The 72,089-nt window shown below is 36.7% G+C and overlaps 2 protein-coding genes across 2 annotated transcripts; both read left to right on the top strand.

Moving 5' to 3' along the window:
* The first annotated feature begins 32,601 nt into the window (after positions 1-32,601).
* On the top strand, positions 32,602-40,273 carry LOC149936865 (uncharacterized). The gene is made up of 3 exons (XM_090153125.1): positions 32,602-32,768; positions 38,105-38,482; positions 39,996-40,273. Exons 1-2 carry the CDS (start codon positions 32,739-32,741, stop codon positions 38,474-38,476), a joined length of 402 nt encoding a protein of 133 aa, XP_090009251.1. The 5' UTR covers positions 32,602-32,738; the 3' UTR covers positions 38,477-38,482; positions 39,996-40,273.
* A 13,680-nt stretch (positions 40,274-53,953) lies between these two features.
* Positions 53,954-54,481, top strand: LOC149936864 (uncharacterized). Its single transcript, XM_090153734.1, has 2 exons — positions 53,954-54,059; positions 54,171-54,481. Exons 1-2 carry the CDS (start codon positions 53,954-53,956, stop codon positions 54,479-54,481), a joined length of 417 nt encoding a protein of 138 aa, XP_090009860.1.
* Positions 54,482-72,089: the final 17,608 nt, after the last annotated feature.

The following is a 72,089-nucleotide window of genomic DNA, read 5'->3' as shown; positions in this document are numbered from 1 at the left end:
CATATAGCGTTAGTGCAAAAATTATACTTAGCAAATTTCATTTTAAACTATAGAAAATATTTTATCTACAGCCACTATGGACATCGAAGCGTTTCGACTTGAAACTTTTCGTTACTGGAGAAACCCTAATGTTACCAAAGAACAGCTGGATTCTACTATATTCAACAAGACGACGCAGTCAGATGCTACAAATGCCATGGCGTATTAGAAGGATGGAAATTAGGAGACGTACCAGAATTGGAACATGCTAGATTCTTTCCCAACTGTCCGGCTAGGGATAATTCACCATCTGAAAAAAGTATCTCTCGCAAGAATGGGACATTCCACCTACGCCAAAAGCAACTACTGTCATCGATAAAAGCTTCTCACCTGTACCTGAAGAAGACGACGTTTGTGACTGTCCCTCGTATGTCAGACGATACTGCTGTTAGACACTACAAATACGTAAGTTAGAACTTTAAATTTGGGGATGGGTGGAAAAAATTACGGCTCTTCGCTTTTCCAACTGCATTTCTGATGTACCCAAAACTGGACCAAAATGGACCAAATGTACCCTATAAACGACCAAAGTCACCATTTTCGGCCCTATCTACCCCATTTCGGACCAAAATTACCCCAAACTGGACCTTTTAGCTTTAATGTAATGTTAAACTCCCATAGAGATTCCCCTAAAAAGAAACAATTTGCGGTCCAATATTGGGTACATGAAGTATTTCGGTGAGGTAAAACTAATTCTGGCAAACTGCTGCGATTTATAACGAATGGGTATATTGGTAAAATACGATTTAAACGCTTTATTTATATTGTCGGTCTAATATTAGAACCTGTTTTACGCTATCATGTAATTAAAAGTAAAATAAAATTGGAAATGTATATTTCTTGTTTTTAATTGCTTAGAGATTAGAAATTAAGGGGTTCTTAAGCGATAGTGGAAATTATGGTTAACGAGGGAGGGGTTAAGAGTAGAGAGGGGTAAATTCCATCCTCCAGAAATCTGCGCGATTAAAACCAATTCTGGAGAATGGGGATGGGGGAAAGCAACTGGTGAACGAGAGAGAGAATCTGGTGATTAGAAATTCTGGTGATTTAGAATGGATGAAAGCAATGGGGGAAAGGAGTGGGTGAACGAGAAGGATCCAGTGAACGAGAAGGATCCAGTGAACGGCGGGAGCCAGGGGGAAAGCAACAGCTTTGTGTCCTTCCGGTGAGTGAGAATGAAATTCTCATTCACCGGATGGATACTCCTTTCTCTACTATTAGTAATAGTTTCTACAACTTACGTCTTCACGACACGTCACTGCATTTACAAGATGGTAGGAAGAATACATTGTTTTTATAATGTGGTTTTTAAAAAATAACTGTTGAACCTTTTTCGTCAATATTTTTTACTTCAAGAAAATCAAGATAAAGGCTGTTTGAGTCAAAATGGGATGGCGAACCACGTTTTAAAAAAACATTCAATCGATTTTGTGTAGTTTTCAAAACATTATCTCCAGGAAACCAAAAGTTAAAAATGTCCCTTTTTAAATTAAAAAAACTACTACAGTAATGGCAGAAATTAAAAAAAAACAATTGTTTTATATTTTACTTAAATTTACTTTATTTCTTTGACCTGCCAGTGGTCTTACGCAGGCAATTATATAATCAAAAATATTAGTTACTCTGAAGTAACAAAACTGTATACGTCACCAACACTCCAAACATCTGTAAATAAAACATAAATATTAATTTAAAGGTTACAGCGCGCACTAAAATACTATTTCTCTTCCCCATATAGGTTTCAGAGCGATTTTACTATTAAAAAGCGTCAATATGTATGCTCTACAAAAGCGCTAAGAGTTAATTCAATCCATTGGTCTAAAAATAACAAAAACACAGTGAACTCGACTTCATTAGCTAATGAGTTTCTCAAGATGATAGGAAGGATTTGATTTCCTTTTCACCTGGCCAAGTTTTTAAAATACATGATAGTGAGAAACTTTTCTAAATCTATAAGTAATAAAACTATTGAAAATGGTATAAAAAGATATGTTTCATCGTGGTTGGCATAAGTTTATTTAAAACTTTTCGGCGCTTTCGGACCAAAGTCCTTCAATGAATGCTGAGCAGCAGACCTTTAGATTTAAAGTCATTGAAGCCAATTTTAAAAACCAATTTCAGAAATCAAACCGATTGAATTGGTGATACGCACCGAAGGCAGAAGAGATTTGTTTATTTCACAAAAGCCAGAAGCCGAGAATCGAAATGCGAGGACGTCCTTCAGGGATAAAAATATTGCGACCTTCAAATATAAAATAAAATCGTGAGCGAACAAAGTACGAGTATATGTATCGTGAGAAATAATTGTATATTTTATCAGTTAAAATTTTGAATATTAAAACTGATAATTCGTCGCCGTTAAAACAAAACCACGTATCTTTTCGGTGGCCTTTTTTGAGACAAATTGATATTTAATTTTGCAGGGACTTGTGAAATCGCGTGTTAGGTTTTTACACGCGAGTTATTTTTATAGTTAAATAATTTCGTTTCAATATTGAATTTATGTGGATTTTAATTAAAAAATATTTTGCTAAAGGGGAATTTTTAGAGATACGTGGTTTTGCGTCATGAAGTGAGATAGGAGCTGAAAATAAGCAAGATACGTGCTTTTGCGCGAAATGCGTTGTGAATATCAAAGATACGTTTAAATGTTTTCTCGATTTAAAAAAAGGAATTCAATTGCAACCTATTAATGTTTTTAATGCTATATACATAAATTGCGGTGTAGAATCTAAATATGTCAATTTTCACAAAACCACGTATCTCAAGCTACGTGGTTTTGTTTTAACGGTGACGAATTAGGTTGTGATCGTTTTTTCCGCGGTTCCTAGTTCTTTTTGGACTAGGACCGTTTTGCTATGGATTAGAACAGTAATTATGAGATTTAGAAGTTTTAAAAACAGCAACGGACTCGACCTGTCTAAATTTCACGTTCAGAGTCTATTCTAAGGATTTTGTAGAAGTAACTGAGAATACACATGTTGACGGAGCATCAAAGCGGAGGTCGCTTTCTATAAGAAAGGGAGGAGCAGGCACTCATGGAGCAGTGAACTAGTTGCAGTCGATATTTTAAAACAAGTTTCTCTCTATACAGATCTACATCTAATCATATTTTCTGTGTTCCCATTACAACCCTTCCATAATTTTGATAATAAATGAAATAACACAAAATGACATGTTGAATTTAACCTTCACTCAATCCTTTAAGTATATTATTTTTCCAAAACACAAATTGGGAGGCCCTGGGAGAGGGAAGTACAATCAGGCACTGCCAGCGTCCGTCAATTAGGCTGGAGAGTGCTGGCGTTGTGTATTAAAATTTTATAACTACAAATAATTCTAAAAATAAAGTAGGGCAGTTCTAATTTGTTATTTGGGTATTTGTTTTAGAACTAGAGGTTTTGTAATATGATGCATCAGCACTCTTGAACAAAACTAGTTTCTTGAAAAGATCCTGCTTTCGATGAAAAAAATATAATTAAAGTAGGGGTTTTTTTAATTTAAAAAAATTAACAACAAATAATCCTTATGCGAATATGCATATCTAAAAAATATTCGAATAACTGTTTTCAAATTTCAAACTGAAACAGTACACGTCAGCTGTCGACGTTTTTTTTTTATTTTGACGCAATATTCGAGAATCTAACAAATTATTTTTGCCTCTTATGTTGAGTTTTACATTTGAAACGTTTAAATTAGTGTTCTAAGTCAGAAAATTTTCCGTGAAAATTTCCCGCTCGGAAAATTTTCCGTAAAATGACCGAGGCCTTTTACCAGAAATTTTACTTATTTTTCCGAAAAAAGAATGTAACACTATTAATGTTTTGTAGTATGTTTACTGATATTAGATATTTTATATCTATAAAAAGTTAAAAACATTAAAAACCCTTAAAAAGTAATTTATGTTTCAATTTTTTATTTTTCTGATTTGTGGAAAAGTTTTCCGCATTTTATTTTTCCGGAAAATTAACAACACTAGTTCAAATCCAGCGTTAAGCAAAGTTTCCCGTACGGTTTAAAAAGTCAAATTATTCCAAGTCAAATACCTTTTTCGTGAAGGGAAAGAAGAGTTCTTAAGTCCAATAATAGATATTGTTTCCCTTTAAAAATTTGCCAGAAGATGGTGGGCGTTAAGTTAGCGGTCGGGTAATTACACTGTGACATTTACGCGAAAATATAATTCCTTGTTTGTGGTTATATTAGTTTTAATTTCTGAACAAAATGAACTGAAATTCCAGTAAACCAGATTAAAACCACTAACTTCATGATACGATTGTTGACTGTTAGAAAAAATGTATTTCATCTCGGAGATAACCCTAAAAGATTCCTTGGCCTAAATATAACAACAAGAATGTTATTAGCGATTGTACTGGCTGATAATTTAGTCGGGGTCGGGGAGACATAAAACAGCAAACTCCGATCGGTCTGGTCGGAAAACGGCTTTTTTTGGTGTCAGTTCCTTCACTTTCAATGTACCTCTTTAGAATGGCTTAAACACAACGTGGCTGGCTTCAGGGCATCGAGTCCCAAGTTTATAAATTCAATAGGACTATGGTTTATTATACTTTGTAAATAGGTAATTACACATAACTTAATATATTTCAATCAGTTCTCCATTTATAACGTATTTTGCCAGTGTAAATATTTAAAACGCATCGAGGTACTCGTACAAAATTTAATTTTTGACTTTTGGAAAAGGGTGGCTCCCGAACTTTTAAGTTTCCAACTATAGCTTACGGTGCCAATAAATTTTAATGTGGGAAATGTAATTCGTTGCTTTAATGTACATATACTAATTAACTAATGCAATTCTGGTACGATTCTTGTTGAAGGAACTAATTAAGCCCTCTAGCTATTTTCCCACTGACATTCAATGCTATTTCATTTTATACTCTAATCCTGTTTGGCAAATATTATTGACAGTAACAATAATTTCGCTAGCATCGCTAATGCTGAATCTTGTGTATGAAAAGTGCATACAAGTTATATCAATTTTAGAAGTGGAAAAATTAAGTGTGTCAGCCTATTTATTTTTAGTGAATCGGAACCATAATGAGATTGGACAAGTGGCTAATGATATTACACAACGTAAACGGTCAGATAACTATTCAGCTAACTGAATCTGTTGAGGTAAATTATAGCAGGTCAGATGAGATCGGTTACAAAGGATAATAAACAAGATAAAATTTGTGATCGAATTGCTAGGTGAGGGGAATATAAGAAAGTATCTTGATTTGAATAAATTATCTCCAGATATTTTCTAAACAACGAGTTGAATAACCTGATAAATTGACCATTGAAAGCACTAAATCCAACTCGATTGGGGGTGGAGAATGGTTATTTCCAATACCATCCGCGAATAATTAAAATTCAATAAGATAAATGCGTGATAATATACAACTAAAAGTGAAACAATATAACCATAAAAATCTTACCTCTTCATTAGCGTTATCCGAAAACATGCAAATCAATATAATTCGGCAGATACATATTATAACTTTTTGCATCACCGACCAGTACGTGACTGCCGATAATTGAGGTACATTGCACAAAACAACAACGCCACACATGATAGTAAATAGGTTAATTGTTAGATCAATTGTTATTAGCGGAGACAAAAACGCACTAACAGCGTTAAACGTATTATACATATTTACCAAAACCAAACGCTTCTTGACCACGAGAAAAGTAGTGTCCTGTTCGTGTCCCAAATCAATATTTTTAGCCAAACAGAGTCGTAAACCTTCGTTATACCGTTTTAAACACAATTCGAAACAAAGACAGTAGTAAATAAATAAACTTTCGACAACGATGGAAGATATTACCTTGTGTAAAACGACAAAGATTTGCGTGAGAACGGACATTGCGAAATATCCCGCACCGTCATGAGAGATATTTATCGTCTTTAAGAACAAGAAAAATCCAAAATCAGCGACGAAAAACAGTAAAAGTAATAGATACAAAATCGCCGCGACCGTTCTGAATTGCTTAGAATCCGCTGAAGAACATAACGACCGCAGAGTGCAGGCGACGTCTCTGGAAAAATCGCAAACGCGTCGTCGTTTCACGAAGAAGTAGCACCATAAAAACAGTTGGTAAAAACTGGTTAAGAAGAGGTACGACCAGACCGAAAACGTTTGGACCATAGGAATTGAGGGATGCGACGTAGAAGGCGTTGGTCCGTAAACGAAATAAATAGTGTGAGTTTTATTCTTATACATTAAAAGGGTTTCGTTAATTATTCGGTAGTTTTGCGGCAACGTATGAGAAGGTTTATATAAGAACACAAAGCTACAACAAGCTATAAAGAGCAACTGCCCAATCCAAAGTAAAGGCGAATACCATTTGGTTTCTTGGTCGTAAACAATGCCAATAACTCTGAAATAGTAAGTGAACCATTTTTGCGCTATTGGATTCATTTGGTGCGCGGCGTTAAAACGTTTAACTCTAAACATTCTTGGAGCTAGATTTTACTACCGCTGCCAGATAGAAGTTGTATTCCAAGAGGCTTTGTCGTCTAACTACCAAGGTAAAAGAGAAGTGGGTTCATTGATTTTTAAATAATATTTAAATTATACCGTGACAACAGCAGCTGCGGTTTATTCCCTTTCACCATGTCATATTTCCACTACTTTGACATTCATAACTAAATAAAAAAGTAATAATGTAGGTCTTCTTTGTTTTTACCCTAATTTCAACATGCCAGGGAACTATTTATTGTCACGCAAGACGCTTTACTGCTCTGGGGCTAGTGTTATAACGCTAAACACCAATTAACTACTTTATTCGGCTAGAACTATATATGTATGTACAGCCTTATTCGCATGTACAAAGTCAAGGTCGATATATTTCATAAACATTTGCAAGCGCTTTATTGCCTTCAGACTATTAGAGACCCTATGCTACAATACTTGTGGAGCCCCCCCCCCCCCCACCCATAAGGGTACAAGTTATAGAGCATCAAGGGCGTTAAAGTAAGTCGCATCTTTTAGAAGGTGTTTCAATATTATTGTTATATATTAAATAGCGTGCCTTTTCTTATCATTATTGTGAGGATGAACCAAGCTCGGGATATAGATGTCGCGAGTATCATGGCCACAGCTCCGTCTCTGTTTTTTTTGTTGTTTATGTTTTTCCTCTATCTCTCTCTCTCTCAGTATCGCGTCTCGTGGTTAGTGTTATTGGATAATAAACGTTTTGTTGAGATTTAACTCCTCAATTCGCAAGCTTAACTTTTTGTTATATTCGTCCAAGTACTGTAGTCTAAAAATTATATGTTAGAAACTTGTAATTTTGAGGTACAATGGGTACATGACTACAAAAAAAGGATATTTTAAATTTAAACAAAACAGGCATTATTTACTCGTATTTAGAATTTATAGCGTTCAAAGGTGAAGCATGGAAACCATTTAAAATTCTTCCATTTTCCGCAGAAGGTTTTCTGTCGGTCTTGTAGTATCTCCTTTTTCAGTTACATCAGAGGAAATGTAACTAAGTGCTTTTACTATTTCGGCATAACTTTCACGAACAGCCGCAGTGGCTTTCGCGTGAGCACCAAGCAGGCAATACCTGTTTAACACTGCCCGCCTTTTTTCGAAGCAGAGAAATAATAAAATATCTCATTTATTGTAACAAAAAAATTAACTCCGTCGAGGCACGAGTCTTTTCTCACTAAATTTAGAGAATATCCAGCACTTGTAATAAAATTTTAAAACTTATTTTTTTCTAGAACGTTTTGTCTGACACCATTATATCTTCCAGCAAGTTCATATCATATATGTTTAAGTATATTATAACAGTAAGTTAATCAACATGGGACAAATCAGGAGTGGAATACACGGCCATAATAATAATAAAAAAATAATAATTAGCTAGGCTAATACTAAAATATCCTATTTCTTTGATCTCTCTTAGTACTAATTCTCTTTGTTAGTCATCAACTGAATAAGCTCTTGAAATATGGTTTTGGATAAGTACGATGTTTGACCAGAATCTTTACCTCCGAACTGAATAATGTGAGCACTCGGAAATGGGTCAAACTTTCCCATTCTAGTAACTCCTACAGAGATAAGTGAGTGTGTATACCGATAAGGGGGCACCTGCGGGCGGGGGAAACGGGGGTGAAACGGGCCCCTATAGGGGCCCCCTTTTGCGGCAATATTCGGGGGGTCAAAAGGTTAGCTGAGTTACGATGTTAGGTCAATAGGTTATCTGCCCCTATGGACACGATGCAAACAGCCGTTAAATAGGTGTGAAACGGACCCCCTATAGGGGCCCCATTTTGCGTACATTTTCGGCGGGGTCAAAAGGTTAGCTGATTTACGATGTTAGGTCAATAGGTTATCTGCCCCTATGGACACGATGCAAACAGCCGTTAAATAGGTGTGAAACTGACCCCCTATAGGGGCCCCCATTTTGCGTACATTTTCGGCAGGTCAATAGGGCAATAGCTGGAGGCACCCCATTTTAGGGTCAATAGATGATTTACGGGGTTGATTTACGATGTTAGGTCAATAGGTTATCTGCCCCTATGGTGGTGACACGATGTTATGCAAACAGCCGGCCAGTCATAGTTAATAGCTGGAGGCACCCCCATTTTAGGTCAAAAGGTTAGCTGATTTACGATGTTATAGCCCATAAAACCCAGGTGCTAACCCATTTTAGGTCAATAGGTTATCTGCCCCTATGGCGGTGAAACGATGTTATGCAAACAGCCTACCCGTCATAGTTAATGTCGGGCACAATTCGAGTTGGTTTTCGCCGACAAACACTTTCGGGCCCCTAAGGGTAGCGTAAAATAGCGGGCGGTCATCGGTAAAAGTGTTTTGGAAAAAAAGAGCAGAGTGTATACAAATTATACGGTTTTATTTATATATTTTTCGAGTAGAGGCTGTATAATACGATTTACATTGAAAATACGTCTTTGGAAATGTATTTTATTTATATCATGGTAATTACGTCGATCTTCGTAGGGTATATACCAAAGTTCACTCAAAGGGTTGAAACGAACCATCTGAAATTAGCGTTTTTACGAGCATTTTCATTAAATGTTCTACCTCGAGGCGTTTGATGGTAAGAGTTACGATTACGTTGTCGCCGGGTCCCTCGGGGGTGGTTGTGGTTCCGCCGGAGATGTATTTTTCGGATGGCGGGATATCTTGGCCCTTCAAAGCGGCGGGTGACGGACAGTTGGGATAAAATTTGTCGTGTTCCGTTTGGGGTACGTCGCCGGATTCCCAACTGCCTAACTGTCCGTGGCAGAGGTAACATTCGACTATGCCGTCCGAGTCTACGGCGAAAAGTCCTGCGTGGGCCAAGTCTTCCTTGTTCACGTGTACGTTGTCCCATTGCTTGAACGTTTCTAGCCGACCGGTTACGGTGGTGAGATCCTCGTGACTAGCCATCCCGATTCTATTTGAGCTACGGAATAATATTTCTGGGTCTAAACCCCAAAATGACGTAATCTATAAAAATGACGTAATCTATAAAAATGACGTAATCTATAAAAATGACTCACTAAAGATGACGTAATCTACACCATGAAACGTAAAGATTACGTAGATGCGTTGTGGTTTTCATAAGCCAGCCGCTATGGGAAAGAGGAAGATGTCTCCGCTTAGAGTACCGAAGAAATGCTGGATATGCGCGGAAATATACCGGTCCGTGAGAGGTTTCAAACAACATTTAATGACACATTTATCGTGTAATACAATGAAAGAAGATTCGGATCTGGCGTGTGATTGTGATGCGAGTGAATCGCTCCATTACACGGAGGCCGAGGAAATGTCAGATGATAAAATTATCGATTATCTTAACGAACTTATTGTGGCATGTAAAAAGCGCGGTGCCACAATGGAATCAACCGAACCAACTACATCTAACCTGCCAGCCGAATTAAAAATGCCGACTGAAAAGGAAATGGCTGCTCTGATTTATTTTCAAGAATATTGTAAAACTAATCAAAGTCATAATATTAAAACCGCTCTAAAGAAAATGTGAATAAACGTTTTTATATTGAATACATTGTTATTTTTAAAGGTGACCGTATAAAGTAATTTTTACATGGGTAAATTGACACTTAATATTTTTAAAATACGTTTATAATATTTTTCCAACGTGGGCGAATGAATGGACACAATGAACTATTAATTACGTAATCTAAAAAATGACGCGCTGACATGATGTTATGCAAACAGCCAGTAGCTATAAATAAATCCAAATAGTTTAATGGGTCGAGCCTTTTGTGTTTTCGCCGACAAACACTTTCCCCCGTGTAACATTATTTTCAAACACTTTCACGATGCGCAAAGCTACCCGTCTTACGGAATATCGGCCCTAGGGGGGTAAAGGGTAGCTAGAGAATGGCCCTTACCCTCAGCGCGTAAAATAGACACAGCGGGTGTCCCCTCTCGCTAGCTAAAAGTGTCGTTTTGGTAAAAAAGAGCCGAGTGTATTATAAAAACGGTTTATTATTCTACGACATTCTATGATTTGTAGAGACCATGGCGAATAAATTGAAAAAGTGGCCCCCAACTTTTTACATCAGGTGTGGATTCTTAGCGCTAAAATCGTTATAACAAACGAGTGGGCCCACCAAAAATGTTTTTTTGGCGCGTAGAATTTTATGGAGGCCCATAAACTAGTAGCGGGAATAGAACCTCTTAACTATTTCAGTTTAAACTACGAGGGATTCTCATAGATTGTTGTTTTTACATCCCAAATGGCCCCTACATAGGGGGGTGCCCCCTCAAAGTGTGTATTTGGGGGTCCTTTTGGGTATAAAAACCCAGGGATTGGGTCCCTAAGACATCACAACTCTGGTCTTTTTTGTATCAAACCAAGTCCACTAGAAATCCATCTCCGCTGTTCTCGGATGAGGACGTAGCCATGTAAGTTTTTATCAATTTTTATATTTTTAGCTTGGTGATCTATTCCAAAATTAAATGGTAACCCTGTATGCGTAACAATTTCAATATGCATTATACTCGAGAATGGTAAAATAGTCTATATTTAAAGATAAAGTGCGAAAACTATATTTGTATAGTCGAAATGTATTTTAACGTATTAAAAGCAGAATTCACCTTTCTGACAAGAGTCTTACCCATCATACATACACCATCTAATCTGGAATCTATGTTTAACAATTGGATGAATTCATGTTTACGAAAGGTTCTTTTTAAACGTAACTTAGTATTAAAAGTAGAGTTAAGATGCTTTTATAGTATTTTCGATGTATTTGCATATCTGAACTGGCGGTTCAATTTTGGGTACACGGACCACTTACACGCTAATGATATTAAAATGAAGTTTAAAAATATTTCCATTTAAACGAGTCCCTCTTTTTATATCCGCAAAGTACTGAACGATTCTATCTTATGGATTTAAATAGTTCTAACAATAGTACAATTACAACATTTGAGAAAGACACTTTTCCCATTGTGAAAGTGGAATCCAAAATAAGAATCACTGTAAATTTAAATATAGACTATTTTACCCTTCTCGAGTAACTCTTTTTTTCTTTAAAAGCTGAAGAAATATTAGAAACGACATCAGTGATCAATTAATTGTTTCCGAGTATGACAGACGATTTTTGATATTAAAGAGTCATTTCTCAAAAGTAAGATTGTTTTAGGTTATTTTTTTAAAGCTACCTTAGAAATCACATTATTTTTATATATAATTATTTAGTTGTAATGTTAATTCTTAATTACTGGTAGCCTTCCCTAGAAACTATTATACGAAATATATATGAATTTATAACCAAGCGTGTATTTACCACTAGTGAATGCAATATCAGTCGAAGAATTGAAGAAAGACGGAATCACGTCATTATTAAGAACTGGTGACTACTTCTGTATATATTGTGACGGTTCAGTTTTTCATGTTCCAACTGTCGGAGGGCTAGCATGGTACTGTGACGGATACTCAATCTGTTTGAAGTACCGTAAAGCTGTTTATTTCCAATCTAAAAGAATTCTAAGTATAAGAATTCCACCAGGTGTATTAAAAGCGTTACCACACATATATTTGTGTTTAAATTGTGATATGTTAGGGACTAAGAGAGCAGCCAATTTGTCATATTGCGAAGTAACTGGTGGATGTTGTGTATTTCCAAAAATTAAAAAATAATAATAGTATGTTTGTTTTCTATTATTTTTCCACCTATATTTGGCGTATTGAAAGCTATTTTAACGTATTGAACGTAGAGTCAGGGGTTTTTATAGTATTTTACTACCTATATTTACATTTTGGAAAGCTATTTAAACGTATTGAACGTAAAGAGTATTTTTGCAATATTTATAAAGGGTAATTATTGTAGAAAATAAAAGATATTTTAATTAAAACATTTCGGTGATCTATTCCAAAATTAAATGGCACCCCTGTATGCGTAACAATTTCAATATGCAAGATACTCGAGAATGGTAAAATAGTCAATATTTAAAGTTAAAATGCGAAAACTACATTTGTAGTGTTCAATTTAAAAGAAAATTACTTCAGCTTTTAAATAAGATTTTTTTTTGTATCTACCCTATATCATTTACATATTATTTTTTTTATTCTAATTTAACAATCACTTTAAAAACTTAGCACGTCTGAATAGCTGTGTAGAGTACTATTAACAGAGATAAATATTTCTGGGTTCAGTTAATGTGATGATTCGAGCGAAAAATTTGCATATGTTAAAGTTATTGGATTGAAGGAAACTTCAGTGTTTTCAGAGTGATAATTAAGGGAAGTTGCATTACAATATAGTTGAAAATTATCTTTTTAAGTCTGTGTCCACCCATTGATTATGTTAGGAAGTGAAAAAATTTCATTTAGCAAGCTTTTCTGAAATTTCGGTATCCACCCTGTATCATTTAAAAGCTCAACCATTGTTTTTATCAAGTTAATTTTAAACTTATCTTAAAACAAGCTTCCCTAAGTCTGACTAGCTTTGTATGGGTAATAATAAAATAGCTAAATATTTTTTGGGTTTAATAATTGTGCTTCTTAGTGAAAATTTTGCATATATTACAGTATTAGGTTGGGTAATTATTTTTTTCACCTGCTACCATTCTCAACGGGTGAACATAGAATAACAAAGATAATTTTCCACTATATTTAAAGCCAACTTTCCTTACATTTCACTATGAAAACACTGAAGCTTCTTTCAATGCGATAACTTTATTACATGCAATTTGTTCCACCCCAGAATTACATTTATTGAATCGAAAAAAATATGTAACCCCCCTTAGAATTAACCAACACAGGTATTCAGAAGAGATGGTGTTCAATTCAAAAACGGACGGGAAGACTACAACAGCCTAGGAGCCATCGCGAATTATATAAAAGAACAAGGGTTAAAGTTTTTTTTGGAAAGGTTTAGTAAAGGCCAAAGTTTTATCGGATTTCATAGGAGTTAACGTCAAGAACGTCGAGGATTTTGACTGTCCTAAATTATCTACCATTCTTTGTATAAGTGCTCCTAAACATTGTCATTTTCACCGTGACCCTAATAATTTCGCCGTTGTGAAATCTCACAAAATCGCTGTGTGGTACCGAAAAATCGTGTGTAAGAAAATATAAGTCGTTTTAAGATTATTTTTGCTACTTTTTCATCACATTGGTTTTACGTTATGTCTGTTTTCTAAAATTACGTTTCTTAAATAGCGTAACGTATTAAAGTTGAATAAAGAGTTTTTCATTTAATTTTAATTTTAGTGTTTTTATAATATCTTTCTGACTACATGTGTATTGTTTAATTTCTTTCATTTTTAAAAATGTAATTACTTGATTTAAATAAAGCGTGAAAATTATTAGTTTCGAAATGATATTTACAAATCTTATCCAATCTAAAGTCCATCGTTCGGGTATTAGTAAGTATTTCATACAAACTAACTTAATTAAGTATTTTTAGAAGTGAAGAGAAAACACATTGTGAAAAACCAAATGAAAAGAGACTTTAAACGGTTTTAAAAATCTTAATATATATATTTAAAAAATCCAACGTTTCGGCAGTGTAGCATATGAAAGTATTAAGTTTCAAAAAGTGCATTTAAATTGAGGTGAGGCCTATTTTGGGATTCCCCTTGTTCCTCCTTCTTTCATCTCAGCATGTTTCCCCTTTTATCATGTTTTCTCTCCAAAAAATAGCCAAAAATCTTAAATCAGTAGGTCTCGATCCTATTTATCACCCACCGCCCAAATTGTCAGCTTTATTATGTAATAACAAAGAACCAACAAGGCCCTCATTTATAAAATCTCCTGTGATTGTGGTGATTATTACATGGGGGGGGGGGGGGCAATGCCGTAGCCCATTTCTTCAAGGGCGTAAAAGCCCCAAAAATATAAACAACCCGTACAATAATTCTCCCCTTAACGAACACCTTCGTGTTTTTGGTGCCATAATGCAAGATGGGACTCAATAGACATACTAGCTCAACCCAAAATTACATAAAACTCATTTCAATGTACGCGAATCCATCGAAATTTAAAAAAATAAATCTGCGCAATGTTTAAACCGTGACGATGGTTCCCTTTAACGTAGCCCCGTTTTCTCCACTTTTTAAATGTTTTATGGACCTCACCCCCTCACACAGACAACAAACCAATTCCTCCTCTCGCAGAATCCACCCATTCAGACCATAGTAGCCTCGAGCGCGAACGAAGATATCGAGCCCATATAACACTTCGACGGGGGTCGACTCGCCTTTGAGAAAAAAAAACGCTCGCGGCTAAAGAACAGTGGCATCCACTATATGTATGCATAAATATTTTTTCGTCCCAAAGTTTTACCATCGTACTGTCAGACTTGTAAAAATCCCATGAAGAAGGAGGAACAGTTCCTCCGAAACGTTCGATTTTTTAAATAAATATATTGTGAATTTTAAAAACGGTTAAAGTCTCTTTTCACTAAGTATTTTATATATTTGAATATCGGAATTGTATTTCGTTGCGTTAAAAGTAGAGTTTAGATGTATAGTCTTTTTAAGTAATACTCGTGATATAGGGTCAAGTACCAAGCATATTTAAGTACTACAATGATATTAAATTAAAGTTTAAAAATATTTCCATTCTACGTTACTTTAACAACGAATATTCTATGACGTCAAAACACTCAAATCCATGTTTCAAATTCAAGTAATTTATATTTCTGTATTATCCGATTACGCGCACCGCTCAGGTTATGACTTTTTACGCGCTCTATCTGTTTGTATTTGGATTTTTTAGCCATTTCTATCAGGGTTGAAAAGGAACGAGTGGGCTCGAAAAAGCTTCCCCAATATTCTTTTTAATAAAAGTGTATTTTAAACCATGAAGTATCTGTCTCTATAGTATATTACTTACTATTTACTAGTTTAAATTAACCATGGTTAAATTTTGCGTTTAGTCATTACTTACTATTATCAATAAACTACGTTAGTCATAACTTACTATTATCGTTTAGCTACGTTAGTCATTACATATTATTATCGTAAACCTCCACGAGAGCTTTAACAATTTAACGGTATACGTTTTCGACAATACGACAAGTTCGCATTAACTTACGATGGACGACGTTACCTTTTTTTTGGTATGAACGAATCTTTTCTCTGCCACTCAGGAAAAATAAATTCCGTTTTAAAACTTTATTGAAACAGGTCTGCTCGTAACTTCAAACAAAACTAACTCGGTTTGGAATTATTCACAAAAACGGGATACTAAAATATTCAGTGGATTAATTAGCGATACAATCTAACTAATCTGAAGTTTCAAGTAATGAAAGTGCAATATGTGTAGGTACAAATGTTCTTATGACGGTTAGATTTATTTATTTATTTAGTTATTTATTTAAGAGACATACCTACGAAGCCGGAACGACTTACATGTAGTCATCACGATATGTGCTTTAGCTGATTGATTGAATGATTAACGCGATATTTTGCAGCGATGTTAATGTAACTGCATGGCGTTAACCGACGCATTGTTAAATACCTTGTTTATATACATTATACAGAGATGCTAATATATTAATGGTAAGTTGCGAAAATCACAGTGCGCGTAAATTAGTAAAACAATATAACATAGTGAACAAGTTGGCCTGAACACAATATGTTGATATACGAAGCCCTCCCCACCTCGCCGTAGCCAGGGGCGGCGCGCGTGCGCTGATTTCCCCTGGGGGGGCGCGGTCTGGGGCGCGGATTTCTCGGGGGGACGCGGTCTGGGGGCGCGTCGCGGTTAATTTAAAAATCAAATGAAAACATAGATTTAAGTGTTTTGCGCGGTTAATTTGAATTTGAAACATGGATTTGAGTGTTTTGACGTCATAGAATATTCGTTGTTAAAGTAACGTAGAATGGAAATATTTTTAAACTTTAATTTAATATCATTGTAGTACTTAAATATGCTTGGTACTTGACCCTATATCACGAGTATTACTTAAAAAGACTATACATCTAAACTCTACTTTTAACGCAACGAAATACAATTCCGATATTCAAATATATAAAATACTTAGTGAAAAGAGACTTTAACCGTTTTTAAAATTCACAATATATTTATTTAAAAAATCGAACGTTTCGGAGGAACTGTTCCTCCTTCTTCATGGGATTTTTACAAGTCTGACAGTACGATGGTAAAACTTTGGGACGAAAAAATATTTATGCATACATATAGTGGATGCCACTGTTCTTTAGCCGCGAGCGTTTTTTTTTCTCAAAGGCGAGTCGACCCCCGTCGAAGTGTTATATGGGCTCGATATCTTCGTTCGCGCTCGAGGCTACTATGGTCTGAATGGGTGGATTCTGCGAGAGGAGGAATTGGTTTGTTGTCTGTGTGAGAGGGTGAGGTCCATAAAACATTTAAAAAGTGGAGAAAACGTGTATAAGTTAAAGGGAACCATCGTCACGGTTTAAACATTGCGCAGATTTATTTTTTTAAATTTCGATGGATTCGCGTACATTGAAATGAGTTTTATATAATTTTGGGTTGAGCTAGTATATCTATTGAGTCCCATCTTGCATTATGGCACCAAAAACACGAAGGTGTTCGTTAAGGGGAGAATTATTGTACGGGTTGTTTATATTTTTGGGGCTTTTACGCCCTTGAAGAAATGGGCTACGGCATTGCCCCCCCCCCCATGTAATAATCACCACAATCACAGGAGATTTTATAAATGAGGGCCTTGTTGGTTCTTTGTTATTACATAATAAAGCTGACAATTTGGGCGGTGGGTGATAAATAGGATCGAGACCTACTGATTTAAGATTTTTGGCTATTTTTTGGAGAGAAAACATGATAAAAGGGGAAACATGCTGAGATGAAAGAAGGAGGAACAAGGGGAATCCCAAAATAGGCCTCACCTCAATTTAAATGCACTTTTTGAAACTTAATACTTTCATATGCTACACTGCCGAAACGTTGGATTTTTTAAATATATATATTAAGATTTTTAAAACCGTTTAAAGTCTCTTTTCATTTGGTTTTTCACAATGTGTTTTCTCTTCACTTCTAAAAATACTTAATTAAGTTAGTTTGTATGAAATACTTACTAATACCCGAACGATGGACTTTAGATTGGATAAGATTTGTAAATATCATTTCGAAACTAATAATTTTCACGCTTTATTTAAATCAAGTAATTACATTTTTAAAAATGAAAGAAATTAAACAATACACATGTAGTCAGAAAGATATTATAAAAACACTAAAATTAAAATTAAATGAAAAACTCTTTATTCAACTTTAATACGTTACGCTATTTAAGAAACGTAATTTTAGAAAACAGACATAACGTAAAACCAATGTGATGAAAAAGTAGCAAAAATAATCTTAAAACGACTTATATTTTCTTACACACGATTTTTCGGTACCACACAGCGATTTTGTGAGATTTCACAACGGCGAAATTATTAGGGTCACGGTGAAAATGACAATGTTTAGGAGCACTTATACAAAGAATGGTAGATAATTTAGGACAGTCAAAATCCTCGACGTTCTTGACGTTAACTCCTATGAAATCCGATAAAACTTTGGCCTTTACTAAACCTTTCCAAAAAAAACTTTAACCCTTGTTCTTTTATATAATTCGCGATGGCTCCTAGGCTGTTGTAGTCTTCCCGTCCGTTTTTGAATTGAACACCATCTCTTCTGAATACCTGTGTTGGTTAATTCTAAGGGGGGTTACATATTTTTTTCGATTCAATAAATGTAATTCTGGGGTGGAACAAATTGCATGTAATAAAGTTATCGCATTGAAAGAAGCTTCAGTGTTTTCATAGTGAAATGTAAGGAAAGTTGGCTTTAAATATAGTGGAAAATTATCTTTGTTATTCTATGTTCACCCGTTGAGAATGGTAGCAGGTGAAAAAAATAATTACCCAACCTAATACTGTAATATATGCAAAATTTTCACTAAGAAGCACAATTATTAAACCCAAAAAATATTTAGCTATTTTATTATTACCCATACAAAGCTAGTCAGACTTAGGGAAGCTTGTTTTAAGATAAGTTTAAAATTAACTTGATAAAAACAATGGTTGAGCTTTTAAATGATACAGGGTGGATACCGAAATTTCAGAAAAGCTTGCTAAATGAAATTTTTTCACTTCCTAACATAATCAATGGGTGGACACAGACTTAAAAAGATAATTTTCAACTATATTGTAATGCAACTTCCCTTAATTATCACTCTGAAAACACTGAAGTTTCCTTCAATCCAATAACTTTAACATATGCAAATTTTTCGCTCGAATCATCACATTAACTGAACCCAGAAATATTTATCTCTGTTAATAGTACTCTACACAGCTATTCAGACGTGCTAAGTTTTTAAAGTGATTGTTAAATTAGAATAAAAAAAATAATATGTAAATGATATAGGGTAGATACAAAAAAAAATCTTATTTAAAAGCTGAAGTAATTTTCTTTTAAATTGAACACTACAAATGTAGTTTTCGCATTTTAACTTTAAATATTGACTATTTTACCATTCTCGAGTATCTTGCATATTGAAATTGTTACGCATACAGGGGTGCCATTTAATTTTGGAATAGATCACCGAAATGTTTTAATTAAAATATCTTTTATTTTCTACAATAATTACCCTTTATAAATATTGCAAAAATACTCTTTACGTTCAATACGTTTAAATAGCTTTCCAAAATGTAAATATAGGTAGTAAAATACTATAAAAACCCCTGACTCTACGTTCAATACGTTAAAATAGCTTTCAATACGCCAAATATAGGTGGAAAAATAATAGAAAACAAACATACTATTATTATTTTTTAATTTTTGGAAATACACAACATCCACCAGTTACTTCGCAATATGACAAATTGGCTGCTCTCTTAGTCCCTAACATATCACAATTTAAACACAAATATATGTGTGGTAACGCTTTTAATACACCTGGTGGAATTCTTATACTTAGAATTCTTTTAGATTGGAAATAAACAGCTTTACGGTACTTCAAACAGATTGAGTATCCGTCACAGTACCATGCTAGCCCTCCGACAGTTGGAACATGAAAAACTGAACCGTCACAATATATACAGAAGTAGTCACCAGTTCTTAATAATGACGTGATTCCGTCTTTCTTCAATTCTTCGACTGATATTGCATTCACTAGTGGTAAATACACGCTTGGTTATAAATTCATATATATTTCGTATAATAGTTTCTAGGGAAGGCTACCAGTAATTAAGAATTAACATTACAACTAAATAATTATATATAAAAATAATGTGATTTCTAAGGTAGCTTTAAAAAAATAACCTAAAACAATCTTACTTTTGAGAAATGACTCTTTAATATCAAAAATCGTCTGTCATACTCGGAAACAATTAATTGATCACTGATGTCGTTTCTAATATTTCTTCAGCTTTTAAAGAAAAAAAGAGTTACTCGAGAAGGGTAAAATAGTCTATATTTAAATTTACAGTGATTCTTATTTTGGATTCCACTTTCACAATGGGAAAAGTGTCTTTCTCAAATGTTGTAATTGTACTATTGTTAGAACTATTTAAATCCATAAGATAGAATCGTTCAGTACTTTGCGGATATAAAAAGAGGGACTCGTTTAAATGGAAATATTTTTAAACTTCATTTTAATATCATTAGCGTGTAAGTGGTCCGTGTACCCAAAATTGAACCGCCAGTTCAGATATGCAAATACATCGAAAATACTATAAAAGCATCTTAACTCTACTTTTAATACTAAGTTACGTTTAAAAAGAACCTTTCGTAAACATGAATTCATCCAATTGTTAAACATAGATTCCAGATTAGATGGTGTATGTATGATGGGTAAGACTCTTGTCAGAAAGGTGAATTCTGCTTTTAATACGTTAAAATACATTTCGACTATACAAATATAGTTTTCGCACTTTATCTTTAAATATAGACTATTTTACCATTCTCGAGTATAATGCATATTGAAATTGTTACGCATACAGGGTTACCATTTAATTTTGGAATAGATCACCAAGCTAAAAATATAAAAATTGATAAAAACTTACATGGCTACGTCCTCATCCGAGAACAGCGGAGATGGATTTCTAGTGGACTTGGTTTGATACAAAAAAGACCAGAGTTGTGATGTCTTAGGGACCCAATCCCTGGGTTTTTATACCCAAAAGGACCCCCAAATACACACTTTGAGGGGGCACCCCCCTATGTAGGGGCCATTTGGGATGTAAAAACAACAATCTATGAGAATCCCTCGTAGTTTAAACTGAAATAGTTAAGAGGTTCTATTCCCGCTACTAGTTTATGGGCCTCCATAAAATTCTACGCGCCAAAAAAACATTTTTGGTGGGCCCACTCGTTTGTTATAACGATTTTAGCGCTAAGAATCCACACCTGATGTAAAAAGTTGGGGGCCACTTTTTCAATTTATTCGCCATGGTCTCTACAAATCATAGAATGTCGTAGAATAATAAACCGTTTTTATAATACACTCGGCTCTTTTTTACCAAAACGACACTTTTAGCTAGCGAGAGGGGACACCCGCTGTGTCTATTTTACGCGCTGAGGGTAAGGGCCATTCTCTAGCTACCCTTTACCCCCCTAGGGCCGATATTCCGTAAGACGGGTAGCTTTGCGCATCGTGAAAGTGTTTGAAAATAATGTTACACGGGGGAAAGTGTTTGTCGGCGAAAACACAAAAGGCTCGACCCATTAAACTATTTGGATTTATTTATAGCTACTGGCTGTTTGCATAACATCATGTCAGCGCGTCATTTTTTAGATTACGTAATTAATAGTTCATTGTGTCCATTCATTCGCCCACGTTGGAAAAATATTATAAACGTATTTTAAAAATATTAAGTGTCAATTTACCCATGTAAAAATTACTTTATACGGTCACCTTTAAAAATAACAATGTATTCAATATAAAAACGTTTATTCACATTTTCTTTAGAGCGGTTTTAATATTATGACTTTGATTAGTTTTACAATATTCTTGAAAATAAATCAGAGCAGCCATTTCCTTTTCAGTCGGCATTTTTAATTCGGCTGGCAGGTTAGATGTAGTTGGTTCGGTTGATTCCATTGTGGCACCGCGCTTTTTACATGCCACAATAAGTTCGTTAAGATAATCGATAATTTTATCATCTGACATTTCCTCGGCCTCCGTGTAATGGAGCGATTCACTCGCATCACAATCACACGCCAGATCCGAATCTTCTTTCATTGTATTACACGATAAATGTGTCATTAAATGTTGTTTGAAACCTCTCACGGACCGGTATATTTCCGCGCATATCCAGCATTTCTTCGGTACTCTAAGCGGAGACATCTTCCTCTTTCCCATAGCGGCTGGCTTATGAAAACCACAACGCATCTACGTAATCTTTACGTTTCATGGTGTAGATTACGTCATCTTTAGTGAGTCATTTTTATAGATTACGTCATTTTTATAGATTACGTCATTTTTATAGATTACGTCATTTTGGGGTTTAGACCCAGAAATATTATTCCGTAGCTCAAATAGAATCGGGATGGCTAGTCACGAGGATCTCACCACCGTAACCGGTCGGCTAGAAACGTTCAAGCAATGGGACAACGTACACGTGAACAAGGAAGACTTGGCCCACGCAGGACTTTTCGCCGTAGACTCGGACGGCATAGTCGAATGTTACCTCTGCCACGGACAGTTAGGCAGTTGGGAATCCGGCGACGTACCCCAAACGGAACACGACAAATTTTATCCCAACTGTCCGTCACCCGCCGCTTTGAAGGGCCAAGATATCCCGCCATCCGAAAAATACATCTCCGGCGGAACCACAACCACCCCCGAGGGACCCGGCGACAACGTAATCGTAACTCTTACCATCAAACGCCTCGAGGTAGAACATTTAATGAAAATGCTCGTAAAAACGCTAATTTCAGATGGTTCGTTTCAACCCTTTGAGTGAACTTTGGTATATACCCTACGAAGATCGACGTAATTACCATGATATAAATAAAATACATTTCCAAAGACGTATTTTCAATGTAAATCGTATTATACAGCCTCTACTCGAAAAATATATAAATAAAACCGTATAATTTGTATACACTCTGCTCTTTTTTTCCAAAACACTTTTACCGATGACCGCCCGCTATTTTACGCTACCCTTAGGGGCCCGAAAGTGTTTGTCGGCGAAAACCAACTCGAATTGTGCCCGACATTAACTATGACGGGTAGGCTGTTTGCATAACATCGTTTCACCGCCATAGGGGCAGATAACCTATTGACCTAAAATGGGTTAGCACCTGGGTTTTATGGGCTATAACATCGTAAATCAGCTAACCTTTTGACCTAAAATGGGGGTGCCTCCAGCTATTAACTATGACTGGCCGGCTGTTTGCATAACATCGTGTCACCACCATAGGGGCAGATAACCTATTGACCTAACATCGTAAATCAACCCCGTAAATCATCTATTGACCCTAAAATGGGGTGCCTCCAGCTATTGCCCTATTGACCTGCCGAAAATGTACGCAAAATGGGGGCCCCTATAGGGGGTCAGTTTCACACCTATTTAACGGCTGTTTGCATCGTGTCCATAGGGGCAGATAACCTATTGACCTAACATCGTAAATCAGCTAACCTTTTGACCCCGCCGAAAATGTACGCAAAATGGGGCCCCTATAGGGGGTCCGTTTCACACCTATTTAACGGCTGTTTGCATCGTGTCCATAGGGGCAGATAACCTATTGACCTAACATCGTAACTCAGCTAACCTTTTGACCCCCCGAATATTGCCGCAAAAGGGGGCCCCTATAGGGGCCCGTTTCACCCCCGTTTCCCCCGCCCGCAGGTGCCCCCTTATCGGTATACACACTCACTTATCTCTTCCTACATCACTTTCCCGATATAAGTACGCCTTTATTGTATTTCCAGATAAAGAAAGGCGATTGAGGAGAAGGGTATTAAAAAAATATTGTGATTTGCCCTTTTGTGAAGGTATCTCTCTTTATTATTCATGATTGTCTCGGTGAAAATCTATATTTGGGGCCCATTAGTTGGTCATTGGTCATCTTAGTGGTTTTCCCCTTAAACTCTACTTACATTCCTGAAATTAAATCCGATTTGAACGATTTCAAAAATGACAAATGAGGTTTTAATTTAATTCGCTGAACCTAACCATACATGTTTCTATATAATAAAATGAATAAAAAGTAATATGTTGCTATTACTTCGCAAAACACGGCTTTATTAGTATATTCTTCGCACACGCTATAGAAAACCCTATATACCTCGCGATTGTAGCGCTCGCTCGTCAAAGTAAGAGGCTGTGACGTAAGAGGCAACTTTTTCTATTTTTTACTTTTTATTCATTTGATTTTATAGAAATATCTATTGACGTGCGCACTAATAAAATAAATAAAAATTATGCTTTTCTTCGAAGGTCCAAAATACGAACTACAGAGCAAGCACTCCTTCCCTTAAAAAAAGCTTTAGGCCGTTATAGTGGGTTTATGAAGTTCATGTACTGTAATTTAAAGAATACTTCAACTAGGGACATGTGTTGCATCATATTCCCTTCTAGACCGGTCGGTTGCGGAGTTTACTAGCGAAATCACAAATATGGGCATTGCCAAAGATACGGTCGTCAAGGGGGTGTCGAAGCATGTGAATGTTATGAGGGGGGTCGAGAAGGGGGTGGAAATTTATTACAGTCGGGAACCTTCCTTGTCTACGCCACTGGTTCTATTATTTACCATTTCAACCGTAGCGGTTGAACAGTTATGCCCTGAACGGCGTTGGAAATAGTCATAATCGTTAAAAAATTAAAAACACACAATAAGTAGGCTTTTGAGGTTCGAAAAACGACTATCGATTCTAAATATTTTAATTCTAATAATTTGCAATAACATCCCGCTATTAACAACCTTATTTTTTCGTTCAAACTATTTTCTATAAAACATTTTTGGTTTTATTCGTTGAACAGTTCTTTTGGTGCCAATGGGTCTGAACTGACGACATTTCGGATAACCGAAAAAGGAAAACACCTTTACCGTTTTGAGAATGAGGTAAGGAGAGGTATCGTTTGACGTCAACAAGAAAACATAATAATGTTTTACCGACCCTTATTAAGGAACGTGGTTTAGAATTTAACCGATAATATAATAGAAGGTATATTAGAAATTACTAAAATTTCTACCTTTTTAACCATACTTTAAAAAGTTATTTTTTTAAAGGTCAGTTTTTCGTTATATTTTGGTTTTTGGGGGTTTTTTTAAATTAGTTGGCTTGGTCTAGAGTACTGAACTTTAACAATTTTAAATTAAATTGTATTGTTAAATAATTTTAACCAAATATAGTAGCTTTTAACAAATATGCTAAGGTTCTTTGTTTTATTAAAATTACATTTAATTTAAATAGTTTTGATTATTTTAATTTATTATAAAATTTAAAACCAATGGTTTTGTTCATTTAAATTTAGCATCTGCATCTCATTTCCATTGGATTTCCTATATCGATGTTAGCTAATCATTCATGGACGCCAAGTAATACATTAATGAAGCAATTGGATTACTCAATACACAATTTTCGCAGTTATATGTTACTTGAATAAAAAATATAATTTTACTATTCAATTTCCACCTATACAGGGTGTTACGTTAAAGTATTTCATAAATTTAAGGGTGTGTTGTTTGGGTACTAAGGAGTCAAAAATATCTCATGAACATGGGCCCTAATTGTCAGATTTGAATAGCGCGCCTTTTTGCTTATAAACAATCAGTGTACAAAATGACGAGCTCGTGATATAGATGTCACTAGTCTCTCGTATCTGTTAATAGTTTTAGTTTTACTTTTGAACCGACATTCTTTTGTGTGTTTCATAATAAATCAGTTTTTGTGAAACCCGACTTGGAAATTCGAAAGCTAAACGCACGCATGGAATAACGAGAGAGGAACGGCGGCTTTGTGTTGTAAAACTGGTCGTTGAAATCTTTAGGATCCCCCTTTCGGTTCATTCCCCATAGTATAGTAGGAACTTGCATGTTCATTTGCGCACACTTATCGCGCATTCACTCTAGTGCGATCGGCTTAGATGTCCGTATTTCAAAGCTATCCAGTAAGGTACAGTTTGTTTGTTTGATAATTTGTTGGCAGTTGTTGCAGACGATTTTTACCGTGACTTAAGGCGGAACAAGTTAACTTCAATTTTTTTTAAATTAAAATGGTTATTAAAAACTGTTGCAATAAACATACATAGTGGCTTTTTTTATCAAATCAGTACTTAAATCCGTTCTACCACAAACTTTTATCCATAGTTTGCATTTATCGAATTTTGTTTTCAGTTTAGGAAACGTTAGGAAGTAAGCATTCCTCATATGAGGCTCATTGTGTTTCCTGCTGTTATTTCTACAACCCTTATAACAACACTTTTTGTAGCTTACCATTTTCTAATAAATTACACCGAAATTTAAACTAGTAATTTAAAAAAAAAACTTAAAATTGTAGTAAACAAACTAAGCCTTTGCCGAGAGTAGAGAAGTATTTTCAATCTACACCGCTAATGGTACGTCCAATAACCACTCAGCATAGCGATATGATGTAATGCGCGCCAAATATGCGCATGAAGCTTCAGAGGTTCCTACCCGAAAGGGGGAGATAGGGGGAAGACATTTTTACCTTGAACGTTTTTAGTACAGGCTTTCCTATTCTTACCGCCGTTCCCTCTCGTTATTCCATGACGCACTTTACATTTATTCGAGTACAGAATTCTAACACTGCTTTGTTTCAAAGTTTTGGGTCCACAAAAACCGGGACCCAAAACCACGGAATAGCCATAAATTTAAATAAAGTTCAGTATCTGCCTAGAACCCAATTGTTTACATTCATTTTTATTGTTTTTTTTAACGGTGAAGCGATCAACACAATAACAAATACCAAAAGTTCATTATTGAATTAGCAGAAGTGTGCTAAATCCTACATTGACTTTATTAGTGCCGAGTTCCATTATTTCAAAGAATCGAGTTTAATCGACACTGTTAAAAATGGCCAGAATTTTGGAAATACGCATCTTGTACGACGTGAATACCAATTTAAAGTATTTACCGCGATGGATGCTGGCATAGTGCTTCTTATTTTGGAAAGCGCACAAGAGCAAAATAAGAGTGTTAAGGAAACTGTTGAAGACACGGAATGGTACTAGTCCATAAGCCAGATACCCAAAATGGAACATTCGAGTACCAACTCGGGTGACTACGTTCCAAGGCTTTTTTCATTATCATGGGTGCTTAAGATATAGGAAAAACGGTGCTGTGGGGTTTTAATGTCCAGGTATCCAAGATGGCGGCTTTTTCAAAATGGCGGAAATAGAGAACATTAAAAGTCTCATATCGCGGTCACTATTTGACGTATTTTCATGTTTCTTACATCAATAGAAAGAATAATTTGCCCCCTATATTTCGTGTTATATGGCGATTTTTCATATATACCGCCATCTAGCGGTAAATTAAAAAACTATACATTTACGTTATTTTTAAAACTGCTTTTTAACCATTTATGAGTAAAAGTATTTATAGTAATTTTTTTAACAATGACAGACATCTAGCTGATCATGTTATCTATTTATTCATGTAAGTACGAGCGTCAGAGGTGAAATAGAAACAAAGTTATAGTAATTTACGTAATAGGGGGCGCCGTGTAATGGTCGCTTTAGAAGGATTTTCTCTTCAGAAATAATACTTAAAACGTAATCTTATAGTTTATTTTATGTTTCACATTTATTTAGAATAATTACTGTCGCTCTGGTCGCAATGACATTCTTCGTCATCTTTAACCATATTTGTGCAATTTCAATTTTTGCAAGCTGCTGTACATTTTAGGTTATTTTGTGCAAACGTTTGGACGGCAAGAACGGGTGCATTTGCAAGACATTAGAGATAGGACTATTTCTAGAGCTGGTTAACCAGTCATTAAGAGTATGTCCAGTATTTCTCCGTCCTTTCTCCATCCGTAACCATTGGTTGGGTCAGGATACAGGAAACGCTTCGAGACTTCTTTTCCAAATTGCAGCTTGGTAATTCGCTCTCAGTGTGTGCTGCCTTAGCGTGTCAGCGCATGGTGGAAGTAGTCCCGATTCAACATTTCCCTTTTTTGCACGAAAAAATTGGTATCGGAGTGTATTGACTACTTTCACCTCTGTGTTATTGCAGTACATTTGGCAGGTTATTTTTTCAATTTCGTTAATCGTCTCTTCGGTCAGCTTCCAATTCGTACCGAGATCATCGACCGCTTGTCGATACTTCTCAGTGTTCGTAATTATTTTTAGAGCTTTTAATTTCCCCTGACCAGCTATAGCATTAACCGTATCACACCCGGTCCAAGCGTGCAGTCCTATTAATGCTTCGTTCGTTTCCCTTCCTATTGCGCTAACCAATTTCGAAATATCTACAATTCTAATTGTAGCTTTCTGGCCTCTCGTTAAAAATTTGTTTGCATTTATTTGACGACTGAAAGCCAGAAATAAAACGAAATCATCAGTGTCGTTGGAAATGCAAATGATATTATTGCAAAATTATCCGGAATGTTCTGCGTGCAGTAGTCGGCTTCTTCTTGATTCGTGCGTAATTTTACTACCTCTCGAATACTGCATTTGGTTAATTCCATGCATTTTTCGTTATACGCCGGTAATGCCACGTATAATGTTTTGTTACATAATTTTTCTCTTTGTTTTTGGTCTTGCCATCTGTCTGCGAGGAATTTTATGAGGTTGTTTTTACTTTCAGTGCACGTTAAGAGCCTACGCCAATTTTTAATTTTGTGACTTGGTCGAATTTGACCGAATACTATCCCGTCTTGTGAGCCTATTTTAGCTCTTTCCATTGATTTTATTGAAAGCTTTCGATAGACGTCAAAACTATGTTTATTCGGTCACTGTCGAGCCAAACATGAAGAATTTGAGCAAAAATTTTATCTGATAGTTCATCAAACATATGATTTTCCCCTTGAAGTTTCTGAATTAGTCCTATAGCGTCAATTATTATAGCTTTTGGACTAGGAACCTCAGAAACGGGCGCTACTTTGTTCTCTAGAGGTTTCGCTAAGACCGCTTTGTTAGTCTTTTTCATAGTTCCGTCGGCATTCGCCCACGTCCACGGTAAAGGACGGAGAGGGTGACTGAAAACGTCTTGCATGTCTAGTTTTCGACTTTGCGATATAAGGACCATTTTTGTACAGAGTCTATGGTCAGCTCTCAATGTTATTTCTTTGTTTTTTCCCTTAGTATTGGTTTCTTTATGACCGAGAATGTCTTTAATTTCTACTTTTAGATTGGCTCATAAAAACCTGTTCCTTTTGACAAACAATCCTCTTGGAATGACTTATAATCTGCTTCACCTTTTTCCCGAGCAGACAACCGATCATTTGCGACATCCGGGGGTGCTAGGGTCCCGGTTGAAATACTCACAATATCTGTCGGGTCTTCTGAAAAACGATTCAGTATTTCCGTGATAGAAAAACTTTATATCTGCTTTATCTCTTTCAATCCGAGGCTGCTGTAAATCAGGATGAGAAATACCTATCGTTCCAGTGTTTATTTGCTCCCGAAGCTGCCTCAATGCAGTTGCTCTATGTTCAACGGTGATATAGTAGCGGGATACTGTTCCTGGTTTGAGGCTAAAGCCACAAGTACCCTCGGCGGTTTGGTTGTCTTTATTGACAGTTTCCTCAGTTGTCTGGTCCACGGTGATTTTCCCGAATGGATTAGTTAGTTAGTTGGCAGCCTCTAAAATTACTCTTTAACCCCTCTGAGTTAAAAATAAGCAACCCCACAAAATTAACTATAGCCTCCACTGCCAAAGAGACACATATATATTAAATTAGCTTGAGACGTATAAACGAGCTTCGTTAGCTGAACTTTGATACTTTAATGACCATCAGCTCGGGAACTGTGAACCCGAAACATAGAACACCACTGCATTGTTTGTCAGTTATACGAGAGAGTTGACAAAAAGGAAACAAAGTAGTCGCTGCAAGAGCCATAGAGATAAAATAGCGAAAATCCTTCTAAAGCGAGCATTACACGGCGCCCCCTATTACGTAAATTGCTAAAACTTTGTTACTATTTCACCTCTGACGCTCGTACTTACATGAATAAATAGATAACATGATCAGCTAGATGTCTGTCGTTGTTAAAAAATTACTATAAATACTTTTACTCATAAACGGTTAAATTTATAGTTTTTAATTTACCGCTAGATGGCGGTATATATGAAAAATTGTCATAAAAAACGAAATATAGGGGGCAAATTATTCTTTCTATTGATGAAAATACGTCAAATAGCGACCGCGATATGAGACTTTTAATGTTCTCTATTTCCGCCATTTTGAAAAAGCCGCCATCTTGGATACCTAGACATTAAAACCCCACAGCACCGTTTTTCCTATATCTTAAGTACCCATGTTAATGAGAAAAACTTAGAATTTAGCCACCCGAGTTGGTACCCGAAAGTTAGTATGGCTCATGGGCTACTGATACAGTTTGATTTGCGTAAAGCGCGACCATTTAGCCTAAATGGAAGAAATAAATTACACAAACAATACCACCGAACGTTTTTGCCTAAGCGGTATTAATGAGACCTAACACTAGATGTGTAGGCGTTATCTAACATTATCTCCTCGGAACGCATTAGGTCAGTAAAATGCATGGCCGAAGTTTGGAAGCAATAACGAAAACTTTCTTCTAGCAGACGACGGTACGGATGACCAAATCTTGGTTTTTGCACCAGAAGAATTTCTAAAAATTGTGTGTGAAGCTGAGTGCTTATTTAATGGATAGCACGCACTTTTCATGTGTGTAATTCAAGCACCTTTTAAGGCATAATGATTTCTTTGCCTGGACAGTCGACATTAATATTTACAATATTATTAAGCAACCACTCTGCTTTAAAATCTAACACAACGATACGAAAAATGGTAAGACGCTTAAAGAAGTTGGCATAAGTCGCAATTGAAGATCACAGCGACCTTTGGCTAAGCATATAAAATGATTTTCTCACAAATATTGATAAAGACATCGCATTCCTAACTATTTTGTCGAAGCAAAGCTCGAAAACTCCTTAAAACGCCAAGTATGTGGAATCACTTTATCAAATGTTATCTACGAACCAATAAAAATTTGAAAGGGTTCTACCACAAATTAAACATTAGATTCATCGTGAAATAAACGTTATTTTTATTAACTTGTGAAATTCAAGATTTACAAGTGGAATTCCAAGATCATAAATTAGATCGAGACGAAGCTAACCCACTTGCAAAGAAATATTTGCAATCCAACGAAAAGTACGAATTTACAATCAATTCGAAAATACAAGTTAAAATATCGTAGCACTTTCATTAATAAGACTTTTTCCGTTTCCCACGAAAATTTCCATGTTTCGCGAAAAATGTTTTTGGTTTATAATTGAAAATCATTTAAAAATAACAATGCAATTGGTTTCATAGCTCTACCTTTTATAGTTTTTGATAAAAATTAAATTAAATGCAAAAATCGAAACGGCCGAAGGGGCCTTTTCAAACAGTGTACACATTTATCAAAAGGGCTAGGTGAAGACTCAATTTTGGGTTTGCTGCGTTCTTTAACCCAGCTGGTTTTCGAGGAGGGGATAAGGACCACTTTCTACGTTACGGCTCGTTGTCAGTTGTTTCTTTTGGGGGAGTGCGCTTCTACTGATTGTCTGGCGGGTAGCTACAAGTGACCCTAGTCTACCGCAGCGGGTTCATCGGATTCTCTTCAATGATAGTGATGGTAATGCTTCCGGGGACGACAAACGCTTTCGTTCAAATTGCGTCTTTTGGGGTTCGCAAAAACCACTCTGTTTTTCTGTTTATTCCCATTTGAATTTTGTGGAGGGGTTTGGCTTCGGGGTAGCCCGTTATCGTAGTGGTTAGTTGAAGCCAACTTTCAGCCTGACTTAACAAGAGTTTCTTTTTGGTTTTCTCTGTGCACTTCGCTTTGTTCTTTGAGCTTTGCCGGATTGGGAACAGTGTAATCGAAAATGTCGGCTAGGGTGGGTAGTTAGTGATATTTTTAATTTTGGGCCAAAGATAAACTTATGGGCGATACTTCATTGGTGGTGAGATGTCGTCCGGTCCAGAAACACTCAAGGGAGCTTCGCTAGTCTTTGCATTCCCTTTTACGGATAAAAAAATTCCCGATATGGAAAAAATCCAAACATTACCGAGGTTTGTGAAAATGATTTGGCGGTGCTTTTACTACTAACGAACGTTTAAAGCACTGTTTTTGTATAAGGGGCCTTACGATATGTTAATTTTAACAGCGTTTTTTGTTGTTACAGGTATCTAAATTAATGATTCTCAGTTCACAAGTGTGGGGTGGAGGAGTGCTTTGCACTTTCGCCTCGAAGCAAGAGGAGCCGAATTCGATCCCAGCTTATGGAACCACTCCTGCGTGGATTTTGCAATTCCTGTCCCCACTGGTTAAAAGGGTTTTCCCCGAGCTCTTCGGTTTCCCTTTTCTACTTGTAGATGATAACGGTAATAGTAAGTGTAGGGAGCTGTTGGCTCGCGTGCCATGAAGGGCTTGCCACCACGCATTGTAACCCGGCCACCAGTTTAAAAGTCGCTAAATGACATTGGGCCTAAGGTGGTGCTTAGGGTATTAGCCTAGCTGATTATTATAATTATAAGGATTGACAGGTTCGCTGCCCGTATAGGCGCAGTTCCGATAATTATTTCATGTTGGAATTTCAAAGTTCGTTGCCAGCCTGCGATGTTCTTGCTTGTAGAGCGTTTGCATTTGATATGTAAAAGTGCGACTTTACGTTTAGGGTAAAACTGTTCTTCTGATTAACCCTTTGGCTCTTGCAAAAGCTCGAGCTACATTTGTATGTTTTCATTTCCGTTTTGAGATTTTTTACATTGGTTGAGACACGTGTTTTTATGGTTTTGTTTCATGCAAAGGCTAAGCTTAATTTATACGTTTTTCTTAGTATTTTGAGAAGCGTGTTTCTGTAGGGTTATTTTTTAGACATCATTTTAAGTTGGACATAAAAAAATTAAAAAAAAAATCTCCAATGTAATAACCCCATCCAGGTACTACGATAGAGCCGCGTCTTGTTTTTAGTAAGCCGTTTTAAGACTTCTGGTCGGGTCAGTTTTCCGGCGGGTGGTAACGCCGCCCAGTTCTATTATTTCCCGGATTCTTAGCGAGCGAAAATTAATAATATTTCGTTTTATTTTAATATAATTTCAAGAAATTAAAATGACTGAGATTTCGGTGTGGCTACATATTGTAAGTACTTCCGTAAGTCATATTTTTTATTGTATACTTGACCTATTCTTGGGTGTTTACGTAATTAAAATAACGTTTTTAATATTTATTGAAGTTACTTAAGTTAATTTGTAGTCTTTGAAAGTATGTATATAAATTGTCAAAAAGACAGTGGCGTAGCACAAAAGCACGCACCTTCTTAAAGAAAAGGATTTTTAAAAACGTCTTTTTATTTAATAGGCGATAGCATTAAATTTTTTGGTCTCAGCTAACTGGTTAAAATGTTCCCGGAAATTGGTCGTAGCGTTTTTTTTATTCAAAGAAGGAAAAAAAGGGCTGATTGAGTCTGAGAAGACCGCGAGGCCGGCCATGGATAGTAGATTTTAGAGGATCGGTAAAAAGCCTGGTTTTTAGCCCCCGTAAACCAATCACACTAAGGGAGGCGTTCAAGGTTATTTGAAAAAAAAAACAAGTATCGCTAAGAGTGGACGATACTGTTCGAAAAAACAAATAAGATAAACACGAAGTACATTTTTACGTCAAAAGGTATTTTTTAACGTTTTTATAGATTAAATATGATATACTAAATATCAGTTGATAGTTTTTATTGAATTAAAAAACCAAAATTACGTAACAATATCAACCGCATTAAATTGCAATTTTGAAATTTTAAGATCACGTGGTACAAACGACCATGCAAGACTCCCTCGGAGTCTCTCGAGCTGATTGATACGCGGGGAGAACTAAAATGCACTGTGGAAGGGTATCGAAAACCTGTCCTCTTAATTTACTGTCCATGGGCCGGCGAAGATCGTGAGTGTGAAGTGTGGGACTAATTGAGTCCGCACTGATCAACACTAAATAGTTACGAGAGCGGATAGGTGGCGTCGCGTCGCCGGAGTTTTCGCTAGCGAATACACGTATAGTCAATACCGCTTTTTTTATGGCGGTTGACAATTCAGTCCCCTCGTCCATCTGATTGATCAGATTAATATGTGTAACGGCCACGCCTACGTGGGGACAGGGGTGGGGACACCCGTGGCGGAAGTATTCCGACCACCCGTTGGGTCAAAACACGGGCGCTGCTTCACTAAACCTTAATTTTTTTTACAAATTTTCTAATCAGAGACTAAACATCACTATCATAATAATAATACTAAAGTCCGAGTCGTCGTTAAATTAAGTTTAACAAATAAATATTTTTCTATTAAAAAAGTAAAAATATTTAAAAACATAACTTACCACAAAATATTAAGTATGACTTTCTTTAAAAGTTAATCTTTTAAAGATTTTATTTAATGAACTGGAAGACGGTAAACCTTACACCAATTTTATAACCACGAAATTATTTTTAAAGGCTTCTACAGTTTGATGGCGCTAAAATGTTTCCCGAAACCTATTTTACCCAGTATTTGACCCCCCACCCAGCCCGGCGAGTGACAGATCTGGCTTTTTTTTTCTTCAATCATTATCAATATTGGGTGCTTGATTGTAGTGTCGTAGGCATACGTGATAACTAAGCCTCACGTTGAAATGGCCGTCATGACATTAATTTCATGTCACAGATGACGAGACAAAACGCTGCACGATCCTATGAAATAATCACTTGACTTAGTGTCATCACCGACCTATACGCGTTACCATGGCAACGAACACAAGTCACACCCATGAGCTAGCTACGAATACGGTAAAATTAATGGTGGTGGTATTTTTAACCGTCGTTGCTACTTAAAAGCGGGGCGTTAGCTAGGAAGGGGAAGCCTCATAGTTGGTAATTTTAGCATGCGCAGATACCATTTTTAGCTAACAAGTAGCTAATTCATTATGGCTCATAGATCACGTGGTGATACTCTGGTTTTGCCAGGGGTTGCAATCACCTTGACTGAATTAGCCACCCAAAAAGGGACGGCAACCTCGTTAATTACGTTTGGGAGCCCTGACAAATATGCAATACTTTAGTACCTGCGTCACAGTGCAGGTAGTTTCCCCCACGACGCATTCCCACGTACTCTCGGTAGCGTTGGACGTAACATTGAGATCACGGCGTGTGAACACAGTTACCGTTCACACGTATTCTCGGTACCGTTGGGCGTTCCCGTAACATTGAGATCACGGCGTGTGAACACAGTTACCGTTCACACGTACTCTCGGTACCGTTGGGCGTTCCCGTATCATTGAGATCACGGCGTGTGAACACAGTTACCGTTCACACGTACTCTCGGTACCGTTGGGCGTTCCCGTAACATTGAGATCACGGCGTGTGAACACAGTTACCGTTCACACGTATTCTCGGTACCGTTGGGCGTTCCCGTAACATTGAGATCACGGCGTGTGAACACAGTTACCGTTCACACGTACTCTCGTTACCGTTGGGCGTTCCCGTAACATTGAGATCACGGTGTGTGAACACAGTTACCGTTCACACGTATGCTCGGTACCGTTGGGCGTTCCCGTAACATTGAGATCACGGCGTGTGACTACAGTTACCGTTCACACGTACTCTCGGTACCGTTGGGCGTTCCCGTATCATTGATATCACGGCGTGTGAACACAGTTACCGTTCACACGTACTCTTGGTACCGTTGGGCGTTCCCGTAACATTGAGATCACGGTGTGTGAACACAGTTACCGTTCACACGTACTCTCGGTACCGTTGGGCGTTCCCGTAACATTGAGATCACGGCGTGTTAACACAGTTACCGTTCACACGTACTCTCGGTATCGTTGGGCGTTCCCGTAACATTGTGATCACGGCGTGTGAACACAGTTACCGTTCACACGTACTCTCGGTACCGTTGGGCGTTCCCGTAACATTGTGATCACGGCGTGTGAACACAGTTACCGTTCACACGTACTCTTGGTACCGTTGGGCGTTCCCGTAACATTGAGATCACGGTGTGTGAACACAGTTACCGTTCACACGTACTCTCGTTACCGTTGGGCGTTCCCGTATCATTGAGATCACGGCGTGTGAACACAGTTACCGTTCACACGTACTCTCGGTACCGTTGGGCGTTCCCGTAACATTGAGATCACGGCGTGTGAACACAGTTACCGTTCACACGTATTATCGGTACCGTTGGGCGTTCCTGTAACATTGAGATCACGTCGTGTGAACACAGTTACCGTTCACACGTACTCTCGGTACCGTTGGGCGTTCCCGTATCATTGAGATCACGGCGTGTGAACACAGTTACCGTTCACACGTACTCTCGGTACCGTTGGGCGTTCCCGTAACATTGAGATCACGGTGTGTGAACACAGTTACCGTTCACACGTATGCTCGGTACCGTTGGGCGTTCCCGTAACATTGAGATCACGGCGTGTGACTACAGTTACCGTTCACACGTACTCTCGGTACCGTTGGGCGTTCCCGTATCATTGATATCACGGCGTGTGAACACAGTTACCGTTCACACGTACTCTCGGTACCGTTGGGCGTTCCCGTAACATTGAGATCACGGTGTGTGAACACAGTTACCGTTCACACGTATGCTCGGTACCGTTGGGCGTTCCCGTAACATTGAGATCACGGCGTGTGACTACAGTTACCGTTCACACGTACTCTCGGTACCGTTGGGCGTTCCCGTATCATTGATATCACGGCGTGTGAACACAGTTACCGTTCACACGTATTCTCGGTACCGTTGGGCGTTCCCGTAACATTGAGATCACGGCGTGTGAACACAGTTACCGTTCACACGTACTCTCGGTACCGTTGGGCGTTCCCGTATCATTGAGATCACGGCGTGTGAACACAGTTACCGTTCACACGTACTCTCGGTACCGTTGGGCGTTCCCGTAACATTGAGATCACGGCGTGTGAACACAGTTACCGTTCACACGTACTCTCGGTACCTTTGGGCGTTCCCGTAACATTGAGATCACGGCGTGTGAACACAGTTACCGTTCACACGTACTCTCGGTACCGTTGGGCGTTCCCGTAACATTGTGATCACAATGGATGAACACAGTTACCGTTTCAATGCTGAGCCGCTTGTCCGAGAAGTTTGACGTCATCAGTCGGCCTTCGTGTTCCACGTGACCTCCGCTAGAGAGATAATCAGATAGTTTAAAATGATGCCCGGTTATCTTTAAAACTGAGCTCAGAAGCACGTGCAAATGATGTAGTAATTGTTTGACTGTATCGCGGCCAAATGTGAAATGGCGGAGTGGTTAGCACTATCGCCTCGCAGCAAAAGGAGCTCGGTTCGATCCCAACTTGTGGCACTGGGTGAAAACTCGGTACAACTCTTTCCGCGTTGAGTTTGCAAGTTCTCTCCCCTCTGGTTTAAAGGGTTTCCCCCCGAGCGCTTCGGTTTCCACTTCCATAAAAACTTGTTGAGGTTAACGGTAATAGTTAGTGTAGGGGGCTGTTGGCTCTCGTGGCATGCAGGGCTTGCCACCACCCTCCTACGCATTGTAACCCGGCCACCTGAATTAATGGCTGATTATTATTATTATTTTTATCAAAACGTTATAGCAATGGAACTTCTGAACAAAGCGGTTTCAAAAATGCTACGAGCCCTGCGATGTAGAAACGACGCGAAACGTTTCCGAGGGTACATGTATGTGAAAACGCGGCTACAAGTGATTCAAGAAATTAAAACACTCGAATCTGCAGTCGATTCGCAAGGCCCCAAGAGTTCTCGGATACGAGTTCCCTAATGGTCGGGAAGAAATGTGGATTCTAGTTTGGGTCCACTGAAATCTGAGTATTATTTCGCGTTTTCGCGGACTTGCGAATAAATGTGTACCTTCACGTGGTTAAATGGTTACTTCTCTTGATATGTGTTCCTTACATTCAGCGCCGTGCTTAGGAGGTCGTGAGCCTGGCGGCGGCTAAAATTAAGGGAATTTAATGGCCGTTAATTTTAAATTTTAGAGGTCTTTACTTGAAAACATTTTAAGGAAAAATATTTTATATGCAAGCTATTTTTGTATGGTTCTGGTGTGATTTCTCTCTCTCTCTCTCTCTCTCTCTCTCTCTCTCTCTTTATATATATATATATATATCTACCCTGCTAATATTTAGCCTATTTGAAACTTTTGTGTATGTAAACTATGTATCTATAATTTCGCCATGATATATTTACTTAGTGTGCTCTGCTCTACCTGACGAGAGGCAGTTTCCGCCACTCATGAATATGAATGAAATATGACGTTCACGTTTACGTCACGAATTGATAAAACGGTTTTTTCTTTGGTTTTTCTGTAAACAGGATAAAATCTTAAACTTATATGGTCGCTAAAATCATTTAGGGCCGCTCTGTGTACCTATTACGTATTTCAACTACAACCAGGATACTTATTTAAAACTTCCCATTAAAGTTTACCTTTTCGACCTTTTTAAACAGGTAAATTTTGTGATGTCCTTCACTTTGCTTTCGAGTTGCTTCATTGTGGTAGCATTGTTGTACATGAAATGTTGTAGTGGTAAGAAGTGCACAGTGTGTTTTCGAAATGCCCAACGGCCAAGTTGCTTGAAAGGAAATGACGAACCCGATTCGATCGCGGACGGGGACAGTGGAATTGCCAATAACACCGTTCAGACTTATTCAAACACGCTTGACACGACGCCCACCAGGAGCCTCCCCGAACAATTCGATTCAACGGAACACAATTCTGATAGCACTTCGTCAGATTCTCCTAGAACCAGGGCATCTTCGTATCAGTGCCCTCATTGTCAAGGTTCTATTTCAATGCAACGGTTTCCCGCGTCTGATTAATGGTAGGTTATATTTCTTACGCAAAACTTATGTCTGAAATGTCAGTGAAATTTCATATTTGCGAAATATTACACCTGGTGACTCAGCTTAACATATGCGCCAGTTAAATATTTTATATGGGACATTGCTATTAATGGCGCAATCTATCGATTAAAGGACAATTTATATAAAGCATTGAACGTTACAATTAAGACCAAATCACGTGGCTCCTTCGAAAGTCTTTATTGCTCCGTGTTGAGGTTACCGACAATCGGAAGTGTAATCGAAATACCGGTTCACGCCCTATTTCAACCGTTCTGACAAACCGGCGCGTTATTCTAGAGGGAAGCCAGAGGGAGCACTTATACGCTTAAGCTTAAGTTAGCCATGTACCGGTTAAAATCTTTTAAATCTAAATCTTTTAAATCTAACAGTGGCGTAGTCAGAAATTCGTCAAAGGGGGGTCGAAGTATGTGAATGTTAAGAAGGCGGTCGAGAAGGGGGTGGAAATTTAGTACCGTCAAAGGTAGGCCCAAGGGGGGGTGTGGACCCGGAAACCCCCCTTGTCTACGCCACTGATGGCTAATGCTAATATAACGCTTAGTTTGTGCTTCGTAGTCGATCTTTGAAAGGTACAGGTTTCGCTACTCTTTCTTTGGACAAGACGAGATATTAGCTTTATGATTTTGGTTTTCAATACAAATGGAAATCTACTAGCTAACAATTTTCATGAACTTCTCACGTTGACCGCTAAGTGGCACTATAGTTAAATAGTAAATAGGTAAATTGGAGCGGTTTACACGTCATGATATTTAAATGGTAATTAAATGAAGGTTACAAATGTTGTCGAAAGGAAAATTCATTATTTAAAAATATACATAGACAAGATAGCATGAGTCGTTCTTAAGATAATTTTTTTTTTACTTATAGTTCATAAGTTTAAATTAGCGGGTTTCAGTAACCGCACCACCATCTATCGGCTTTAAAACTAACTATTGGGATGGTACTTGTCACAAAAAAGGGAAGCCTAAGCTTATGTTATACTACACCGAGGTCACGCTGAGGTATGACGTCAAAGTACCAGCCTCGTCTGCCTTTTCGTCTAACTGCGCGTGTGTCAAGATATTATTTAAATTCGCGTTTTAACTGCCATTGGCTTTGAAAATAAATTGTAACACTGTGTGGGTTGTTCTCCCCTAGCGGGTCATTTCTATTGAGCGCTTCAATTAATCAACGGAAGTATAATGTCATGCGTCATAAAATAAGACGGTGCAATACTCCGTTTGTGTATGGTCTGCATTTTTTAAGCGTATCAAATGTCCAAATGTCAATCGAGCCTTTATTGTCTGACACCATAAGCTTTATCAAAAAAATCAAGGTTCTAATTCTAATATTTGGTCATTGAAGTCAAAAATGAACTTACGACAAATATTGTGGATGTATTGCGTAAGTTTTATTTTGAAACACCAAATTTCTTTAAATAAAGTTAATTTTATTTTACCTTAACGAAAAATTCTGAATAGCTCTTTTAAATTTACAGGCAATGGTTCTGTTGGCCTGCATTTTGTCCACAATCATCGCTGCGATAACTGCCAATTACTTCGTAATAATGTGTCTTGAAAACAAGTACGACGTTTGTCTACGAAATATTCCCAGTAACAACCATTTGGAAAACGGTTATTGGAGAGAGCTTTTTTGGTTTTCATCTGTATTTTAGTTGAACATCATTACTGAATCTACTGATAAGTTTTACAGTTAATCACAGCTGTTGGACTCCATAAAGATAACATGTAGTGTGTAAAATTTAATTTGCAATAGATATTTCACTGGGTTAAATTTCAAATGATTTTTAATGTAAAACGATATGCCCTTAATTTTATTTTTTTATTTGATCCTTTTATTTTGCACGCTTTTTTGGCAAAGACAAATCAAATTTAGTGTCTGTGAAATTGATGCTTTTAATATTTATATTACGAAAACATTGTATTTTTCAAAATTTTATCGTAGTCCTAAACAAAAAAATAAATGTTTCCGCTTATGCAATAATAGCTTTTATGGAGTGTTGTAATATTTATCGTATACATCGCGCCTTGGGTCCGCGCTTTCGATTACTAAAAAAAGGTATTTAGGATAGCAGTAAAAAATTCAGTTTATATCGTAGATCATTTACAATTTTAAAACACAGACGAAACTCCAGCGGTTCGAAAACCTGCCTTGTGGGTCGGTGCGTGGCTCTGTGAAAAAGTAAACGGCTATTTTGCAACAATACGCTTTTTAAAAATTTATGAATATGTACGCTTATAATTTAAGATAATTTAGTGATTTTCATTTAAAAAAAACTATTTTTAACTTTTATAACATAAGGAGTAATTGGACAATTGACCTTCTTGCAATTGATTGAAAAATACTGAATTTGTTCTACAGTTATTAACGATATGGCTAGGTACTGTCCTCTAGGTTGCGTTGTTAATTTTCATAAAGAACACAAGAATTTTACCAATTTCTTATTTAGGTGTAAATGCTTAAGTTTGAAGCAATTGCGTCGAGTAGGGCTAGAGCCAGTTCTGCTTTCGATTTCTTCGGACTACTAAGGTCTTCGTGATAATTTTTGATTGAGAATTCGTACTTTTCGTTTGATTGCAAATATTTCTTTGCAAGTGGGTTAACTACGTCTCGATCTAATTTATGGCCTTGGAATTCCACTTTGTAACGTATTTTGTAAATATTCTTTATGTTCGCTCCCTAATATTTAAAAATACTTCGTTTCCTTCTAACAGTGGTCAATATATAGGGTATTACCAGTGACGCTCCTAAGACTTTCCATCGAGTTGCTACCAATGGTGCAATCGAAAGTTAGAGAGCGGACACTTTCGCGCGCTTAATGGTCACTTGGTGACCCATTGAGCCCGACAGGGTTAAACCTTTCCGCGCGAAGGACTTTGCAGAGGAGAATTGAGTTCACTGTGACTAGGAGGATTCAAGTAAACCTGGAGTGGTCGTCTCCCGTTTTAGGCAGAGCAGTAAAAAATTCACGGACATAACAAGTATCGCCATCTATCGTAGAACCTTTACACTTTTAATCGGCTTTTCGTCTGCTAGTTTTTCTATTCGCGTATTTCTAGTCCCGTGTTTTTAGTAGGAATAGACAATGAATTTTAATATTCGAAAACAAGCAGACGAATTTTTTTTAAACATGTAGAAAAGGTGGCGCTAAGCTCATATGTCCGCGATTTTGGCTCGCTCACGTTGCTGTAGGGAGAGAGGGGAGCTCGTAGTGGGGGAATACACTTTTCTATTCCAGGGGACCGAGTTTTCATATTCCTAGACTGTGAAACCGCACAGTGTTTCGAAATCGACTTTTTTGGGACAAAATTAAATATGAATAAAATATATTAAATGTGTATATATTTGTGATCAGATTCACCAGAGGGTCAAACGTTTTCCTCTCGGAATTTCGGTAAATTACTTTCTTCACTGAATGTAGAGACTAAAGTTGAACGTAAATTTAAAATCGCAATAAATTTGGTTGAACAGAAGCTCTGTAATAAGCCCTCAAAATTACAATTTTAAGCAAAATAAGGCTTTTTCAAAAAGCGATTATCCAAAATATCGCAAGTTGTAGCAATACTTTGCAACGCTGTCTTGTAGAGTAGTTTCCGTAGAATAACCTGCAAAAAACCAGAATGCGACAGCGATTGAACTTCAAAAGATATATCAACATTTATCAAAAGAATTAAATTTGCTTGTAAACGCTATTTTATTCTGTCTCTGCTCATCTTGTTTTTTACTGTCAACTATAAACTATACTTCAGTGGATTAACTTCTATTTTGTCCTACTGCTAGTAGAATTTATTATTCGTTTCATTAGTTCTGGAAGTTTTGAACAATTAATTATAACTCGGGACTCTGGTATGCAACTTGAAATTTAATTTAGTTTTAAAGGAGTTACCCTGGGTAATTTTATAATACAAAGTATAAATATAATATAATATAATTACACTATGCTATAAAAATGGTTTACGGTCATTTTAAAATTGCAGTTGGATAACATTTTAAATGGATTAAATCTTTCTTAAATTTTATTTTTTTGGGTATCGTTGATAACGCGACTGATATGAAATAAAAAAAAGACACGAGTTTCATTCTGTTAAACAAAAGAGATAGTTTATTTTTTTAGATATATCTTAAAAAATTACACATATTAGATAATATTTAATATTAAGACATTTATTTCACCACGTTCTGTATTCCGTTTTAGAAAATGTACAAAATAAAGTCGTTTAATCACAAAAAAAAACTTTAGCAGTGAACAGGGTGCGAGATTCAGAGCTTTGTGAAATACCTCTCAGGTCTAGCTGCAGCCTAGCCGGAACGTGGAAGGGAAAACACTAACACTTTATCCGGCTTTCTTTGTTGCTGTTTTTGGATTATTTCTTTGGTCTGTTTTGTGAATGTAAGGTCGCAGTCATAACAGTTAAATGCAATTTACAGCATAAATATAAATGAAAAAAAGCATTTATTACCGTTCATTTCCTGAAGTTTGAAAAAGAAACGTTGAAATAATTAATTTAATTTACAATATTTGTTAACTATAGTAGTACTCGCTCAGAAGCAAGAAAAATAATAAGTAAATTGTATATTAATGTACATGCATTTCAAGTACGTAAAAATAAATAGAATGTAACAAATATATAAATAACAAAATAACATTATATACGTGTACATGATCTTAAAGTATGTAAACAAATATAAATAAAGTAAAAAATATGTAAGTAAACAAGTTAACCATTTTAGTGTACATGACCTTCAAATACGAAAAAAGTAAAATAAATAAGTAAATAAAACAGTAAATTTAACATATTTCGTCATATTCTAAAACAAGAACTTGCATTTCATCCGAGTCCATATCGCAGATCTCTTCTACATCATTATCAGAGTTCGATGGCAATTTTATATCCACTTGTTCCGTTTCTTTCAACAGAAGGATAACAGCGGCAGGTAGTAGTTGTTTTTTTATTTTTAACTTCCTTTCTGTTAGAGAAAAATCTGAAATCACCGGGTCAGACGAATCTAAAGACCGGTTGAAGATATCAAGCAGGTTGTCTTTTCGGCTAGTTTTACGAGCGTGCATGAACTCTCGATATTGGCGGTATATCTTGTTTCTGGATTCTGCAACTTGTTCAGTTAGGAATCCTAATGGTAGAGAAGCAGAAAAGATGATATCTTTTCCATGGACCAGAAGTTTGTGGACACTTACAGGCATATAGTACCAACTGTACTTTTCAAGATATTTGTCCAGTAAACCTCTACAACACTCTCCAAATTTGTCCTCGTCTACTGGTAGCGCACATGATATTGTGACGAGAATCACGTGCAGCCGTTCTACCAGCCAATACTCCAATCCTAGAATGTCGGCGAAATTTCTTCGGTTACGTTCGTGAAACGCTTTTCGGGCTGTCTTACCATCGTTCGAAGAGCCACTCCCACCCATTTTCGGAAAGTCGACCCTCAGTGCCAATTTAGCCTTTAGTTTCTCTTGGATTTCCAATTTGCGCTTTTGAAAGATTTCTTTTTTTACGGCCCCGTCTACGTGCCAACATCTTAAGCCGTCGCAGTTTCGATAGCCCAGGTGAAGACAAAATTCTAGGCATCGAATCCATGCATGAAGCGGGCTTATTCCGTATTTGAGGTTTTCGGGATTTGGGGTGAAGGAATTGAGAGCGATCTTATTGAATTGGGATGTAGTAGCTGCGCAAATAGGACAAAACTGTTGCGATTTCGTCCCTGTTATGACATACAAAACCTTACCATCAATGATTGTAAATGATAAAGCATAATCGATGGATATTGTTTTGTTCAAACTAATAGTAATATCAAATGGTAAAAGAGATATAATTTCTTCATCGACTATACTTTTTGCCTCTTTAATTACCTTGATCTCTTTGCAAAAAACGAGTCTCAAAGGTCGACAATATCGCACAGATTGTGGAGTTGGGTTGTTCCATAAAATATGTCCATTTTCAGACTTTAACTGGAGAGGAATAACAGTAGTGGCGAACAAGCTCTGGTCATCGTCATTCGAGGTATCATTACTCACCAACGACTGTTTGTATAGCGAGTGTCCATAACTCCCATCCAAACCCCAAGAGAGTAACAGCGTAAAACGCAGCTCTTCTACATGTAATATGTCTAAGTACTGATGAATAACTTCGGATTGCAGGTTTACGATGCGTGAGACCGTATGGTTCAGAAGGAATTGCAAAGGAATAACCGCTAAATTATCAGAAACTTCTACAGGTTCCACGGGTCTGGACTCCTTCTTTACTTCGAGAACTTCCCAATACGGTTGATACAAATCGATACCATGGGATTTTGCCCCTTCTCTTAAGCGGTTATACGTTTTCACCGTTAATTCGTCGTCAATATTCAGAGCAAGAGCTTCTTGCGGGGTATATTTTCGAAAAACATTAGGTTCTTTAAAATTAGTGAGAATTTTCTGTGATCTTGAAGGGCTTTTCAGCGCCTCTTTTAAAAGATTGGACATTTCTCTCTCTCTCCATCACGTCTAGCTGATAATTGGACAGCCTTCAAAACTTTCGTGAAAGGTTGCTCAGACAAAGAATTTGATAACTCTGATACTTGTCTTCTCTTTGACCGAGGACATACCCTAGACATATCCTTCGTTGGCCTCCCAGCAGCTGAACTAGTAGTGGCCTCAGAACAAAAATCTTCGCCACGCGCCGTTTTTTCTGGTGTAACCATGGTGAAAGTCGTGTCTAACCAACGAGCATTCTTTGACAGGAAATGGTTTTTGTTCCGATCGCTCTGTTTGTACTTGTACTGGAACTTTGATTTTAAATTTTTTATCTTTTGAACTTGTAGCTTCAGTTGCGATTCATCGAGTGTATATTCCAGATCCTAAGCCTTGATGAGCTCTAAACAAAATCTTAGTTCTTCACGGCTTCATTTCTGTTCATGAAAATCTCAACGATATTGCGATTTCTAACAATTATTGTTTCGCCAGTAGATTCAGATATGTTATCGGTTCCTGGTTCTGACATTAAACCTTAAATCTTTAAAAAGGCACTTGGAGAATAATAAATGAATACAATAATATAAACCATTACAGGAACTTGGAGAAGTCGCTCTTTGAATATAAGTGGGTTCGAAAAGGACCATCGGCTGTCGTGTAAAAATGAAGTTAAAGAATGTGTCAATTTTAAGATACAGCAGTATACGTGACGGAAAACAGAGAGCGAGTGTTAATTAAAACAAAACATACTACACTATTATTTAGATATTTAAAAAACGCCACTTTACTTAAATTTTATTTTTAATCATCCAAAATCACTGCGACAATATCTTGAAAATAACGGGCCTTACAAAACAATTTCGAAGAAAACAGCAAAGAAAGTGGCTCACTCCTGTAATCCCAGGCGTCCGGGAGGCAGAGTGTGTGGATGGCCGTGTGAGGACGACCACTAATCCCCCAACGGGTGGTTTTCATACTTCCGCCACGGGTGTCCCAACCCTATCCCTAAGTATCCCCCCGTTGGCGTGGCCGTAACACATATCTCGCACCTGATTAATCAAATGGACGGACGAGCGGACTGAATTGTCCCACCCGTTACAATCGCTCATAACGAGCTTCTAAAAAAAAAAAAGCTCGCTTAAGTGTTTTCTAACATTATATTGGAATCCGAGACGTGCGTGAGAACTAATGAAACGAATAATAAATTCTACTAGCAGTAGGACAAAATAGAAGTTTCTCCACTGTAGTAAAGTTTATAGTGGATAGTATAAAAACAAGATTAGCAGAGACAGGATAAAATAGCGTTTACAAACAAATTTAATTCTTTGATAAATGTTGATATATCTTTTGAAGTTCAATCGCTGTCGCATTCTGGTTTTTTGCAGGTTATTCTACGGAAACTACTCTACAAGACAGCATTGCAAAGTATTGCTACAACTTTGCGATATTTTGGAAAATCGCTTTTTGAAAAAGCCTTATTTTGGTTAAAATTGTACCTTTAAGCTCTTAGTACAGAGCTTCTGTTCTACCAAATTTATTGAAATTTTAAATTTACGTTCAACTTTAGTCTCTACATTCAGTGAAGTAAGTAATTTACCGAAATTCCGAGAGGAAAACGTTCGGCCCTCTGGTGGCAGTTACAAGAATATAAGTGATATATTCGTATAGAGCTGATGAATCTGATCACAAATATATACACATTGAATATATTTTATTCATATTTAATTTTGTCCCAAAAAAGTCGATTTTGAAACACTGTGGACCGTAAAGATGTGATCGTTGCTCTCTCCTTTTTCTTCGTGTTTTGTGCGCGCCCTGTTGGGATGGGCAAAATGCCCTTCGTGTAGTTGCCGGACGCTAACGGACCAAGTGCTTTTCCAGATGGAAACCGTTCTTGTAACTATTTAACAATTATATTTATCAGTATACCTGACTAGGACACTTGTTGACAATTTTTGATTGTTTTATAAATATGTGTAGTTTGTGGCCTGACCAGCCATATGTGTTTTGTTTTGATATTTCGTAAACCTTAGTTTTCATTTATTAAATAACATCGTAACTTAATTTAACTCTCGCACTATTTCATTATTTTTTATATTTATCTAATGCTGACACCATGAATATATCTAGCTATGAATACCCAACCCTACGATATAGCCCTTCTATCATGTCTATTTGATTTGGGTGGCAACTTTCGAGACCAGTGAAGCGTTTTCAGCCAATCAGGAGACTGAAGGAAATGACGACATACTCCTCACTCGGTCGGAGCAGATGTGATTGATCACGTGACTAGATAAGCCCAACCCAAAGACTATGTAAGCTATCGCTACATAGACGCAAAAGGTTGACAATTTAACACCTAGCGCCACGTAGTATTCGCAATAAAGTAATACTTCCGAATGATTTTAAATGAGGTAATTATATACTATTTACAAATATTGAAGAACTATTAATGGGGGTTAGGGATAACTAGCATCCTAGATGCGTCACTTTTAACAGTTTGGAATCTGGTTTTTTCCCCTCTCTTCAGCAATATCCCAATTTATGAATATTACTGCGTAATATATTCGCATTTTGAAATATACTCTAATAATGTTTCGTTTAAAGCCGGGACAAATGTTCTCAGCTTCAATACCTTCGGATTCTTTTACTAATTTTTTTAAAATACCAGATTCATGCATCTTTTCATTAAATACTTTGATAAAAATTTTCTCAATTTGTAGCATACATGCCGTAACTACGTCAGACGGAGATATTAAACCTCCAAAGTCACCCTTCTTATAAGAATAAGCTTTGAGATGAGTAAATGTTTGACTTTGGGTTTCGAGGAGTTCAGATTCCGTAAAGAAGCGGCACATCAATTTATCACTTTCACAAATATGTGAATCCCTAACTTTTTTACAACACTGCCAATCACATATAACAAAGCATTCATGTCTACCGCATTTCCAAATGCCTCTGCAACAGACGTTGCATCAATTTCTTTGAGCCCGGAAACCCTTTTCTTCTTTTGCGGATTAAGGTCCGATTCATTTTCATTTTCTTCCTCCAATGTTATTGTTTTAGCTTGTCTGTTTGATAAAGATTTCAAACTTAGCAATATATCAGCAAAATCTGCTTCACAGTTTTGGCCATCGCTACTCAGGGTCAGCAATTGCTTGAATGCATCCCGGAACTGCATCGCACTTGGGTTTTGTCGATTCCCTCCCTTTTGACGCACAGTACAAAAATAGTTTTCAAGCGGGTCTTGATTAAACGTTCTTGTAAATAGGAAATTGGCTCCTTCTGCATGATGATCTTTCCAGAGCCCTTGTATAGCTGCCATTATTGATATGTGTTTCTCGAGATTCAGAAGTCGCGGAACTATTGTCAAATATTTCATTAACTAGCGCTGGAATACATAATAAAAATTACTAATTATGCTTAGAATATGATTAACATGCATAATCAGGTTACCTGTTAAGTCAATGGTTGATGACACTATTGTCTCTTTAATGGGAGTTTCCATTGTATTATCTAAATCATTGCCAGGTTTAAAATAAATTAACATGTCTTTGAACCTAACTAGTGTCTAATAATACCTGTTACATTTGCACTTGTTAAACAGTCACTGGATGACGCCTCTTTAATAGGAGTTTCCAGTGTATTATCTAAATCATTACCCCAGGGTTAAAATAAATTAACATGTATTGGAACTCAACTAGTGTGAACGATTACCTGTTAAAGGGACTCCAAAGTTCGGTGGCAAAAAAAAAAGAAAATTTAACATGCTTTTCCTTCCCCCCAACCCCTCACTCGGCCTTATCAGAGGCGGGCAGAGTTAACCGTAAATTTCGCACTTCACTGACTTTACACACATTTTGCCACCGAACTTTGGAGCCCCTTTAAATTTCCATTGGTTAAAGAGTAGCTGGATGTCATCAAATCACCACCGTTTCGGTCGCCTAATGTTGGAATTGCATTCCAAACAAGGTTTCGTTTAGCTTGGTTCATAAAGCACCATGCTTCAAAATGTTCTCCACAAACTGTGTAAGAGTTATTTAAAGATTGTGCAGTTTTATGTTTTAGATCAGAGCGACATGCATTTGTAATCCAAGCTTGACACCTAAAAATTGTAATAACACTATTAATTTTTTATCTCCTTTAAAAACTCGTAAAATTACAAGCTTACCTTTGCTCATCTTTGGGGAACCTAAAGAAAGATAAACCTTTTGTTTTCTTTTTTTCATTGTAACAATTTAAAAATGCTCAATAAGAGCTACTCGCCGGGAGTAGTGGCTCACTCCTGTAATCCCAGGCGTCCGGGAGGCAGAGTTTGTGGATGGCCGTGTGAGGACGACCACCAATCCCCCAACGGGTGGTCGGAATACTTCCGCCACGGGTGTCCCCACCCCTGTCCCCACGTAGTGGTGTGATGGGGTCACTGGAGCCTGTGGGGGGCTCCATACCCGGCTCTCAAGGTCATTTGATCGGGGCGCTGGGTCACTGGAACCTCATGGGTGTTCCACACTCGTCATTCTGTAACCTACTAAGGAGGGTAGTTTGCAGTGGAAGAGGAAGCCACTCTAGTCCTCAGCTGTGCGAGGGTGGGTCTCGGGCAGCCCATGGTGTCGCCTTTTGTTGGGCCATGATGAGGGCGTTTGTTTGCTATATGGGAGGCAGTCAAGATGGCTGTCTCACTGGCCGAACGTTGTTTCGCAAAGCGCACTTTTGTCCAGGGCTGGTTGTTTAAGGTGGCCGCTGTAGTGCTTAAAGCGGAGCAGCGGGGTACAAATACATATACTTATGTCCCCACGTATCCCCCCGTTGGCGTGGCCGTTACACATATCTCGCCCTGATTAATCAGATGGTGTCTTCGCCGGGCTCGCGGTCTTCTCAGACTCAAAATCAGCCCTTTGAATAAAAAAAATAAGAGCTACTCGTTCCTATACCTACACGACTCATTTAACTTCAAAAGCAAACACGAAATTTTTGAAAAATATTAGGCCTACTTAAAAGAACAACGGAGACAAAGTAAAGCGCGGTTATAAACATCAACACGTGAAGACTGAAGAGACGATTTTACCGGCGCCAGGAGCGAATTTTTTAACGAAAAGTTCCTTCCGCGACAACTTGAGGTCGCTGATGCTTGGTCAACCTTTTCTCCGTAGAACACGCCAGTCTATGTAGCGATAACTTACATAGTCTTTGGCCCAACCCAAATTTTAGCGGGAGATTAGAGAGGCTATTGTATATTCATAGCTAGATATATTCATGCTGACACTTAACTATAATCTTAATATCTTAATTAATTCCCATAGACAACGTACTGTAACTTCAATTTAATATTAATATCCCATTTATTTCAAAAAGTGGCACATTGTGGGGGTTCCGTCCGGTTTTGAACCGACAGGCTAGCTTTTTATTAAGTCCCTCTCGCATTTTTTTTTTTCACTTTTTCAATTAATTTTTGATTTAATGTAAAACATTGGCCGTTTTTATCTCCTGGCACTTTGTTTCCAAATGTTATTATTTTAAAATTATGGTCGCTGACCTTACCTTTCATTTTACTATATTATCTGTAATTATTCCCTGCTATTTTAATTGTTGTATATTCTCATCTCTGTTTCCCATTTAATTGGTTTTCTATTATTGTAAATCTTGAATTTCAGAAGTAAATAAAAATAACGTTTATTTTACGTTGAATCTATTGTTTAATTTGTGGTAGAACTCTTCCAAATGGTTATTGGTTCGTAGAGAAAATTTGGAGGAGTGATTCCACATACTTGGCGTTTATAAGGAGTTTTCGAGCTTTGCTTCGACAAAATAGTTAGGAATGCGATGTCATTATGATTATTTGTGGGAAAATCATTTTATATGCTTAGCCAAACGTCGCTGTGATCTTCAATTGGGACTTATGCCAACTCCTTTAAGCGTTTTTCCATTTTTCGTACCGTTGTGTTAGATTTGAAAGCAGAGTGGTTGCTTAATAATATTGTAAATGTTAATAGTGTCGACTGTCCAGGCAAAAGAAATCATTATGCCTTTATAAGGCGCTTGAATTGCACACAGTTGAGCAAAATTAATTGGGCATAAAAAGTTCGTGCTATCCATAAATAAGCACTCAGCTTCAAACACAATTTTTAGAAATTCTTCTGGTGCAAAGACCAAGATTGGTCATCCGTACCGTCGTCTGCTAGAAGAAAGTTTTCGTTATTGCTTCCAAACTTCAGCCATTCATTTTACTGACCTACGGCGTTCCGAGGAGATAATGTTAGATAACGCCTACACATCTAGTGTTAGGTCTCATTAAGTACCGCTTAGGCAAAAAAGTTCGGTGGTATTGTTTGTGTAATTTATTTCTTCCACTTAGGATAAATGGTCGCGCTTTACGCAACTCAAACTGTATTAGTACGATTCCGTGTCTTCAACAGTTTCCTTAACACTCTTTTTTTGCTCTTGTGCGCTTCCCAAAATAAGAAGCACTATCCCAGCTTGGATTAAAAACGTGTAATACGTTTTTAATCCCAGATCTCCGCATCGTACAAGATGCGTATTTCTAAAATTTCTGGCCATTTTTAACAGTGTCGATTAAACTCGATTCTTTGAAATAATGGAACTTGGCAATAATAAAGTCAATGTATGATTTAGCACAATTCTGCTAGTTCCATATTGAACTTTTTCTATTTGCTATTGGGTTGATCGCTTCACCGTAAAAATATCGATAGTTATTTTTCGACCCTCAAAAGCCTATTTAGTGTGATTTATTTATTTTTTTTAGCAATTATGACTATTTCCAACGCCATTCAAGGCATAACTGTTCAACCGCTACGGTTGAAATGGTAAATAATAGAACCAGTGGCGTAGACAAGGGGGGTTTCCGGGTCCAGACCCCCCCCCTTGGGCCTACCTTTGACTGTACTAAATTTCCACCCCCTCTTAACATTCCCATGCTTCGACACCCCCTTGGCGAATTTCTGGCTACGCCACTGGATAGAACATTACCGACCCTCGATAGCCCAATACATTTCGGTGATAGGAGACTGTATCTTTGACAATGCCCATATTTGTGATTTCGCTAGTAAACTCCGCAACCGACAGGTCTAGAAGGGTATATGATGCATCAATCGATAACAAATGTCCCTAGTTGAAGTAATCTTTAAATTACAGTACATGCACTTTATAAACGCACTATAACGACCTAAGGCTATTTTTAAGGGAAGGAGTGCTTGTTCTGTAAATCGTATTTTAGACCTTCGAAGAAAAACCATACTTTTTATTTATTTTATTAGTGCTCACGTCAATAGATATTTCTAAGAGCAACATATTCTTTTTTTTTCCTTTTTATTCATTTTATTTTATAGAAACATACATTGTTAGGTTCAGCGAATTAAATTAAAAACTCATTTGACATTTTTGATGCAAATCGTTCAAATTGGATTTAATTTCAGTTATGTAAGTAGAGTTTAAGGGGAAAACCACTAAGATGACCAATGCCCAACTAATGGGCCCCAAATCGCCAAAATTAATATTGGGATATCATGGGTCTGTATTTTCCTGAAAGGACATCGCACTTCTCCTATGGGATTTGGCTTTCGACAGATTTTTTTCAAATTGAAACATGTTGTTGGGCTTGATCAAAGGAGCAAAATTGCCAATTGACATTTTTCCCTAGCTCCTATAGTTTGTCCAGCATCAGCGGTCAAAAATGGTCAAAACTTAGTATAGTCTATTTGTTAAAAGGAGTGACAGCCCATCGGTTAGCGTTCTACGTTCGCGCGTCGCTAGTCCGGGCTCACTATCAATAAAGTTTTCTTGCCAAGATTTTTACACGTCTACTTCATTATTCATTATTTCTTTTCACGCAACTTATTATTCGATGAATTTTCGTACGTGGAATTAATTATTATTCAATATTTTATGAGCAATAATAAAATAAAACATAACATAACAATACTAAAGAAATCAGAATACATATGATTAACCGTTTCGTTGAATCCCACATTCAACCCTTGCTGATTGCTGATAGGTAAGAGTAAGAAACAATCACTCCACAACAGAACAAACACTTATTTATCGATACACAGCCGTATTATGCATGACCCCCTAGGCAAGAGAGGATCCGCCCTCTTGCTTAAGAAGCTCCGATTGGCTGAAATACACAGGAAACAGTCCCCCCCCCCCCCATTCAAGCCTTCTGGCTTTGGCCCTTCTATTGGCTTATCACACGTCATTATTATGACGCAAAGATGGTATAGATAGTTCAGTTCAGCTTAAGGCAGTTCACTCATAGACTATTTAATGTGGCCTGCACTAAGCAATAACTTAATAAGTCTGTTTATTTTCAGTTCCCAGCTTAGTGGCCTGCCATCTATTTGTGACCCTCACAAATTATCTACATTCAGCTCGCCATCTATTTGTAACCCTTAAAAATAAATATCATTTTATTGGCCATCTATTTGTGACCCTCACAAATTATTTACATTTAGTTCGCCATCTATTTGTAATCCTTAAAAATAAATTTCATTTTATTCGCCATATATTTGTTATTGTTAAAAATAATTAAAAAGTTAAATAATTATAAATAACTATTTTTTGTTAGAATTATTTATAACAGAAATTAAACATTTAAGTCTTTTTATTACATACAAATTATTTAATTTTAAACAAATTTTGTTTGTAAAGCATAATCTCTTGACTTTTAAGTATTACTTAACCTCTTTTAATAATGTAGAATTAACATGCAATAATGGTGCTATTATTTTCAATTAGCAATTTATTTAATCCAATTAAATCGTTGTAATACAATAATTAATTAAAAAAATAAACACCAATACACAAAATCAATTTGTAGTATGTTGTAACTATTAATGGCATACTTTTGTCTATATAAAGTCATGTTAAAATAAAAAAATCCTCTTTGGTTTTTGATTATTTGTATCACAAGCTAATAAAATATCTCATTTTGAGAAAATTTTCCCTTGGTAATGGGACTTAAGAAGGTTAAAGGCAAAGCCTTTTCTGATGAGGAAAGCAATATTCTGGTTTCAAAGATGGAGGAACGAAACTTTTCAGAACTTCGACAACATAAAGGTGCCTTACATATTTTAATTAAGAAACCTCTTATTAATGAAAGCATGCTGGGAGGAATTTAGAAAGTTCTCGCGTTACCTTTCTACAAATTATTTTATATATTTTATCAAGGTGCTCTGAACACCCAACAGCACAAATTATGGATCGAAATAACCGACGCAGTCAACGGCATTGACTCTCAAGATAGCAATCCCTCTGACATCCGCAAGAAGTGGAATACTTTAAAATCAAGTGTCCGGGCTAAAGCCGCTTCAATAACTGCGAAGATTAAACCAACTGGCAGAGGTTCAGCATCTGATTTGCGAGAACTTACTCCATTGGAAGAGAGGGTAAAAGCTTTAATTGCAGAGGTTTCATATGCCGGAATACAAGGTGGTATCGACACTGCATATGATGCAGCAGCTTCTGGAAGTACAGGGTAAACATTCATATTTGTAACGTACTTTCTCAAAAATAATACCGCGTATTACATTCCAAAAATTAAAGCCACTATAGTACAATTTAAATACAATGGTAAAAACTGAATAAAATGGTTAACTGAATAATTGAAAATGAGGAAACTATAAAGAACCATTGCACGACATACAAATTAAATACAGCCCAAATATTAACATGCAAAAATATGCAAAGCCAAAATATTTAAACACAGGCAAAACATGCGAATATGTGTAAAGCACTAATAATTACAAATTTAAATGGTTCGGTCTTCAAGGAAACGTTTTCTCCCGTTTAAGGAGATAATTGATGATGCCCTGGACGGTTTTGCCTCGGAGGAAAGAAAAGCTTGCAGTTGAAATTGTGGAGTTGAAGGAAACTCGGCAAGAAATAAGGGACACTTTGATCCGAGTAGCTGATACCTCAGAGAGGAATGCTTCAGCTTTTAAGTAGTGGCCGACAGTTGTAAAAGGTTCGCTGATGCCCCTGAAAGGCTGGTGGCTTGTGAAGAGCGAAAGACGGAAGCAATATGCCAGCTTTTGCTAGCAGTCACTGATAGTCAATTGCAGCCACCGGTCGTAGTAGAAGAGTCGTTAAATTAATTTTTCTGGTTATGATGCCCGAGGATTTAGGCCTGAACCTAATTTCAGTTATTTTAACTAAATGTGGTGATGGGATACCTCGTAAAAAACCGCACCATTATGTTTACCTCCCGGGTGGTGTGGAAATGAAATAACTCACATGATTTTTTATTCATAAAAATGTTAAATAAAATTTGACGTTACCTTTAGTGTGCGATACAGAGGTCTACAAGCTGTTGTCGTAACAGTTGTCCACGTTCGAGAAAGTTGTCCTCTCCCACTTCCTCTAACTCGTCATTTTGCATTTCATGGGCCGCAGCAATCCTGAGTACATCTGCAGCCACCTGAGCTGTAAGTAAGAGCCAAAATGTTTCAGAAATAATTAAAGCTCAAGGTCTTAATATTTAACAATTTTTATTTACCAGGGGCTACAAGGTGAGGAACGTTGTTGTCAATGCAATAATTGTGATAATTTCACAGAATTTTGCTGGCTCATAGCACAAATGTCCCCTACTTTCATCAAGACACCTACATCTTGATTTAAATACGCCATTTAGACGTTCAATAACGTTTCTTCATATTATATAAACATCTTTTGATTATTTGGAAACTTACAATAATAGTTACACTTTACCTCGTTTATGTCTTTTATTAAATTCTAGCTCATTTGGTGTAACAGCATCCAAGGTGGGAGTTATCGGCCAAGGTTGCAGTCCGTAACCATTATCACCAAGTAAATAACCTACAGGCATTCTACCATTAACAAAACTTTAGAATAACCCACAGTTACGCCAAATGAAGGAATCATGTATGCAGCCAGGCCAACGGGCAACGACATTAAGAATCCTGAAGTTATTATCACAGACTACTTGGACATTGATTGAGTGGTTTCGATGTCGGTTCAGATACTCTACTGCATTTTCGCTTGGTGCCTTTATATTAACATGTGTACGATCAACTGCTCCAATGATATGCGGTAAAACACACCTATGCAAGAATGACCTCTGAAATTATGAATATTTGTAATTGTGTGACCATCATAGTAAAATTTAATAAAACATACCTTAATTTCTTCAACCGTCTCAGTGAATACAGGAAACACGCATATGTTACGCATAATTTCAATAATAGCTCTGGTAACTCTATTTATTGAACTACTAACAGACGGTTGGCTCATTCCAGTTTCATAGTTGCTAGCTACGATACATTGGAAGGAGCCAGTGCCATAAAATAGTAAGGTCGACATCACTTTATTACGGCACTATAACTTTCAGGGGGGTTTTAGAGGAGTCGTGGAGATTGGAAGGGAGGGAAGATTCAAAAAGTTCCAATTGTAACCTTGAGAATCTTACCCACGCACTAAACTCGAGGGAAATTTAAATACTTATTTCCCCGTGCCGTATGTATCGAATTTATTTGTTCGGGATCCTTAGAGTCGGTATTGTCACAGAGTAGGTAAATAAAATCAATGGTAGTTATGCAAAAATATAAGTCTTCGTTTATTATTGGACTTGGTAACAACAGATTCAATTATGGTAATTATTTGGAGATGATTAATGCTTAATGGCTATGGTGGGCTCTTTGGGGTGTACAGTGACTATAGCAGGGGTAGCTTCGGTTGGGTAAGTAATTAAATAGATTGGCTATGGTTGGCCGAATCTTTAAATTAAAGTTATACAAAATACACTTTAAAATAAATAACAAAAGAATGAAACAATATAGTTTAAAAGTACTTATCGTTCTTCAAGTAACCGTCCTTAAACCAAGGAACGAACCGCACATAATTCTCTTCACCAAGAATTATCATGAACAACCACGAATACGACGCGAAATACCCGCACAAATACCGTGCACTTTAACCTTCACGTCGAACCGCGTCACCGGATGCTGTATACCACATCCTGATCATTAAAACCTTGAAGACACGATTGAAACATTTTAAAGAAAAACTTAATATTGTCCAAAGCTGACTTGGCTTTATATACTAGATAAATAGATGACCCCTTATCTCATCGGGATGTGTAAATAACCAAAAAAGCTACGAGGCTGCCAGAATAGGCCAAAGAAACGAAATGAAATAAAAAACAATATATGAGTGGTCCCTAGATGGCTATAGTGAGGGAAAAACGATAAAAAGGAGAAAAATAACAAGATGCTCACTCCCGAAAGTTAACGGGTCGTGATAACTTCATCTTCAACACTCAGAACATAATGGTTGACATCTTGTTTTATCAAATTTGGCCTTAATAAATCGCATAAGCGACGCACATCAAATTTTCTCATACGGTATTGGGAATGAAATTCCCTATCCGGCATTTCGAAGGCATCGTGGCGTTCTCTTCTATAAATTCCATTTTCTTCTAAGCCTAACACAGCTAGTGCAGCGACAGCAGCAAGTTAGCAACAGCTCCGGAAAGAGCCAAAGTGAAAAATGATAACAAAATGGCGGAACAAGCGCCGGAAGTCAAAATGTTACGTAACACTCATGACGTAACCACAGCCAATAGAAAAGCAAAGGTAAGAGAATTCCCGCCAAACATTTCAGCCAACCGGAGTTTCTTAAGCAAGAGGGCGGTTCCTCTCTTGCCTAGGGGGTCATGCAGAATACGGCTTACAGTCACATAGTCGGTTAAAGACACGGTCACACGACAGTTAAAACTCAATATTCAACTATTTATTTACTAAGTTCGTTCATCGTGCGATCAGAACGTCGTACGATCAGAACGAAACCCAAATCCGACGCTCTGTTTTGGGAAGCACCCCGAATCTTGCCAAGAAAACTCTATTGATAGTGAGCAAACGTAGAGCGCTAACCTGAACCGATGGGCTGTCACTCCTTTTAACAAATATACTATACTAGGTTTCGTCCACCTTTGACCGCTGATACTGGCCCAACTATAGGAGCTAGGAAAAAATGGCAATGGAAATTTTGCTAATTTGATCAAGCCCAACAACATGTTTCAATTTGAAAAAAAAACGGTCGAAAGCCAAATCCCACAGAAGAAGTGCGATGTCCTTTTATGTTTATATCACATTTTAATCATATCGGTTGAAGAGTTATATATATATATATATATATATATATATATATATATATATATATATATATACTAGCCGAGAAGACCGCCTTACAGGTGGGCCCTCAGCTAGTTGTGTGTTTCGAGGCATTCCACCCCAGTACGCCCCCCAGCCCCCTTTTCCCATGGGATAATTTCCATGGCACCATTTCCCCATATTCGAACCACCCCAGTAAGGCACCCTCCCCCTTTTACCCATGCGAGAATTTCCGTGGCACCCTTTACCCCATAGTCGAACCACCGCAGTAAGGCCCTTCCTCCCCTTTTTCCCCGTGTGATAAATACCGGGGTACCCCCTCCCCATTTTTTCCCATGTGATAATTACCGTTCCTCCCCTTTTTTCCCATGTTATAATTACTGGGGTACCCACCTCCACTTTTTCCCATGTTATACTTACCGTGGTAACCACCTCCCCCGTTTTCCCATGAGAAAATTACCGGGGTACCCCCAGTAAGGCCCTTCCTCCCCCTTTTCCCCGTGTGATAATTACCAGGGTACCCCTCCCGCTTTTTCCCATGTGATAATTACCGTTCCTCCCCTTTTTTCCCATGTTATAATTACCGTGGTACCCAGCTCCCCTTTTTTCCCATGTTATACTTACCGTGGTAACCACCTCCCCCGTTTTCCCATGAAAAAATTACCGGGGTACCCCCAGTAAGGCCCTTCCTCCCCCTTTTCCCCGTGTGATAATTACCAGGGTACCCCTCCCGCTTTTTCCCATGTGATAATTACCGTGGTACCCCTCTCCGCTTTTCCCATGTGATAATTACCGTTCCTCCCCTTTTTTCCCATGTTATAATTACTTGGGTACCCACCTCCCCTTTTTTCCCATGTTATACTTACCGTGGTAACCACCTCCCCCGTTTTCCCATGAGAAAATTACCGGGGTACCCCCAGTAAGGCCCTTCCTCCCCCTTTTCCCCGTGTGATAATTACCAGGGTACCCCTCCCGCTTTTTCCCATGTGATAATTACCGTTCCTCCCCTTTTTTCCCATGTTATAATTACCGTGGTACCCACCTCCCCTTTTTTCCCATGTTATACTTACCGTGGTAACCACCTCCCCCATTTTCCCATGAGAAAATTACCGGGGTACCCCAGTAAGGCCCTTCCTCCCCCTTTTCCCCGTGTGATAATTACCAGGGTACCCCTCCCGCTTTTTCCCATGTGATAATTACCGTGGTACCCCTCTCCGGTTTTCCCATGTGATAATTACCGTTCCTCCCCTTTTTTCCCATGTTATAATTACTGGGGTACCCACCTCCCCCTTTTTCCCATGTTATACTTACCGTGGTAACCACCTCCCCCGTTTTCCCATGAGAAAATTACCGGGGTACCCCCAGTAAGGCCCTTCCTCCCCCTTTTCCCCGTGTGATAATTACCAGGGTACCCCTCCCGCTTTTTCCCATGTGATAATTACCGTGGTACCCCTCTCCGGTTTTCCCATGTGATAATTACCGTGCCTTCCCTTTTTTCCCATGTTATAATTACTGGGGTACCCACCTCCCCTTTTTTACCATGTCATACTTACCGTGGTAACCACCTCCCCCGTTTTCCCATGAGAAAATTACCGGGGTACCCCCAGTAAGGCCCTTCCTCCCCCTTTTCCCCGTGTGATAATTACCAGGGTACCCCTCCCGCTTTTTCCCATGTGATAATTACCGTGGTACCCCTCTCCGCTTTTCCCATGTGATAATTACCGTTCCTCCCCTTTTTCCCCATGTTATAATTACTGGGGTACCCACCTCCCCTTTTATCCCATGTTATACTTACCGTGGTAACCACCTCCCCCGTTTTCCCATGAGAAAATTACCGGGGTACCCCCAGTAAGGCCCTTCCTCCCCCTTTTCCCCGTGTGATAATTACCAGGGTACCCCTCCCGCTTTTTCCCATGTGATAATTACCGTGGTACCCCTCTCCGCTTTTCCCATGTGATAATTACCGTTCCTCCCCTTTTTCCCCATGTTATAATTACTGGGGTACCCACCTCCCCTTTTTTCCCATGTTATACTTACCGTGGTAACCACCTCCCCCGTTTTCCCATGAGAAAATTACCGGGGTACCCCCAGTAAGGCCCTTCCTCCCCCTTTTCCCCGTGTGATAATTACCAGGGTACCCCTCCCGCTTTTTCCCATGTGATAATTACCGTTCCTCCTCTTTTTTCCCATGTTATAATTACCGTGGTACCCACCTCCCCTTTTTTCCCATGTTATACTTACCGTGGTAACCACCTCCCCCATTTTCCCATGAGAAAATTACCGGGGTACCCCAGTAAGGCCCTTCCTCCCCCTTTTCCCCGTGTGATAATTACCAGGGTACCCCTCCCGCTTTTTCCCATGTGATAATTACCGTGGTACCCCTCTCCGGTTTTCCCATGTGATAATTACCGTTCCTCCCCTTTTTTCCCATGTTATAATTACTGGGGTACCCACCTCCCCCTTTTCCCCATGTTATACTTACCGTGGTAACCACCTCCCCCGTTTTCCCATGAGAAAATTACCGGGGTACCCCCAGTAAGGCCCTTCCTCCCCCTTTTCCCCGTGTGATAATTACCAGGGTACCCCTCCCGCTTTTTCCCATGTGATAATTACCGTGGTACCCCTCTCCGGTTTTCCCATGTGATAATTACCGTGCCTTCCCTTTTTTCCCATGTTATAATTACTGGGGTACCCACCTCCCCTTTTTTACCATGTCATACTTACCGTGGTAACCACCTCCCCCGTTTTCCCATGAGAAAATTACCGGGGTACCCCCAGTAAGGCCCTTCCTCCCCCTTTTCCCCGTGTGATAATTACCAGGGTACCCCTCCCGCTTTTTCCCATGTGATAATTACCGTGGTACCCCTCTCCGCTTTTCCCATGTGATAATTACCGTTCCTCCCCTTTTTCCCCATGTTATAATTACTGGGGTACCCACCTCCCCTTTTATCCCATGTTATACTTACCGTGGTAACCACCTCCCCCGTTTTCCCATGAGAAAATTACCGGGGTACCCCCAGTAAGGCCCTTCCTCCCCCTTTTCCCCGTGTGATAATTACCAGGGTACCCCTCCCGCTTTTTCCCATGTGATAATTACCGTGGTACCCCTCTCCGCTTTTCCCATGTGATAATTACCGTTCCTCCCCTTTTTCCCCATGTTATAATTACTGGGGTACCCACCTCCCCTTTTTTCCCATGTTATACTTACCGTGGTAACCACCTCCCCCGTTTTCCCATGAGAAAATTACCGGGGTACCCCCAGTAAGGCCCTTCCTCCCCCTTTTCCTCGTGTGATAATTACCAGGGTACCCCTCCCGCTTTTTCCCATGTGATAATTACCGTTCCTCCTCTTTTTTCCCATGTTATAATTACCGTGGTACCCACCTCCCCCTTTTAAATGCGAGAATTTCCGTGGTACCCTTTTCCCCGCAAAAATAACTCAAACTCGCAGTCGTAACAAACCCCCCTGTACCCCTTTAAACCTCCTGTATTCAATGGCTGATGCATAAAGGCCACGGGACTAACGTACGCCGAGAGAGCCACGGGACTTTTAAACCGGAACGACCCCGAAACCCCCCCCCCCCACCTGCCCGTTTCTGAAACTCACAGGCCTTCTGAAACTAACCCCTACGTCCCCCCCCCCCCCTCCGAAATTAGCTACAGAAAGAGATACAACTTTCGGGTGTATTCCGGGTTTGGATAAACACGGCCCAACTCTCAGGGGCGACAGATTTTGAGTTTTTTAAAAACTGACATTTGCGTCACTTTAGAAAATTTGTAATAAAGAAACTAAAAACCAAATCGGAAGTTGAAGCCGACGGGATGCGAAAACTCAAATCGTTAGCGTATGTAAAAAAATGCCAAGCGACCCTCGCGCCCGTAACGCGCGCGCGAAAAGCGTCAGAAGATCGAGAAATAAATCTCCAAAATCGGTTGACGAACGAACCTACCTACCAACCTACCTACCACCCAACAAACAGCTTTTTATTACATGGATATGCATTCTATATGTAGGTACAACGATCAATAAGGCACATTTTTTAAAATTTGTTATCGTAAGAAAATATATAGATTAAACAATAGGCGTTTCCATAAAATAAAACAATAAAAAATGAAAAGTATAATAAGAAGTTTTTCTCAGCGTCACGAGCTTAAACTTTTTAGTACTCTATTGGCACGCGCGTTTCGCACGTGGACTACAAATTCCAAAATCTGTATCTCTATACGATTTCGACCAATCATGTCACCACAGGGCAATCAATTTTTTTTCAATTTTAACGACGCACAGTGGGGCAAACTAAGCCCAAACCTGGTCAAAATTATTATCTCAAAAACCGTTTCCTGTACTAATTTTAAATTTTTTTGACACTTAACACGTGTTGGGGGACAATTAAAAATGATAATATCGATGACCTTGAACCATGTCTTCAAGGTCATTGGAAAATCATCTCGAGAATCGTTAGAAACTTCGTTCCAATTAGAAAGTTGTTCCTCATCATATTTTATGTCTGAATAACTTTGGCCCGAATTGATTTGATCAATTGAAAGCCGAAAAACAAGTTGGTCATCAAGTAAACAATGCTATACTTTTTACAATAAAAATTAAATAAATCCGTTAATTACATAAAATAAACTCTCCCATTGACTTAGCATAGTTTTAAGTTGAATCGACGAACTGTAAAGAAAATAAATTTTCGATTACTTGGCTTTCTTTTTTACAAATTGAATCATATCAAAACCCATTTAGCACAAAATGTGGCGAAGAACACTTTTCTAATTGGATTTTGTTTTGAATATAAATTATGGTTCTCAACATAAATTTTAATAAATAGAATATTCGTGAACAGAACATATGTTGTGTCTGATTCATAATAACTTTCCTGTAGCCAGTTATGCATTATTTACTTTATGACCAACTGGTTTTAAGTGTGAAATATTTCGGCTTTCAATTGATCAAATGAATTCGGGTAAAAGTTATTCAGACATAAAATATGATGAGGTACAACTTTATAATTGGATCGAAGTTTCTAAATCTAACGGTTCTCGAGATAATTTTTCAAGGACCTTGAAGACACGGTTCAAGGTCATCGATGTTATCATTCTTAATTGTTCCCCAACACGTGTTAAGTGCCAGAAAAATTTGAAATTAGTACAGCAAATGGTTTTGATGTTATCGCCATGGATCGTTTTTAAATTGGACACCCTTTTTAATTTCATATATTTATTGAAAATCTGTACAAAAAAATAGAAAATAGGCAAATATCGGCAAAATTTTTAATCGATATTGTGATAAATAATGAACATTCATGAACTTAAATCAAAAATTGTAACTTAATCTACCTAAATTCATAACTTAAAAGTCACATATATTCAAAAAGGAATATATTAGTTAAAGACCTTTAACGTCGTTTTCCAGAATTAACACTATTTGAACTACACGGCTTGGTTTTGATATTTCCAAAACTAAAGACTGCAAAACAAAATATCTTAACCTTTTAAATCAAGCCTGAATGTATACCAAAAACTATGCAAAAACATCTACTTAAAATTTCTAAAAAAATCTACTACTTCTAAGGAGCCTGGTGGAGAATAAAATTTATAAACAAATATTATAAATTAAAATAAAATTCATACGCGCTATTTATTTTTTTGACTTTTGGCCAGGTTTGGGCTCAGTTTGCCTAACTGTACGACGGTTAGATTTGCCTAAAACGGAAATACCCAAGTTGTTAGCTGAAAATGTATTGAAGTTATAGAGTAATCCCAGTTTAACCGAAAACCCCTTTTTTAAATATTTATTTCTAATTTCTGCCGCCTGTGTTAATTGTGTACATTCGTTAGTTTTTTATGTAGCACCAGTAGCGTTATAAATGGCCTCATACTCATTGTAACCCGCCCACCTGATTAGCTGATTTTATTATGGTTGCAACAATTTACTCGGAAACATATTTATATTTACCAGTGTAACGTTGCGGTTGTTTCCTAAGTTTAATAGTTTAACCTAATGAAACGAATGGAGAGATTACAGCAAGTTTTTTCCCCATTTTTACGCAAGCCCTTTCTAAATAATTATTGTAAAAATTGCGAGATCAGGTACACGATAAAGTCTATGAAAATAGAACGCGTGGTGCAATTTAATTTACACGCTTGGTGTTTATTTAATATTATTAAGAAATAGAACCATGGACGAACTAATGAAGGACACTTCTCGGGCCACTTTTCATTTCCCGCTTACGTACCGTAGCAACTAGAGATGGAGTTAATTCGCGATTCTCTCAGAAGGGCGCGCTGGCTTCGACTTCAGGGGCAAATAAAACGTCGCGTGACCACCGAATCTCGACGTGTATTTAAAACAAGCCAGCGTGCGATTTTTTAAAAGTCTATTGGCGATTTAACAAGCGGTTAGTAATTGAAATAACGCTTTATACCTTTATTAAAAACGTAAAATAAAATGTTTGAATATTTATCGAGAGGGCAGACAGTATTTTATTCATAATAGTTCCGAAATTCGCCAATAGAGGGCAACAGTGTTTCGAAAGTTATAGCTTATCTTTCCCCTGGAAAGTCCGTTTTTACCCCCCGAACACGCTTTTTCCCCAAGTGAGATTCAAACTTTGGAGATACCGTGGTAGAAGGCAGCCCGAGAAGTGTCCTTCAGTATTTCGTTCATGATAGAATCGTGCTCTCTTTATTCATATTGTTTTATATTAAATTGACTAGTTCTTTATATGAAATAAACTTTTCTGATATTTTTAGTTCCCCATAGAAATATAATTCGAGTGGGACAATGGTTTTACCCGAAGTGTGGTAGTAGTAGTAGTGTACGAATTGGTTCTCTACTGCGGTATTGCCCAAAACAGTGGTATAATAAAATGTTTCTCGTGAAAGTGAAATCTCGGTAGCCATTTTCGCCTTAGCGCGACGTCGGGAGCCTCGTCATGTTTTTTTTTGGATTTTTTTAGAACATACTCATGGTGTCGGCCAAAGGCCTTAGACACCAAAATACAAGTTCAAAAATAAAATATGAAAAATTGCTGTAAGGGGGTTAATCATTTGGGGCATTATTTTAATTAGTGTCTTTCGATATTAAATTTACTATCTTAATTGGATAGAATATCGATATCAAAATTGCAAAAATAAGAAGCAGTACGAATAAATATAAAAAAAATAAAAGGAAAACACTGATAAAAAAATAAATAAGTAATTTTTAAAAATAATGTCAGTTAAATTTCTATAATAATTAGATCCATTTTTAGATATATATATATATATATATATATATATATATATATATTTAAATTTTCAACTAAGTACTGGGCTCACTATTTTTGAACTTATAACACTTATTCTAATATAACATTTTTTAACTCTCTTTTGAGAGATATTTGGTTTTTGCAGTTGCTTAAACGTTGATAAATTAGGTTATATTTCTTACAACCGTTATAGAAAATTGAATTTAGTTTTTTTGTTGTTCTGCAGTATGGTTCAATTAACGCGCGAGGATAACGTTGATGCAAATTTTGTTTTGCTTTTATATATGGATAAAGTAACGCATTATATATTTGTATTAATGTTTTTCTAGGGAAGATTAATTTACACTGATAAAGTTTGTAACAGGCACAGTTAATTTTATTCGCAATCTCGTGAACGTGGGCATCAAAGGATAGTTTGTGATCAAACCAAACACCGAGGTTCTTATAACAAAATACGCGCTTAATAATATTGTTGCCAATTTTAAGTACGCATAAGCTGTCGTCAATCGGTTTGTTGGTGTTTTTAAACATAATATATTCAGTTTTGAAAACGTATCATTTGTTCCAAATCGGGCCCCCAAGGCTGAACGGGCCCAGGTAATTTGTAACCGCTTTCCCCCTCTCTGATCGGGCCTGGTCAAGCAAATAGGATACTTTCGATTTTCTGACTGCTGAACTTCAATGACCGGGATATATTATTAGCCTTTACGGGGCTTTTAGAGGTAGCGCAAATAGAGTAAAAGCATTTTTGAAGTTGATATCAGATGCGCTGTGAAATTGGCTGATTTATGTTTTGTAGATTAGTCAATATAATTAAACGCAGCGGACAATTTATATAGCAGACTACAATTTAGAGCAATCAGTAGAAGGAAAGTGAGGGCGAGGCTCCGATCCCAGGTTCAGGTTTAGGTTCGGGATCGAGATCCGGGATTTAAGGGGTGAAATGAGGGTAAAATCGTCCAAAAGTCAATGTATTTAGGGTATTTCTCGCGACGATTTGTTTTCCCGTATATCAACATATTGTGTCCAGGCCAACTTGTTCATTTATCTCTGCTTATCGCGAAAGACACTTGAACGTATATCTTATCAAGTTTTATCGTACGGAATAAGTTGAAATGATGTAAAAATTGATAACCTAGGCGACGCGTGCGCAGATTACCCCGGGGGGCGCGGTTAATTTGAATTTAAGAGTGTTTTGACGTCATGGAATATTCGTTGTTAAAGTAGAATGGAAATATTTTTAAACTTCATTTTAATATCATTGTAGTATGCTTGAAACTTGAACCAATCTCACGAGTATTTCTTAAAACGAATATCTCGATCGCGTTTTATCGTACGAAATAAGTGGAAATTATGTAAGTTGTATGATTAATAACCTAGGCAGGAAGATAGCGCGCGCGTGCGAGGATTAGCTGGGAGGCGCGGATTGCCCGGGCGCGCGGTTAATTTGAATTTAAAACATGGATTCCCTCTCCGAAATAATTCATGTACCCAAAATTGGACCGCAAGTTTTTTTCTTTTAGGGGAATCTCTATGGGAGTTTAACATTACAATAAAGCTAATAGGTCCAGTTTGGGGTACTTTTGGTCCGAAATGGGGTACATAGGGCCGAAAATGGTGACTTTGGTCGTTTTAAGGGTACTTTTAGTCTATTTTGGTCCATTTTTGGGTACATCAGAAAAGCAGTTGGAAAAATGAAGAGCCTTATTTTTTTTTCCACCCATCTCCAAACTCCAAAAATTTATTGCTATAATTTATTTATCCCTTCCGTAGGTATAAAATAAGATAAAAACCACTTACCTATATTTTAATTACGGTAAATTAAAAATACGTAATTAGTGTACTAAGTTACGTTTAAAAGAACCTTTTGTAACAATTCCAATATGTAAATATAGGTATAAGGATTGAAAAAATACTTAAAGTGGTTTTACTGATAAACTCTAAAGGAATTTAACTTTAAAGGGTATCTTAGATTATTGTTTTTAATTTTATTCAAGTTGAAAACGTATTAAGAGTCCTTCCAAGTACTATAAAAGGATTTTATTTACAAACTTAATTCATATTTTCTTCAAACTTTCAATTCGCTTTTATTACTATTTAAATCGGTAAAATATAATTCTTATACACAAATATAGTCAGAAAGATACTATAAAACACTAAAATTAAAATTAAATTAAATTTGTGTGGATAAGGTTTGTAAATATCATTTTGAAACTAATAACTTTCACGCTTTATTTAAGTCAAGCCAATAAAAACAATTACCTATATTTTAAATACGGTAAAATATAAATACATTTCCGATATGTAAATAGGTAAAATAACACTATGAAAAGTTCCTTTTTCTTCTTTTAATACGACAACACACAACTCTGATACGCAAATATATAAAGAAAATAAAAAAAATGTACTCTACGTTCGATACGTTAAAATACATTTCCGATACACAAATATAGATAAAGAAATACTATAAAATGTAAAAAGGTAGAAAAATACTACACATTAACCATTATGAATTTAAGCTTACAACATCCTTCACGTATAGAGCATAACAAATATGTTCAGAGTTAACTTGTTTCCTCGTTATCTTTATCGCATGTGTTTTAAATAGCGTATGGAATAAGTTAAGAATGTACTGAAATGGTGTATGTTTAAACCTCGTAGAATAAAGAGTAAAACATATGTTCAGAGTCGGCTTGATTACTAAAGCGAATAACACAGAGACGTTTCCGGTGTAGTCACGTAGGAAGAAAAATACTACAACACTCTCTATACTCTACATTCAACACGTTAAAATATACTTCCGAAATGGCAATATAGGTAGTAAAATACTACAAAATCTCTATACTTTACCTTCAATACGTTAAATTACATTCCAATATGTAAATATAGGAGGAAAAATACTACAAAAGCCTCTTTTCTTGGCGTTCAATATGTTAAAATAGATTTCTGAAATGCAAATGTAGGTAGTAAATACTACAAAATCGCTATACTCTACCTTCAATACGTTAAATTACATTCCAATATGTAAATATAGGTAGTAAATACTACAAAAGCCTCTTTTCTTGGCGTTCAATATGTTAAAATAGATTTCTGAAATGCAAATATAGGTAGTAAATACTACAAAAGCCTCTTTTCTTGGCGTTCAATATGTTAAAATAGATTTCTGAAATGCAAATATAGGTAGTAATTACTAACTGATGGTGCCCCGAGCCTCCGTCGACGTCTAAAATGTGAAATGGGGCACCGACGGGGCTGGCGCGGACGCTGGGGCACGGGCGCCACCCGCGTCTCAATGTCTGACTATCATCTCGCAGTTCCATACTGGGCTATTTGACCATCAAAATGACCAAATACACGTATATTTGAACATTTCCTTGACTACATGACTGAAAAATTGTTTAAAGCTCCATCTACTTGGTTACAAAATTTGTTAAATACTTGGCTTTAAGGCCATCTAAATTAAAGTTAGAAGAAGCTAGACAAAGAGAAATTGTTCTGAAAAATAAAATTAAAGATATAAAAACTAACCAATAGTATTTCGAATACCAAATAATTCGACGTATTTGTTTTTGAAATAACTAAATAGTTTGCATATTTGTCAAAAAAAAACTAAAAAAGTAATTGAAATTACTATTAATTTTACTTGCAATAGTAAAATACTAAACCAAATGTATAATTTATATTTTATTTTATTTAATAAATTTAAACTATAATACTAAACTTTTTCAAAAAAAACTTTTACAAACAAAATTTAAAATACACATTTTTAAAATTTAACTACACCAGCTCCAAGTCAGCTAGCGACTTTTTTTTAAGTAACTACTAACTACAATTAAAATCAAAGGATCCGCTATATTTTTCATGCTTTGAAAACAAGTCATTAAAATCTCGAGTTTTTAAATATATTTAAAACACGAAGGAGCAGATCTTTTATCACAAATTTTCAAAAATTATATTTAATTTAGTTTATAATAATATAGGGAACTCAAAAATTAAAAAACGAAAAATCAAAAAAATTACTTACTTCAACCTTTCTCCCAGTTATTAGTTTCGTTTTAAACTTGGTTTACGTTTTAGTTTTACTTTGCTATTCTAGAAAATTCCAAAATTCCTTTAGAGTTTATCAGTAAAACCACTTACTTTAAGTATTTTTTTTAATTAGTTCGGTCTAATAGTAGATTACGCACCTATAATCCATGATGTTTTCATTTAAATTCAAATTATAACGAATTGAAAGTTTGAAGAAAATATTAATTTAGTTTGTAAATGAAATCCTTTTATAGTACTCTGAAGGGCTCTTAATACGTTTTGAACTTCCAAAATAAATTAATGTACTAAGTTACGTTTAAAAGAACCTTTTGTAACAATTCCAATATATATATATATAAAAAACCGTGATAAATAGTAAAACCCACTTATTTTTCAATTAATACATTTCAGATACACAAATTAATTAAATAAAAGTATTTAAATAAGAATTGCTTCACTAAATTATGCATTTGTACTTTAAATAATACCTGATTTTGAAATTATATTAGAATAATTATATTGTTAAACTTCTTTCATTTTTAAAAATGTAGTGGAAAATGAAAGATATTTTAATTAAAACATTTCTTAATTTCTTTATTACCTAAAAATATTTACAATATTTACAAATTTTTATATTGTTTAACTTCTTTCATTTTTAAAAATGTAATTGCTTGACTTAAATAAAGCGTGAAAATTATTAGTTTCAAATGATATTTACAAATCTTATCAACTCTAAAGTCCATTTTTCAGGTATTAGTAAGTATTTCATACAAACTAACTTCTAAACTATGGATTTAGTTCGTAAATAAAATTCTTTTAAATTACTTTGAAGGACTCTTTATACGTTTTGAACTTGAATAATATTAAAAACAATAATCTAAGATACCCTTTAAAGTTAAATTCCTTTAGTTTATCAGTAAAACCACTTACTTTAAGTATTTTTTAATCCGTTCGGTCTAATAGTAGATTACGCACCTATAATCCATGATGTTTTCATTTAAATTCAAATTATAACGAATTGAAAGTTTGAAGAAAATATTAATTTAGTTTGTAAATGAAATCCTTTTATAGTACTCTGAAGGGCTCTTAATACGTTTTGAACTTCCAAAATAAATTAATGTACTAAGTTACGTTTAAAAGAACCTTTTGTAACAATTCCAATATATATATATATATATATATATATATATATATAAAACCGTGATAAATAGTAAAACCCACTTATTTTTCAATAAATACATTTCAGATACACAAATTAATTAAATAAAAGTATTTAAATAAGAATTGCTTCACTAAATAATGCATTTGTACTTTAAATAATACCTGATTTTGAAATTATATTAGAATAATTATATTGTTAAACTTCTTTCATTTTTAAAAATGTAGTAGAAAATGAAAGATATTTTAATTAAAACATTTCTTAATTTCTTTATTACCTAAAAATATTTACAATATTTACAAATTTTTATATTGTTTAACTTCTTTCATTTTTAAAAATGTAATTGCTTGACTTAAATAAAGCGTGAAAATTATTAGTTTCAAATGATATTTAAAAATCTTATCAACTCTAAAGTCTGTTTGTTTTATTTAAAAAATAGGCTTGTTCACTTTCGATTATTTAAACATTTAACAATTTTTATTTAACTATTGGTTATTTAAATAAATACCACTTTTATTCAAATAAATGCTTGGTTGGGTAAAAAACACAATTAAATAAGTTAAAATGATATTCTTTTTACCAACGTTTTTTAAATAAATCGGAAAATTTGTCGATAAAAATTAATCGACTGCCGAACACTAGAAGCAATTCTAATTTAAATGCGTATATTTAAATAGGAAAAAATGAACGATTCGATCGGAGGCATATCATTAATTTAACGTATTGAACGTAGAGTAAGAGGCTTTTGTAGTAAATACTACCTATATTTGCATTTCAGAAATCTATTTTAACATATTGAACGCCAAGAAAAGAGGCTTTTGTAGTATTTACTACCTATATTTGCATTTCAGAAATCTATTTTAACATATTGAACGCCAAGAAAAGAGGCTTTTGTAGTATTTACTACCTATATTTACATATTGGAATGTAATTTAACGTATTGAAGGTAGAGTATAGCGATTTTGTAGTATATACTACCTACATTTGCATTTCGGAAGTATATTTTAACGTGTTGAATGTAGAGTATAGAGAGTGTTGTAGTATTTTTCTTCCTACGTGACTACACCGGAAACGTCTCTGTGTTATTCGCTTTAGTAATCAAGCCGACTCTGAACATATGTTTTACTCTTTATTCTACGAGGTTTAAACATACACCATTTCAGTACATTCTTAACTTATTCCATACGCTATTTAAAACACATGCGATAAAGATAACGAGAAAACAAGTTAACTCTGAACATATATGTTATGCTCTATACGTGAAGGATGTTGTAAGCTTAAATTCATAATGGTTAATGTGTAGTATTTTTCTACCTTTTTACATTTTATAGTATTTCTTTATCTATATTTGTGTTTCGGAAATGTATTTTAACGTATCGAACGTAGAGTACATTTTTTTTATATTTTCTTTATATATTTGCGTATCAGAGTTGTGTGTTGTCGTATTAAAAGAAGAAAAAGGAACTTTTCATAGTGTTATTCTACCTATTTACATATCGGAAATGTATTTATATTTTAC

The sequence above is a fragment of the Leiobunum rupestre genome, chromosome 7, assembly GCF_980474605.1.
Source record: "Leiobunum rupestre chromosome 7, qqLeiRupe1.1.hap1, whole genome shotgun sequence".
NCBI classification, from domain to species: domain Eukaryota; kingdom Metazoa; phylum Arthropoda; class Arachnida; order Opiliones; family Sclerosomatidae; genus Leiobunum; species Leiobunum rupestre.
The sequence above is the reverse complement of the archived record's forward strand: the minus strand, read 5'-3'. Positions and strand labels throughout refer to the sequence as shown.

What these genes read in the sequence shown, in the direction of transcription:
- LOC149936865 (XM_090153125.1), top strand. Translation starts at nt 32,739, where the DNA reads ATGACTGAGATTTCGGTGTGGCTACATATT. An exon ending in TTTCGGTGTGGCTACATATT is followed by an intron (nt 32,769 to 38,104) that starts GTAAGTACTTCC and finishes CTTTTTAAACAG; the next exon opens with GTAAATTTTGTGATGTCCTT.
- LOC149936864 (XM_090153734.1), top strand. Translation starts at nt 53,954, where the DNA reads ATGGGACTTAAGAAGGTTAAAGGCAAAGCCTTTTCTGATGAGGAAAGC. An exon ending in AGAACTTCGACAACATAAAG is followed by an intron (nt 54,060 to 54,170) that starts GTGCCTTACATA and finishes TATTTTATCAAG; the next exon opens with GTGCTCTGAACACCCAACAG.